This window comes from Cibotium barometz, chromosome 26 (genome assembly GCF_041138505.1).
Source record: "Cibotium barometz isolate CiBa-2024 chromosome 26, ASM4113850v1, whole genome shotgun sequence".
NCBI classification, from domain to species: domain Eukaryota; kingdom Viridiplantae; phylum Streptophyta; class Polypodiopsida; order Cyatheales; family Cibotiaceae; genus Cibotium; species Cibotium barometz.
The window spans coordinates 15,893,911-15,965,999 of NC_141071.1; the positions used below are offsets into that span (position 1 = coordinate 15,893,911).

General features: G+C 42.9%; 1 protein-coding gene and 1 pseudogene across 3 annotated transcripts; both read right to left on the minus strand.

The window, feature by feature from the left end:
* Positions 1-18,792: 18,792 nt before the first annotated feature.
* LOC147623720 (pyruvate kinase family protein) lies at positions 18,793-46,446 on the minus strand. Of its 3 annotated transcripts, none has more exons than XM_086820333.1 (5): positions 46,310-46,446; positions 45,752-46,221; positions 43,593-45,308; positions 23,241-23,402; positions 22,480-23,131 (listed from the first exon to the last, which is right to left on the minus strand). In XM_086820333.1, exons 1-4 carry the CDS (start codon positions 46,358-46,360, stop codon positions 23,327-23,329), a joined length of 2,313 nt encoding a protein of 770 aa, XP_086676459.1. In that variant the 5' UTR covers positions 46,361-46,446; the 3' UTR covers positions 22,480-23,131; positions 23,241-23,326. The 3 variants fall into 3 exon arrangements, with proteins under 3 accessions (XP_086676458.1, XP_086676459.1, XP_086676460.1); XM_086820334.1 differs by lacking the exon at positions 22,480-23,131 and adding an exon at positions 23,493-23,835 and having other exon boundaries at positions 23,245-23,402; XM_086820332.1 differs by lacking the exons at positions 22,480-23,131; positions 23,241-23,402 and adding an exon at positions 18,793-19,430 and having other exon boundaries at positions 46,310-46,445.
* Positions 46,447-48,469: 2,023 nt separating this feature from the next.
* Positions 48,470-50,013, minus strand: LOC147623721 (uncharacterized; annotated as a pseudogene).
* Between the last annotated feature and the right edge of the window lie 22,076 nt (positions 50,014-72,089).

Below are 72,089 nucleotides of genomic sequence, written 5' to 3' on the forward strand. Positions count from 1 at the left end.
CGTGTTGATCACTCAAAATCCTTGTTTTGTAACACACTTTTAACAAGCTTAGCTGGTCTTTGGATAGTAATGGTACTCCAGCTTTGGATGCCAACATTGCTAGATCCTTGCTTATGGATTCTACTTCTCTTTTTTCCCCTCTTGATTGGACATACTTTAGCTTATCACCATACAATGGTAAGTGTGAAGATGCACAAGATGAGTTTTCCATGTCATCTGAATATTCATTGAGCTCTTCTCGCAAAAATTGGGAGGTGAATTGGAGCCATTCTTCCAGTACATCTTGAAAATCGATAAATAAATTATGACCATGTGTGATAGGAGATTGACCTAGCTGATTAAGCAAAATAATAAACCTAATGTCATTTGTATTATTTAGATTTAAAAGGTAGGGTAGAAGGTCATTGCACGGTACATAGTCGTGCCCTCCTTGAAAACTTTCAGGGAAGAGACAGTTGTCTTTTGGATTAACACATCCCTTGAAAGGGTTATCATCAACAATAAGCAATGTATTCTTCTTATTGCAAATATCTTGGCACTGATTCCAAACCTTGAGTAAAGGTTTAAACATAGCCTCACAACAGTAGACTTATTTGGCCTATACACTTTTTGAAGATTATGGATATAACATTCTTCTTGTCCCCACACCATAAAGAAATGATATTTCTTATGTGCATACTGTTCAAGAGTGTTTACATAGGCACAAACATTCTTGTGTAGCATGGTGGACCAAATACCAACATGAAAGTATTGGCAAATCCAAAAATTCAAAACACTCGGGGAAAATAACAACTGTGGTTCGACCAATATCAATTTGAATACAATTTGTTTGTGGATGCCTCTTCTCTTCCTTGTTGAGTAAAGTCCATTAACATCAAGTATAAGTGCATGTTTCTTTATGGTGATTGCACGAGGAATATTTTCTGCATACGATATAGAAGAATGATCACTTTAATGTGTTTACATACTTAACAATGTTAAAACAAGTGATCCTATATTATCAATGAGAGCTAATTACAACAAAACATCCACAAATTTACTTTCGTTTCCTGCTCCCATACTCATCTATGAGACGATGGCTTCTAGACTTGATTGCATTTCCCTATTGATTGGTGAAGATTGAAATACTAATCTATCTCCATCTCTCTCAAAAGAATATAAACTTCCTAGAGGCCTACTCTTTTGTGTATCCAAATGTAGCTCCTCAACACGTTGCTCTATTTCTTGCGCACTTAACTTGTGATTTAACTTGTGATTGTTAGAAGCTGTTGTACCTGCAAAAACAACTCTCGCTGCTGAGAAACATACTTTTTAGCACATAAAATTGCTAAATAAATCATCTTAAATAACATCCTATTGAAAAAGATCTACCTTTAGTTTTCTTGGCACCCTCTGCCCGCAGAGTCCTTGATTTCAACTATTCTCTCTTTATTCGTAGCATATGTAGCCTCATCAATTTCTTCAACACCCTCTGCCCCACAGAGTCCTTTATTTCAACTATTTTTGTTTTATTCGTAGCATATGTAGCCTCATCAATTTGTTCGACAATCTCTACTTGTCTCTCCTTGGTTGCAAAAGTCTCTTGAAGCTCTTCATTAAATTTATCTTTATTCTCACTAACCTCAACATTAACTTGCAAATCAGGAATGTCCTTAGTCTCTTTAGTCCTATCACTTGAAGGCCTTGAAGATGTTTGCAAAGCTGAATCATCGATGTGATCTACCTCCACCATGTTGTCTTCATTATATCTAGCATTTGAATCATGAGAGTTGATCTCTCTAGTAGGGCTTTACTGATGATGTTCTAGTTGAACAATGTTATCTTCGTCTTTCCCTTCTTTGTATATATCTGTAAGATTAAAATAAAATGCTATTACTTTTAGGATTTAAATAATACACCAATGCTAATACAATACTAGTCATTTTTATATCTACACATATACTTTGTATCCAAACTTAGATTACTCAACATTGAGTGATGTACCATAATGAATTAGGAACCATACTACCTGCCAAGACTTTCACATAAGGGTCAAACTTGAGTTTGAGCCTCACTTACAAGGGCAAAGTAAAGATCGCTCAACTTGAGATTGTGCCTTGTATTGGAAGACATCCCCAAGGTTGGACATAAGTGGAGGTATAGCTCAAACTTAAGTTTGAGCCTCACCGCTACACTAGGATATGGAGTAAGTGTAATTTCTGAATAGTAAGTGTGCATCATCATTTGTATTAGGCTCAAACTTAATTTTGAGCCTCACTGCTACTACACTAGGATATGGAGTAATTTCTTTCAATAGTAAGTGTACATCATCATTTGTACTAGACGTTGGCATGAAATCAAGGATAATTAGAATAGAAATATTCACTTTAATAGAAAAATGTTAAAAGTGAATCCAAAAAAGTCAATGTAGTAATCAAAAGACTAATAATTATTTCAACAAATCCACACTTTGAACAAGACCTATGTTAATATTAGTTGTTGATAAGCTCCTTTCAATGATCACCATTCGTTGTACATTCATAAGCACTATCAGTGCACTTTTCTACCTTTCTTTTTGGTTGAGAGCTTGATGGGCTATGAGCATGGAAAGCCTTGTTGACATCTGTATCCCCAATCTTCTCAACAGCCATAGTAACCCCAACATTTGAAGCTTCCATGGCTTTTGCAGTATCCAATATATCATCACCATTCCCACCTTCATCATCATTTTCATGCCTTCCAATATCTTCAAAATTGTCTTCGGCATGCTCATTGAATAGAGCATCATTCCCTTGGTCCTCTTCGTTCCTTTGCCCTGCATCTTCAAAGTCTATAGCATCTCCAACTTCTTTATCATCATCTGTGTCATTTTTATTGTCAATATCATCACCTTCGTCTTCCTCCTTTGTACTTGGCGGGTCGTCAATGTGAAGATTTTGAAGGTTCTCTTTTTCTACATCATCTAGTGTTTGCTTTTTTGTGCCGCCACTTGCACCACACCACTCTTGCAACAAGGACGATTGACCGTCTAAAAGAGCAGAGCACTTTGATTCTAATGCCATCGCTTCCAAATCATCTTTGCATAAAGCAATACATCGTCTCTTCTTTAGCAAGCTCTCCTCTAGCACAACTCCACCATAATATATCTCTACAACATAGCTGTGTTCAGGACAAAACCCTGTGATGAGACCGTCAATAAAGCCTTTGTCGCGATGAATTCTCTATTTTGGCCACTAGAGCTTGAGATGAATAAATTTTTTGTGAGAACCTTATCAATGGCCTCAAACTTGTCAACCTTGCTGATGAAAAGAATAACAGTTGCAATCTCAACTGTTCCAGATGTCCAGGCATCATCTTTTTATGTGTGGAGCCTTTTGCATATAACCTCATGATCTTAACCCAATTCTGCCATACATCATCATCACATAAAAGCAAGTGTAAATCGGCGGGTAATTTACAATTATCTTTGATCTCCTGAACCTAAATTGCTGATGCAGTTGAGGGGTCACTTTAGCCATATTTAGAGCCTGCAAGCTTTTTGCAGCACTAATCCAATATTCAACTTTATGAATATCTTCTTTTGCGAGTTTATCAAGGGGTTGGTTCGTAGCACGATTACAGGGCATCAAAATTGCAAGTATCTCCTCTTGCTTTGGGTCTTCAATAAAGTCTTGGGTCAAAATACGAACCCAATCCTTATTTAACCTTCTATACACATAGTTTGAAGAAGCAAGATAACATTTTATCACATCATGAAGACCTCATTTAGACCAAAGGGATAATATCCCTTCTTTATTTCTAATGAGATCATTGCTTTGCTACCCTTGTTTGGAGTCTCAACCTCCATTAGCTCGTCATCAGACGGATCTATCTCCTTTGAACCACTTGTTGGTTTTGTCCTTTGCCTCTTTGAAGAGATTTCTTGAACCTTTGTAGAGTGCTTTGCCTTTCTCTTCTTTGCAAGTGCTTGCTCCTCTTCTTGCACCTGAGAGCCTGCCATGTCTTCAACTGCTATTGTGCTTACATCAAGGACTTGTTTTGTCACCCTCCTTTTTATGTTTTGAAGAAGTTGCACCAGCATTTCTAGATGCTTCAAGTGCACTCTTCACTATGGCCCTGCCTTTTTTCTCCACAATTTTCCTAACTTGAGTGGTTGTTGTCTCCTTTTCAGGTATGGACTTTTTTCGTGAATCCAAAGCCTTCTTTTTTTGCATGCCTCACCGCTTTCACCAGGTCCTCCACATTATCCACCCCTGAGTCTTCTTGATTGGAAAGTCAATGATCTTCAATCCTAGCTTTACAATAGAATTGTCCTTTCCTAATTTACTGCCAATGTCTACTGGGTGAAAAGTGTCCAATGATAAGCAAAACTTATTTGCTTTTGTAGTTTCTCCTTCTGGCAATACATTGCATGTGAAGCATGGGTTTGCTCTTGCATCCACATCATCCTTAGTGCCTACCACAATCCCCATATCTCCATATGATGTATCACCTTGAGACAGAAACAAATGGAGGACTCCTTTGAAGTTTGCACGAGCATCGTTAGCTATCCACAAACCATTTTACTCCTTCTTTGTTACTCAATTCAAAGGTTTTATCCACCTTAAGTCTAGGAGTGACATTTTACTCCTTCTTTGTTACTCAATTCAAAGGTTTTATCCACCTTAATTCTAGGAGTGACACTTTTAGCTTGAGTTGTTGTTTCAAGAGCATCCAGAGTAAAGATTGGTGCACCATGTGGTTGTTGTTGCGAGGTAGCGGGCGCTCTGCTAGCTTCCATTCCTGTGAAGCACAAAAAAAGTTTCAAAACCTTAGAAAAAAATGGATTTAAATGCTACATATCAAATCAAAACCTATCAAACTTAAGAAACTTAATGCATGCTACAATTATTGATGCTTCACTTAGTTTTCTTGAATAGCGGGGACCTCACTTGTATTTACTTAATCCATACAGAAGCTTAAGCTGGAGCCTAGATCCAAGTTGTGCACTCATATGCTAGGGGTACGCTAGCATAGAGGCAAGGCTCAAACTCAAGTTTGAGCCAAAGTTCCATGTATGGGAGGCTTGAACTTAAGCTGGAGTCTAGATCCAAGTTGTGCATTCATATGCTAGGGGTACACTAGTATATTGGAGCCTTAAGGCCAAGTTCCATATAGGGGAAACCCGAACTTAAGCTAGAGCCTAGATCCAAGTTGTGCACTCATATGACTAGGGTGCGCTAGCATGGAGAGCAAACGCTCAAACTCAAGTTCGAGCCTTGAGGCCAGAGTACACTAGCATGGAGAACAAAGGCTCAATTTGAAGTTCGAGCCTTAAGGCCGGTGTACACTAGCATCGACGAGAGCAAAGGCTCCAACTCAAGTTCGAGCCTTAAGGCCAGTGTACACTAGCATGGAGAACAAAGGCTCAATCTGAAGGTCGAGCCTTAACACCGAGGTGTACTAGCATGGAGAGCAAAGGCTCAAACTCAAGTTCGAGCCTTAAGGCCGGGGTACACTAGCATGGAGAACGAGAGCAAAGGCTCAAACTCAAGTTCGAGCCTTAAGGCTAGGATACAATAGCATGGAGAACGAAGGCTCGAGATCTAAAGTTTGAGCCTTAAGGCCGGGGTGCACTAGCATGGAGAGCAAAGGCTCAAACTCAAGTTCGAGCCTTAAGGCCGGGGTGCACTAGCATGGAGAACGAAGGCTCAATCTGAAGTTCGAGCCTTAAGGCGGCCGGGGTGCACTAGCATGGAGAGCAAAGGCTCAAACTTAAGTTCGAGCCTTAAGACTGAGGTGCACCAGCATGGAGAGCAAAGGCTCAAACTCAAGTTTGAGCCTTAAGTCCGGGGTGGTACACTAGCATGGAGAACGAAGGCTCAAGAGCTGAAGTTTGAGCCTTAAGGCCGAGGTGCACTAGCATGGAGAGCAAAGGCTCAAACTTAAGTTTGAGCCCCGGGGTACACTAGCATGGAGAGCAAAGGCTCAATCTGAAGTTCGAGCCTTAAGGCCGGGGTGCACTAGCATGAAGAGCAAAGGCTTAAACTCAAGTTCGAGCCTTAAGACACCGGGGTGCGCTAGCATGGAGAACGAAGGCTCAATCTGAAGTTCGAGCGTTAAGGCCGGGGTGCACTAGCATGGAGAGCAAAGGCTCAAACTCAAGTTCGAGCCTTAAGGCCGGGGTGCACTAGCATCGAGAGAGCAAGGAGAAAAGGCTCAAACTCAAGTTCGAGCCTTAAGGCCAGGGTGCACTAGCATGGAGAGCAAAGGCTCAAACTCAAGTTCGAGCCTTAAGGCCCCGAGGTACAGTAACATGGAGAACAAAGACTCAATCTAGGTCAAGCGTTAACACATAAGTTCTATGTAGGGGAGGCTCGAACTTAAGGTGGAGTCCATATCCAAGTTGTGCACTCAGATATGTGACACATATACCATGTTTATATAGGGAACCCTTTTCATTTAGATTATATAATGTGCACAAAGATCAGTTTTACAGGTTCTCGACATATGTGAAGATACAAAAGAGACCAGCAAGAAGTGCAAACAATCTACGACGAGCAACGATTGACAAATGGCACACTTAGCGTGCAATCAAGTAAGCGTTTATATTGATTACTGTAATCAATTAAAGAAGGACTGCATAAAGTATTCAATTAGATGAGGGAACACACAAAACGCAAATAGACGCACGAAAGTCTCCAATGTCGCACACAGACGTGACGAAAGCTTGAAGTCTCCGCGATGGCATGTGGGCATGATGGTTTTGCAAGAAACAGAGGTCGGAACCAACGCAGATGTGTCGATTTGCGGGAGGAAAACAAACCGTTTGAAATGTAGGAGGACGCAAGGCTGAGCGAGTACTTCAGAGACAAGAAACAGAGATGATTATTGCATACGATGGCGTGCGCGATGTTTGACGATTATTTACGAGCACTGTACGCTCACCACACAGAATCGCTTTGGGTGCAGAATCGCGTTTAGGATTCGCAGGTCCTTTTGTTTGGTTCAAACGCGCGAGGTCGGTTGGACACTTTGTTTTCTAATTAAGGCGAGACATTCTTTTTTTACATGGATGGGACGTGTCTTCACACGGTGTGGGAACACGGCTAGTGCGGTTGGGGGACGGTGTGGGAACACGGCTAATTTGAATTTCAAATGAGAGGGGCAGGAAATTTGAATTTCAAAAAACGAGAGGGGCGGGAAATTTGAATTTCAAACGAGAGGGACGGGGCAGTTCAACAAGCGGCACGCGAGCACGCTTGGGCGGGAAATTTGAATTTCAAAAACGAGAGAGGGGGCGGGACGCGGGCACGCTTGGCCAAGCGCGAGCAGAAACGAGTGTGGGGGCACGCTTGGCCGAGCGCGAGTGAAAACGAGGCGGAGGACGAGTGTGGGCAGGAAATTTGAATTTGAAACATTTCAAACGAGAGGGGCAGGGCGGAAGCGGAAAGAAGGTTTCGGTTTCGGTTTCTTCCCCAAGCCCAAGCCCAAGGCCCAGGCCCAGGCCCAGGCCCAGGTCCTAGGTCTTTTGATTATAGTTAGTTTCACTTTTGTTTATATACCCTTCGTCACCCACACCCCACTTGTTCTCTGGGATTATCCTAGCTTCCCTCTCTATTCCTACTTGCTTGTGTAATAGACAAGGCTCAAACTCAAGTTTGAGCCTTGAGCTTGAGCTTGAGCTTGAGATTTCTTCTTTTCTTCCCTCTTTTCCCATACACCCAAATATACTTATAAACTATGCGATTAAAAATTCAACTAAAATCTATATAATGCACAATGGCTCAAACTTGAGTTTGAGCCTCACAAAGGAGAAGAGTCTCAAATCCAATGTCCATTTGCTCATTTCCATGTCACATTCTCTTCACTAGCATATTGTTTCTCTCTATTGCTTTCTCTTTGCCTTTGCTGCTGTTGTAACCACTCACCTTTGCCTTTTGTAGCTATGAAGCATTGATGGGTGATTGACACCATACCTTGACTCAATATCCCAATGAAACGGTGTAGCCAGATGCAGAGGGTGATGAAGCCTACCTCTTGGGAAACTAGCATATTCATGAGGTGAGGATTATCACTTCAATTGGGACCTCTTAATAGCAAACTAGCATATGAAGGTGAGGCTCAAACTTTGGTTGGAGCCTCCAAGCAAACTAGCATCTGTGGGTGAGGTTCAAACTTTACTTTCAGCTTCCTAGAAGCGAACTAGCTTCCGCGGGTGAGGCTCAAACTTTTGTTGGAGGAGCCTACCCTTCTAGCTACTAACATATGCAAACTAATATATTATGCAAGTGAGGATGATAGCTTTAACTAGAGCCTCCTAGCAAACTAACATATGATGGTGAGGCTCATGGAGCCTCCTACTAACAAGCTAGCATATGCAGGCAAGGCTCAAGCTTTAGATGGAGCCTAGCCTCCTAGCAAACTAGCATTGATAGGTGAGATTCAAACTTTGGTTGGAGCCTAAACTCATGTTGAGATTGAATTACATTTATAGTTTTGTGTACTACCGTAAAAACATCGCTTCAATCTTTCTTATTGAGATCTTGATTTTCTCAGGGATTGCAGGGTCTAAAACAAGGTGCTTCAGTGTTTCTCATTGATGGTTCTGCAAGGAAGGCACGCGGGGTTATTCATTCCACATTGATGCATCTCAAACATGTGGTTTTCAATTCATTGGTGAGACGTGCAGCAATACATGTTCAACAAAGCTTTGATGACACATTTCTCATTCCATTTGGCACAATGGATGCAAGAATAATGTCTCAAGCAGTGGAAGCATCATCAAATGGCCATTGGTCAACCTTGTTATGGACAAAGACATTACTAATACCAAAGAGGATAATTTTGCGAAACTTCTTGTTGATCAAGAAGATCACTTTATAGATAGGGAGAGCTGGAAAGAGAAAAGTGTCATCCTCTGGTGGGGGGATGACAACAGATCTACAAAACTTGGCAATGGAGTAGTATTGCTGGTCCACCCATACAAGGCTATAAATTGTAGAGAACTAGGGGAGAGTAGCTTGGGTGTCATTATAGAAAGATCTTTGCATCCAAGTTCAACTTGTGTTTCAGGTCTGAATTTGGTTAGCTGGTCGATCAGGCAACTCACATTTGAGAATGGTGAACCATTAGTAGTGGACACAGAATCTTCTTCTATTGATGAGGGTATTCAAGATCACTTCATGCAAAAAAATATTGACAGCCTAAACAATTCAAGTGTGATGAAAAAGAGGATGATGATGTAGAGGACAATGATGGCGATAGTTCTGATGAGACAGACACCATGATGCCATGATCACTCACTATGATATCATTTAAGGGACAAATAAGAAAAGGAGCTATGTCCATAGGGTAAGGGTAATGAAAAATTACGATAAAACCCATGGAGCTAGCAAAAAACGTGATGTTGCAAACATTCACAACATCGCAACCATTGATTGTTGCGAGAAGCGATGTTGTCAATTTGGAGATAGATCCAAAATCATACAAGCTAGGGTACACTTTTGGGGACAAAGCTATAGTACACGATACACATTTGTACTGGATTGCATGGGCATGGCCTATAGACAAAAGGTCAAGATGACGAGTGCTTTGAGTTCACATTTGATGGGAAGAAGGTTTGTAGTAAAGCATGGTATGTAATGCATGGCATTGGTAAGTCAACGTTCTATAGGCTCAGAAAGAAGTTCTTGAATGGTGCATGTAATGTCAGTCATGGCAACAGTGGGATAATACGGAAGGGCATGACACATGTTGAGATGGCAAAATCAATCATACAGGGCTTCATAGATAATAATGCCGATCAAATGCCACATAGGTCAAGGACAACTATGCATGGAGCCCGCGAGACCCAACATGTTCTACCAGCAATGTACAAACAGGTGGACATATTACGTGAAGTGAATGACACACTTATCTCATTCGAATACTGGCCACTGTCACAACCATTATTCTCAAGATTGTGGAACACAGAGTTCAAGACAATTAGTTTATCAAAAACCAGCACCTTCTCAAAATGCGACATTTGTACGGTAATCAAGGTCAAGTTGGAATCAACAAAAAATCAAGAGGACCCTACCAGATACATGGCACAAAGAAGGGCACACATGTTGCAGCAAATGAGTTGTAGAAATCTATACTATGCTTGGAGGAGCTCTTCCGAAATGAACGCAAACAGGTATTTGTGTATTATACATGATAAGATGGACCAGAGCAAGACTGCCATACCACAAATTAAACCAGTTCCTAAATCTCTCAATGGGGTTGAGAGACTTCCAGTATCCTTAAGAGGAATGCTCACTCATGGACATGGACAAATAGCTCATGTCACTTTGCCTTGGGGTTATGGCCAAGTGATCCCAACTTCACAATTTCATCTCTCTCAAAATGTTTAAGAAACTTAGAAAGAGGAGAGCAACACATGTATGGTGACTTGAGCTCACAAAACTCACATGCAGAACCACGAACAGATCTTTTTGATTATGTTTTGTCTACTATGGCCCTGTATCAATATATGGAAGTGCTGAAGGAGAGAAATGCATATTGCAAAAGCAAAGCATTGAGGATGCAGATGCAGAGACACATGTACAAACAAATGTGGATACAAAGGGAAATTGTTCTTCACATATGCAGTCAGTCTTTCATACTAACACACATGTGCAGTGATAGGGGCAATGGCAATGCCTCAAGTTTAATGCCATCAAATTCAAGGACATTTTTCAAGAGATTGCCAAGGACGTTGTTGTTGCAACTTGACAATTGTGGTTCTGAAAATAAGAATCGTTATGTATTTGCCTATCTATCCCTATTGGTTGCACGAGGAGTGTTTGATGTGGTGCAGCTTGGTTTTCTTATGGTTGGTCATACTCAAGAAGATATTGATACATTGTTTAGTCGCTTCTCTGAGAAGTTGAGGAAACAAACCATTTTCACATTTCCACATTTGATGAAGATCTTTAATGAGTGTGTTAGCATGTATCCAGCACCCTTTCTCCTACAAAAGGTGGCAGACTTCAAAGACTTTGTCCAGGGATGCTTACATGATGGAGCCGATAGCTTGATTGGGCATACAAAGCCATTGCAATTCAGGTTTTATATGAGTGATGGAATACCTTTGATGCAATACAAAGTACACCCCAAAAATATTGATTGGTTACCAGAAAGCGGTACAGAGTTATGGAAGAGAAATGACCAGGGAGGACCCAAGCTTCCTGAAGGTTTTCCAAAAGTATTGCCACCCTTTGAGTATGTTAAGGAAAATGAGAAGTTTGTGGAGGGCTTAAAAAAACATGTCAATTGGTGGAAAGAGCACTTGCAAGAGAAAGGAGACCAAAGTGATTATGCTAAGTGGATCAATCCGGTCCTTGCCTATTGGGAGAATCTTATGCTAAACAAGTGCAAGGGAAGACATTGGATTTCATGACTTTTGGCCAAGGAGTGTATGCGAAAAAGCTGAACCTCTTAACCTTCAAGTGGAGGATGATGTAGATGAAAGGTTTGATGTAAATGAGGACCATAATTGTGGTCCAATGCGCAACAGACCTGCTGAAGAGTTCAACCTGACTCTTGATGTGTCTAAAGGAGATTTTGTGCTTGTACAACCTTGTGATGCAAATTACCCAATATGGTTGGGAGTGACAACAAGTGATGTTGATCAAAACAACAACTCGATAAACTACCTACAAGTTCAGATACAATATTGGGCACCAATTTCAAAGAAGAAGAATGCAAGTGATGTGGAGGTTTATAAGGATTGTTGGAACAAGTATTGGCGAGAGAACAAAAATGATTCTCAGCGGCGCTGAGGGGGGAAGACACTAGCTGCATCATTTGGGCATGGAAGCCCAAGGGTGGACGACTTCCAGAGAAAATCAAGATTCCAAAGGCTATAATACTCAAGGCCAAACAGAATCAATTGAATCAACATGAAAGTGAGGCACCATCACACGTCAGTGCAGTTGAGCAAGAATGATTCGTTAGCACATGAGCAATTAGCTTCGTAATCTTTTAGCAATGTTGTATGAAGCTACCAAACTCATAGTTCAATCATTATTCAGATTGTAAGGCTTTCTTAAGCTTTTAGATTTATGGTTCACCCATTGTTCAAGAATTTTAATTCAATACAGATGGTGATCTTTTTAATTCTATCACCTAGTCTTTCTTACAACTTAAAGTTACATTGAATATCCTTTCTTTGTTAAAGTTTCTGTGTTTGATGGTCAACTGGAGGCTATGTGATATAAACAAACTTAATTCTTGGTGTGCATGTGTGTGTGTGTGTGTGTGTGCAGGCAAATTTACATCCCACCAACATCAAATTTACATCCCACCAACATCATATATACTTGTTACAAATGTACAATAGTACATAAATCATATCGCATTATTCAAATGCTTGTTGAGAACATCCAATAATAAATCTTGCATATCGCGCACAGTAAACATTGTATTGGATCTAACAAAGAATTGTCCCAAAATTGTGCATATTTCCCAAAATTCCTAAATTTGAGTTTTATAGTATGTTCTCTTGTCTCTTTATGTTATGGTTGTAACAAAGAGAAGAGAATAGAAGAAAATTCAGGCATCCATCTCTCTTGTGTGCTTGTTTACTCTTTTGTCTGTGTGTTTGTTTGCAAGGAGCTCAAGCTCATCCTCTTCCCAAAATTTTTCTCAACCTAGGTGGAAGAGGTGGTTAACCATCACCAGATGGTGCTTACCTAGGTGGAGAAGTGGTTAGTCATCACATGGTGCTTACCTAGGTGGAGAAGTGGTTACTCATCACACGGTGCTTACCTAGGTGGAGAAGGATGATTTGGATCTTGAAGTCAAACTCCTAGGAGGAGTAAGAGCCACCGCCATATCCAACCGACCACTTGGAGTTTCTTCCAAAGCATGGTGATCATTGATGAAGTGGGTGACCAAAAGATAGAATATATAGACAATTGAAAGGCCTTCCCACTCTGTGTGGTGTTGCTCCTCTCCACCCACTACTATAGTGAGAAGTCAATTGGCACATAGTAGATTGTTAGATCCATGTGGTATTCCTAGCTAGGTTGGGTGCACACAGCCAACAATTTTGAGACTAGCATCTATGTGGGCATGGAACAGATAATTGACCAATCTAGGGTATGAAATACAATCTAGGAGGGTGATGAGGATGGGGGATTTAGTGAGATGTTTCTTAAGTTAGGAGAAGGTAGCTTGGGTATATGCAGCATGAGATAGAGTTTGTGGAGAACCAGGGTACTCTCTCTCTCTCAGGACTCCACGCGCATGTGGTGTCAACATTCCATGGTCTTTTGGGAGGTACTCAATCCATGTGTTTGACTAGCTCTCTCTTTTCCATCTATCTTGGCAAATCTTGTATCGCTGAGAGTGTGTCAATCAGGGCTCCTTGAAGAGAGATTTTACTAATGTCTACTACTAAAGACACAATGGGTCTGTGTGAGACAAAGTGTTACATGATAAATATAAAAACATAGAAAAACCAAAGAAAATAAGCTAGCATTCTACACGGGTCCTACGGAATGCTAGGCCCAATGAAAACAATAGGGCTCATCATGTGTCATCTTCTTCTTTAAGAGGATACAAGGAGGCAATGGCCACTGCTTGGGCCGGAGTGGCTCTAATGGCACCAAAGTTAGCCCTTGATTTGGATCTAATCGAGTGTATGGCTTGGATCATAAGGAGTAGAAATAAAGTCTCTTCCCATATCTCACAATACACTATCGGTATGTGAATAGTGTTGGGATTTGGAGTCTCATTTATGGGAGCCCCTAGACATTTGAAATCCCTCCCCATATCTCACAATACACTCTTGGCATATGAATAGTGTTGGATTTGGAGTCTCATGTGTGTGTGACCCTTGTTTGTGTGTTCCGTGCGTGTGAATGAACAGCCTATAAAAGGGTGATTATTCTATAGTATGTGAACACACTCTTATAAGTGGATAAGATCAGTGTGCCATGTTGCATACACTTAATAGTGTGTGATATTTGTATGGGTCCAAAGATAAGGTTCCAAGCCTACATAAGCATTATACATATTAGTGAGTGAACATCACTTCTATCACATAATAATAGAACCTATCATCAAGTTATGTGATCATCTCTCTCTCTCTCTGCTTCTACTTCTACTTGTGTTGAGAATGATGGACCAACGTTCATCCATGTGTTGCCATAGCTAATGGCTATACACTGTAAGGTATTATTTCTTTCTCTAAAAACCATGCTAATATGAACAATGTGTGCATCAGAAGCTTTCCAAGAGGGAAGTCCCTTGGTCATCAAAAGCTTGCCAAGAGAGGGACTCGATGCTTCCAACAATGTCTCTATGGTGGCGGCCTTCACTGCACCTTCTTCTTAAGCTATCTTCAGTAAATTGTTCACTTGTCTTCTGCATGTTGTCTTCTGCCGCACGATGATGCTCTGCAGAGCAAGAGCTCAAAGCTCTATGATGCCAAACCTTCTTTGCTAATCTAGAGCTCCAAGAGTTCTCTACCCTAGACGCAAAAGCTTCATTAGTATCAAATCCTTGATCTAAGACCTCAAAAAGGAAGCTATAAAATCATCACAACACTGCTACTTATGTATCTTTTCTAGCAATTCAATGTTGCATAGAGAACCTGTTGGCTGATAATATGTCATTGCTTGTCAAGGTAATGTTGATCATCTTCTAGATTAATGCACTAATATGCCAATTATTCTTTGATCAAAATGTTGTTCCAACTGATCTTAATTCACCAATAGTTGCGAAATTGCCACTTAACTACCTTGATTGAGTCAATAATTCCACTCAAATTTCTTTAATCAAGTGGTTGTTATAAATCACTTCTTGATCATAAACTCTCCAAATTGCTTCTGATTTGTCAAGTTCCACCAACATTAATCACTAATGATTAAATTAGTACTAATCCTAACTATGAGTCATTTTCTTGATCAAGAAACTATCTTAACAGCACTTAATCAACAAATTGTTGGCATAATCTTGCACTATTATCTCCAAGATTCAATAATCTTGCTTTCTTGAATAAATTTTTAGCATTATCCACTGTTTTCTTGAAGTTTGTAACAATTTCTCTTAAAGGAACTAGATTCTTACAAGACATAACAAGATTAATGAAACACTGGATCAAGAATCACTGATTTGATTTTGCACAATAATCTTTGCAAGCTTTGAAAATTCTGCACCAATCAATCTATAACAAATTTGAACTCTAAAGAGCAATACTACACAGCAATCTTTTATCAATTTCTACAAACAGATCCGAAATTTACACCACTTTCTTGATAAAATTTTACCAAAACTTACATAAAACCTCAAATCTCTCCCTAAAAATGCACAAAATTCCAAGGATCTAAGCAAAGGAAAGATTTCAATCGTGAAAGAATCTCCAATATTTAAAGATTTCACGAAAATCAAGAAATGCAAAAATTCAAGAAATTATGTAGATTAGGGTTTTTAAAAATGGTGATTAGTAAGCATTAATCTCACTACTAATCTCTCAAAATGAAGAAAATTAAAATCTAAAAACTATATAAGACCTAATCTAAAAATAATTAAGTCTTAATCACTCTCTAAAATCAAAACCAAGATCAAAGCCAAGAGCTCTGATACCAATGTGATGAAGAGATCATGGCTTTGATACTAATTCCATGAAGGGAATCTAGAGTACACACATGTGCTACTCATCATAGAGAGTAGCCACCTAAACATTAGAAGACTACCATGAATCATTAGCCATAGAAGCATAAGCTCCAAGAAATGACATAATAGTCATAAGGTGATAAAAGGTAATCAAAAAGTACAATAATCCTAGGGCTAGTGCCTTTTATAGTCCCAAGGCCCACATACCCTAACACCACGTGTAAATGCCCCTAAGCCCCATGTGCCTAGGTCCATCCCCCATGTGCATGTGCATCCTAAAATCCCCTTGTAACACACCCCTTTCTTTGTCGCCTCACACCACTCACCTAAACATGAATACAATTAGAACCACAAACATGTACATGATGGAATATAGGGTAGCGAGAGAGAGAGAGAGAGAGCAGGGAACATAGGTTGTTAGCTAAGTTCCGATTGAGCCAATTCTACATGGAAACTCTGGTCTCTATGGGCTTCAAGTAATGGTGAATGATCCCCTTTCACATTGAAATACTAGTTATCAACCCACACGCTATCGCCACATTATTGTTTGCAACTTCTAAAGAGACTTCTTGTGTGAACAATGCCATCATTATCAAAAGAAATCATAACACAACAAAAAAAAAACAAAATCCAAATATATAAACCACAATGTCATAGCATTGATATCCAAAAAGCTAAATAACTATGTACCCAATATTCAAAGAACATACACAACGAAAATCAAATCCAAACAACCATGCATGTAATCTCCTCACACTTGGTCAATTTGAAAAAAATATCCAAAAAAGGTAAGCCACATCAAATGTCAAGATTCCAAAGGCTATCACTAAAAGTTTGTTTCCGAGGAGAGAGGATCATTTTCGAAATGTCACATCTAGCATAATAAGGAGGTGACCCAACAACACATTCAACATGTAAAGTGGAGGCCTTTTTCTCTTACATGTGGCAAAGACAGAATGGCTTGCAATGGAAGACACCACTAAAGGTGCGATGGGTGCTACAAAGAACTCATAAGATAAATAAAATCTTGGATTTATTAAGAAAAAACCAATCTTTTGGTATAGAACATCCCTCAAATGTAGCAACACATCTGTAAGTCATCCCTGCAACAATCATCCACCAATGGAGCAAGCAAGCACTCGTGTCATTTCAAACTTGCAAATAATAGGCATAATACAACATCGTATAATACTGTAATTGAGTGATACAAAGGCATGAACAGGTAATGCATGAACAAGTATATCCAAGACACACATGCACAAGGAACCTTCAAATTCCATCAATCCTTCCCTCGTGGAAATGAAAACACATACAAAAGTGGCATATAAGACCTATACAAAGTTGAGTTCTTGAAAGTCCCATCTCGACTATGCAACAAAATATCATGACGATGATCAAAAGTGGTGTCGTCACCTTGTCCATGCATGATAGTCTAGGTTCAGAAATAAAAATGACAATATGTGAGGGTATGAGTACATCAAAGCAATACTTGATTCCAACTGGTAGCAAGGTTGTGAGTATTTTTCCCACATTATAAAATGCTCCAACACATGGATTATACTCATGCATCATCGACATAAATAAGTATAATCAAGTTTCATGGACAACCAAGGCAGAGAACCCTTACTATCTCACACATAAATCCAAAAAGCCCAATCTACAACTACCTGAGAGAGAGAGAGAGAGAGAGAGAGAGAGAGAGAGATTAGCCATTGTAGTGTAGGCTTTCTCAAGTGCACTTGAGGATTCTGGCTTGTCCGAAATATCTTCCAAATCTTCTTTAGGAGCAATAGAATTGGCATGATTCTTCTCCTATTCTTTTGCCAGCCTTTTGAAGCATTGGTCTCCGTGTGTCCTAGCTTTCTGCAAAATCTGCATTTGACATCTTTTCCTTTGCCAACCTTGTGAAGCAAAGGTTGGCATAATTCTGAAGCATTGGTCCTTTGTGTGTCCTAGTTTTCTACAAAATTTGCATTTGACAATATATGAAGATAATATGCTTTTCCTTTGCCAATAGATGAAGATGATAAGCAAGCAGACTTGTTTTCAAGTATTGTAGAAATTACCAAGTATAAAGAGGTCTTGTCTACACTCAGAGTATCGCGTACAATGCGAAATGAGGATATGGTAGCAATACTTCTCGATAAAGACCACAGACTCAAGAGCAAGCTGACTCTACTTTTGATCTGGATAAGAGTTTCTTCACCAAGGATAAAAATCCACTAGGTGTGCCGATAATGCAATCAATTGTTGCAACAATGGTCTTGAAGTGTATGAGATTCCTTCATGTGCAAATTGAGAAACATGATTGCATACACCATCAAGCACCATGGATCCTATATGATGATTATCACTACCACGTATCCTAAAATCCATATACCACTATCGACATGAGAGACGATCTCATCAACATTTGCACCCAATGAGACAAAAGCCAACACGTAATTATAGGCTCGAATCTTCTTTTCGAAAGTTTCTCTGAACATTATCAACACACATTAACAATTATAACAATTAAGGTGATTATGCAAGTGGACGTAGAGACACCTTACAACATTTTTCCAACATGTCTGCAAGTAATTATTATTTTCACACTCCCACAAGTACGCTTCACAAAAACTACATCTAGCAATGTAAGTCTCAATTAAGAGGTACAGGCTCCAAAACTGGTTTTGTTTTACAATCTCTTAAGGATGGATGCAGATTAGTTTCAGGTCTAGGGCAAACTTTGAGGTTCCTCGTTAGTTTTATGATTGGATTTGGGAAGATAGTTCTAGTTCAAGCTATACCTTCTTCCCAACCACATTATTCATTGCACCTTCCAAACCTTTAAGAAGACAGCTATCCTTCACATTTCCTCTATTATGCTAAATTGGCAAAGACCATAACATCATGAAGCTAGACATAAAAATAGCACAACTTGCATTGTTAAAATAATCATCATAGTAAAAACACGTCATGGGTACATTTATAAATGAAGCTACCCATAGCATGCTCATTTGATCATATATTCTACTTGAGTTTTTAAAAAAAACATGATTCATGATGAGTTTTAATGGTTGCATATGGATTTTTCGACACATAATGAGAAATGAAATAGCATGTGTAAATGTAACCAATATTTGTGGTTACGTTTGATATATATAAAGGTGACACAGATCAATGACATATTGACACACTAAACACATTCAATGCATGACATATAAAGCATTATGCAACAATGCTGCAAGACAAGTAAGAGAAGGCTCCATCCCCACATGTTATGATACTTTGAGAGAATTGAAAACCCTCACCGCACTCCATCCTAATGTTTGGTGCTCTACTCATCTATATTACATGACCTCATGATACACGGCGCACACAAAATATATGATACATAACATCTACATATGACGTAGGATATATTTACATAATGGACATTCATGGAAGCCCGCATTCCACCGCTTTCTGCAAGGTCAGGTGCTATGAGCTCTTGATGAAATTTTGAACTCATAATGGACAGCCAAGGCTTATTGGCCTAATATTAGCCCTGAAAAACTTGCAAGATGTAGAAATGCTAGTGATAAGAAAATAAGTGTAAGCACTGTACTTGGGTTTGGGGATATTCTACCATCCCACACCATAAATTACCTCTTCCATGGCGATACAAATCTAGAATTTAAATCAGGATATCACATAGCTATTCAGTAAAAGTAGATATCCCAAAAGGTTGATCGATAGCATGCACCTCCCTTTGTGGAAGAGAAGAATGATTCAATATACTGTCTAGGACTGAAACAGCCTTCAGAATATGCAAACCTTTATTGAGCATCACACAAGCAGCCCTGGCCATGAACAAAACTTAACACTCTCTCTCTCTCTCTCTCTCTCTCTCTCTCTCTCTCTCCACAAGGCCGAGGTCCCATCGGACCCCCACAACTACCAAAATATCATGACTGGTCACATATTAGCCGAGCTTTACAAATCTGTGCTGGAGTCAGAGATAAGCTACCTGGCCAAAAACACAGGGCTAGAGGGTAGGCAGGCTTCCGTAGGAGAAACGTCACACTGGATCATATCTTCACACTAAGGGCTAGTACTGAGAAGGCCAGATCACAGAAGTGACGCGTCTACTGCTGCTTTGTGGATTTCCACAATAGCCTCTGATAATGTTCCTCGGACTTGCCTATTCAGGCGCCTTTCAGAGATGGATCTTCCATCAGAGATGATATGGGGTGTAATGGCATTGTATGTCTGTTACAGGGCGGGTCATGAGCACCAAGAAGTCTCACGAAGGAGATCACCAGCATGATTAGGGTAAAACAAGGATGTCTCTCTCCAACATTGTTTGGCCTCTACATATATCTGATTTCATTGACAGATTGGACAGCACAAACTCTCCACTGGCAGACTTAGTAATCCCCATCTTGCTCTCTGCAGATATGATGCTTCGAATTCAGCAGTGGGTTTGCAGACACTCGGATGCCTTGCAGGCTTTTTGTGAGCAGCATGACCATACAGTGAACCTTGGCAACACCACTGGTCTCCAAGCATCGCTTCACATATGCACGGGAGTCGTGGATATTGCCAAATCCTGTGCATACCTGGGGTAAATAAAGCATTCGCTCGGTTATAAGAACACTACGACTAGGGCTGGTTTTCAGCTTGTATTCAAATAGGCTTTTGTTTCTATAAGCAAAAGTGATGACTTTTGCAAGTTACTCAAGCTTAAGAGGAACTTGACACCTACTCTCAGGAATGAGTTTGTGAACCAATGCAAGGCTATAGAGGAACCACAAATTTTCGTACATATGTTGTATCTTTTTTATCTTTCTCCCAAAACCAAAATGAGGTTCTTAGGAACCGGAAACTTGACGTGATGATATCCACATTATGCCAAGAAATTTGATGAACGCTTGGTGTCAAAAGGGGTAGTGGTGAACCTGCAGGTACTAATTGGTAGAACCAAAACCATTGAAACATCACAACTGACACAAACCAATCCCAATAAGCACGCTGTAGAATACTTGTGCCTATGTGCTAGGGTTTTCAAATATAGAAACAAGAGAGCGGCAGAGTCACACATACAGCACACACGAGTCCTGAACTATTGCTTTGTATTATGTACAAGAAAGAAGTAATACAACTGAAATTCAAGTACAAGATGTGGCTGAGAATGAAGAGAAGACGTCAATTCACAACCCTGTGACCTACTGTACACTCCTAGCTAGCACTTTGCCTATGGCGAAATGCTCTGTGAAGTCCAACACTGAGGAATGCAGATGAATATGGCCATCTGGCCATCCATGTATATAATGCACCAATACTCTCCTAGTTGGCCAGTACTATTGTTGACGGCTAGTTGTACCCGACTGCTACATGTCACCAACACTAACTGCATGTCACCTGCTACCCAATGTCTGGCTGTGTCTTGCATACTTGTAGGTGTGTCACATTCTCCCCTACTTGCATTGCAACTGTCCTCAGCTGCAATGTGTCCATATAAAGTGCCCTTCAATAAAAGGAAAAGACCCAAGCAAACCTCATCCAAGATACCCAAGATCCTGAACACTACGAAACCACTTTGCATCCACTGCGAAGGCTCATATTCCTCCCTCACTACTTCAGCACAAAGACCTACAACGAAACCTACAGATGACCAACTTTCAGCAGATCGAGCACTTTCCGTTTGTCCAGCCATCCATGAGAAAACACTGCAAACCATTGAGTATCCTCTGGTAGCCCACGAGAAGAACACTCCGGAGAACGACCGAGCAAAACTCCGCTATCCAAACTCCAACCACTAATGCATCAACTCAGATGAAGCACAAGAATTGCTTGCACTGACTCCAATGCACTCTAAAGAAAGAAAGCATAACCAAGAATGATACTCCTTAGAAATGCTGCACCAAACCCATATCCATCAGCTTTGCTCGGTACCTATATGTCTAAACCACCCATGTCCGGTGGAACATACTCCAAGTAATACATCCGCTAATACACTGAAGTCAAAACCCCAATTGTTGTCGGTACAGTCTCCAAGAAATCAGTGTACTGTGAAGATACACCAGGGCTATCCTCCCAAGATAGACAAATCTGATGACATGTCCTCTTGTGGTGCCTCTAACGACATCAGACCCTGAAGATACTCCAACCAATGCAAATGGTAGGTGAGAAGAGTCCTCCTCAACGACCCCAAACACTGAAGCGACCACCACTAAAGCCAAAGATTCTCCACTAAGTGCAAACAACAACTGTGAAGACTCCTTAGAAACGCTGCACCAAACCCATATCCATCAGCTTTGCTCGGTACCTATATGTCTAAACCACCCATGTCCGGTGGAACATACTCCAAGTAATACATCCGCTAATACACTAAAGTCAAAACCCCAATTGTTGTCGGTACAGTCTCCAAGAAATCAGTGTACTGTGAAGATACACCAACCGCGCTATCCTCCCAAGATAGACAAATCTGATGACATGTCCTCTTGTGGTGCCTCTATGACATCAGACCCTGAAGATACTCCAACCAATGCAAATGGTAGGTGAGAAGAGTCCTCAACGACCCCAAAAACTGAAGCGACCGCCACTAAAGCCAAAGATTCTCCACTAAGTGCAAACAACAACTGTGAAGACTCCCTCATAGACCTGGCTGAAAACTTCCTCTGTTCATACCTGTGGCCTAATGCACCTTGTTGGTGATATGTGGACGAACGTTTGCATGCAAAGATGGTTTCAAACCATCCCAAGGTGGTTCCAAACGTAGTGAACGATACGTACCATACGTTTGAAAAACGTGCTGAAAAGATTCCAAACGTAGTGAACATTGCCCCCCAATATATATACTTAATACTTATGAACTTTTGAAATACGAAGTTTGAAGATTCATCAATGAACATTAAAGCACTTACTAATCAAATTAAATAATTAAACAATGAACATAAATGAAAGTGAGATGGATCATGAATAAATGATAAATCTGAAATCATAAGATTGTAGACATATGTCATACAATGATACATGAATGATGATTCCTAGAGGCTAGTCACCAAAAAAAAAACTAGTAACTATAAACTAAAGTAGCATCTAGCTACTCATCTAAACCAGATAAGGACTCTAAAGAAACATCTCCATCCATCAACATGTTGCCATCCGAGTCATAGTCAAGCTCTCTAACCACCGGCACTACAGGAATGGTGTCACTCGTATCTATGCACCCCTCATCTAAGGGATCATCATCATCATCATCATCATCATGTGCAAGAGACTCGTGCTGCTAAGCTATCTGAGCACGGCCTCGTCCTCGACCTCGCCCACCACGACGACACCAACCACCTGGACTGCTAGTAGAAGCTCCATGAGCATCAGCATCTAGAATACTCATAGCTCATGATCGAGCACGTGTAACCCTCCGATCTATGCTCTCAAGCTCTCTGTGGAGCTCTCGGTATATCTCCTCCTACTCGTCTCGCAACTGGTCCTCCCGAAGCTGAGCCTCCGTATCAGTAGTATGAGCGAGGAGCCTATCGAAGATAAAGGGATCCACCTGCCACATGTGACATGGCAAATAACACGTTTCAAGAGTCAATACTCATGAGGTTACACATGAAGTTTATTATTTAATAGTAAACATTTCGAGTTGGCAAGTAATTTACCTCCTACACACCAGTGGCTGTCTTGAGTGTGTGCAAAAGACGGAGATTGGATCGACAAAACACCAACCTCTCTAACTGCTGAGTACTCAAGCGATTACGGATCTTGGTGTGCACAAGAGAGTATGCACTCCAATTCCGTTCGCATGCACCAGCAGAGCAACTCTGCACATGCCACATAGCACTGGCAAATGTCAAAAGACAAGATTACACATTGGCTGCATTATACAAACTAAGAACTTTAAAGTTACAAACCTGAGATAGCAGTCTAAAGGCCACTTTCTGGAGAGTTTTGGCCTAGTATCCATGGATGTCCCACCACGTAAGTGGTTTCCCCTGCCCTTGAACTGCTGAGGCACTCAACTTACCAAAGGCAACTCCCACCCGATTGCGGTAGGCGACCAACTCCTCATCGAAGGTCACCATGTCATCGTAGCTAAGCACTTGAGACACATAAGCATCCTTGAGCAAATTGAGTTGCGTGTCTATTTGGAGCTCGACCTTGTTGAACACCGGATGGAGTAATGCTGCAATCCCATGAATGGGACGACGCATGAATGTCTATCGCGAGTCAACAATGGCCATCACTTCGCCACGCCTGACATTCCAAATTTCAAATTAGATATCCAATAGTAAGTACATCATATAATCAAAATTATAGCACGTATCATAAATCATATTACATGATAGATATTAGATATACCTGGTAGGAGTGATAGTCGGCGAGGTGACTAATGACACCATCTCTCTCATCCGATGAAAATGATGAGAGGAGCCCCAATGTAGAGCCCTCCATGTCACTGAATCGGATAACGATATACATGGGTTTGAGGAGCTTTGCTAAGCCCTCAATATCAAACCAAAAGGACTCATCCAACACTTTGCGTTGGATGTATCGAGTGGGCTCGCTGGTCAAATCACGCATCTCCCTCCATGCTGGTGATACCACCGAGGATCGAAGTGCATCCTGTACCTCATGTAGCCTGCTAAGCACAAGATACATATAGGCAAATCGGGTCTTGGATGGCCACACCATGTCCAAGTGTGAGTGGGATCGGAAGATAGATAATGCCTGGTGTTTCTTCCTGAAGAAGGTAGTGATGCGTACGGCCTCATCCACAACCGGCTTCACCCATCGAAGCTTCCCTATGTCCTCCATCATGAGGTCCAAGCAGTGTGCAGCATATGGAGTCCACACAATGGATGGGAACTGATAGAATGTGTAGCAGAAGAAGGGAAAGTGGAGAGAGAGAGAGAGAGAGAGAGAGAGAGAGAGAGAGAGAGAGAGAGAGAGGAAACACAAGTGAGAACCTGCTCTCAATATCATCACCAAAAGAAATACATGTCCCGAGCAAGAGGAGAGAACCTCGTAAGTAAGGGACTGCAGCTAGACAAGCTAGGCAAGCAATGAAATATGGGGGAGGCATGCTGGCTATATATACCTCTACATGAAGGCAGCGGACTGGTGATAAATATCTCCACGACTGGGAAAAATACCCAGGACCATAAATGGGAAATAAATATCGGTAAAATACATATGAGGGGTGACTAGTCCCTCAAACTAACATGGTCAGCCCTAGAGGCTAAAATAGGACACCAAATAGGAAGCCAGTAAGTAGGGGATGATATCTAACACCCCCTCTCAACACCAGATGCTGAGCAAACTCCAAGAAGCCAGAGACGCCGTCCTCGATCAAAGATGAAAGACTACAGAAACAAGTACCAAGAAAGCTCCACAAGCAATCTCCTCAACAGCTGAAAGACTCTGTAGAAAAGATGGGGTCCATCTGCTCAAACTCCATAACATGAGTTGCCCAATGCTGTACATAAGTACACGCCACTCAGGTGGGCATCGCAAGATGCAAGGACTCCACATTCTCCTCTGAAAAAAGATATCATCGGACTGATGTAAGTCTAACCTGATTCTGATCCAAATCCAAAAAACTCTGGAAGCACCACATTGCCCGGGACACAGTCAGCAACCACAGATCCAAAGCATCCCACCAGGTCCAAAAAAAATCCTCCAAAACAACAAGCCAGCAGAACTCAACAAGGGGAGGGGCATCCTCAAAAGCATCACAGAGAGATGAAGAGATAGACTCCTCACAATGAGGAAGGGAAGCAAGAATAAAAACTGCAATGGTAACAAAGTCCTCAAAAGCATCACAGATAGCAGAAGACTATTCCAGAAGTAGAACCAAATCCCAAGAATCAGCAACAGATAAAAGATCCATGTGAAAGGATCACACCGCAAAAGGACAAAACACCCTCCTTGTTCTACAAATAGTGCAAAGAACACAAGCTCGGACAAATAAAACTTTGCTCAGGATCTTTGAAAAGATCACTGTTCTCCTCCAAATAACTGTAAACTCTTGTCAAAGAAGAAAGTCTCCATAGATACAACACAGCTCCCGAAACTGATCCTCAAGTGAAGTAGCCGGAGAAAGGCCCCCTCTGAGTGTAGAAAACTCTTGTGGGAAGCAAAACGCAGCCAAAACACTGCTATCCAGCAAAAATAGCACTCCACCGCCAACAGAAGGCAAGGAACATGTAGAAACCGGAAACCGTGTAGGCCAGGAACAAAACACAGGTATAGATGCTCCAAAATCAGCAAAATGCTGACTGAAATCTGAAATTCAGAATCCTCCTCAAGTACCAAACTGCCTCCAAAGCCACAATCCAATCAAGAAACCCCCTCTCCAAGTGATCTGTGTCCACGACAGAAGAGATAGTAAGTATCTCATTGAGTCAAAATTCGCTCGCTGAAGCTCCCGCCTCCCCTCTTCCTGCTCGTGGTTCTGCATAGCGCCCGTCGCCCCCCCCCCCTTCCTGCTCGCCCCCCCGCTTGCCCATCGCTCTTTCCCCCCCTCCGCCTGCATTGCCCGCCGCCTGGTTTTTTTAGCGCCCCCCCCCCCCCCCCCCCCCCCCCCGGCCTGCTTCCGCTGTTGCGCCCCCCCCCCCTTTTTTTCTGTTCCGCCTCGCTTCCTTTCCTCGCGCCTCCCCCTTGTCTTCGCGCCCCCCCTCCACTCTGCTGCGCCTCATCCCCCCTGCCGCCTGCTCGCTTCCTCCCCTTCCCTCTTGCGCGCAGCCCCCGCCTTCCCCCTTTTTTGGGGTTTTTTTTCTTTTTTCTCCTTTGCCTTCTCCCACCCCCCCCCCCTCCTTCTTGCTTTCGCCCCCCCTTGGGGTTTTGTTTTTCTTTTTCGCTCCGTATCCCGCCTCTCTGTGTGCAGTTCGGTTCCAGCAGGTTCCCGCCTTCGCCTCGCTTTCGCCGCAGCTTCAGACTCTGATGGAGGCTCCTCCCGCCCCGCCTCACAGGGACTCATCCGCAGCCCCCTCGCCCGCCCCCGAGGTCACCCCCATCAGGCTTTCTCTTTCGCCGGAAGAGGAAGCGAGCCTCACCGCAGAGGTGGAACGCCTCCAGGCTCACTCCACCATCTGCCGTATAGTCAGCACTCGCCCCAGCAGAGGGGAGATCAGGGATCTTCTTCAGGCCCGCCTTCTTGCAGATGTGGGCAAGATCCTGGATGTACAGCTTCTGGGCCGGGGACATTATCAGATCGAGTTCGAGGCCGCCCAGAGCGTTGCCAAGGTCCTTGCCATGAGTCCCCTTGACATCAGGGGTGCTCGGGCTTTCTTCAGACCTTGGCAGCATGGATTTGACCCAGCAGCGACGGAGCAGGGAGAGCGCCTCTTCCATGTTACAGTTTGTTTCCCCGGTCTCCGCCGGGAGTATCTTCCGCTCCTCTCCAGGCTCGGAGCATTGGTGGGCTCGGTACTAGAGACGGGCCCCTCAGCAGCTTTAGTGGTGGCCAGAGCAGCTGGGCTACCTTCGGTCAGAGTGTTGGTGTCTGACATCTCCTCCCTTCCTAAGGTCATTCAGCTACCTAGGATAGGGGGGGGGGGGGGGGGGGGGGGTGGATAGATCAGAGAGTGGAGTTCTCGGGGCTCCCGAACCAGTGCTTCATTTGCAGGCAGGTCGGTCATCTGGCCAAGGCCTGCCCTCGCAGGAGACCTCGACCCTCACCACAGCAGCAGGCTACTGATGGCCCGCCCACAGATTCGGCTCGCGGCAGGCTGCCTCCGGGACACCTGCTCAGGCCACAGAGACCTCGGAGTGGCAGCCTGGACAGGGGCGCCGCCGAGGGAGACAGCCACAGCAGCACGCCCAGAGACCGCTGCAGCAGCAGCCACAGTCTCAGCCTCACTGGGTTCCCGTGAGGAACAGCTTTGCTCCCCTTCAGGAGGAGACCCCTGCAGCGACTGAGGACCAGGAGATGTCAGCTCCCCCTCCTTCACCCCCCCCACCCCCGTCCCCTCCCACCGCCTCGCTTCCACCATCGCCTCCTCCCGCCCCCGCTCCGGTTTCGACAGCGGCTCCCTCTCCACCTCCCTCGCCTCCCCCTCCGCCCGCCTCACCTTCCCGGGAGGCCCTGGCAGTTCCCTGGCGCTCATCTGCAGTCCGGAGAGCGCTGAGCACTGACCTCACTCGAGCATCACAGAGGAGACCTATGCCGATTAGGGCCTCACGGATTTCATCTATCCGCAGTCGGCTGAGTCGCCTTGGCATTAGACAGCGCTCGGAGGCCTTTGATTATACCTTCACACGGCTTTTTGGAGCAGAGGGCCCCCATGAGCCAGCACCCATTCGAGTTCATGTAGTGATACCTCCGGCCCGCGGGGAGGAGGCACTAGACTCAGCGGTGGCCTTCTCGTTCCCTCTATGTGGACCTTGTGACCGGGAGTGGACTCTAGAGCTCGCTCTCAGCACTTTGAAGACTCAGGCAGTTGAGTTTTCTCACCACATGAGCGATCTGGAGGTGACAGATGTGATAGGCCGACTTTGGGAGTTGGCTCATTTTTTCTTGGATCCCGGGAGTGTGGATACCTCAGGGATTCGGCATTTGGTCGTGCGCATAGTGGCAGACTTGGCACGCGACCCTGGATATGTGAGTATACACGAGGTTACTCTGTCAGAGCAGGAGGCAGTCGCCATGGGCCACAGCCACTGGCGCCTGATCCAGGATTCTTGCAGTACACCGGGTGGGCAGATTCGCAGCCGTTCGGATGGGGACTACTCTCCATCCAAGCCGCTTGCGAAGGCCCGCCGTACGGCTGAGACAGCATCCACCTCAGCACGGCATCCATGAGGATCATCTCATGGAATGTACAGGGCCTTGGCGGAGCACACTTTATACGCTATCGAGGTTGCTTGAGGCAGGAGCTTCAGAGATGCCTGGTTGGTGGCAGCATTGACATTTTGATGATGCAGGAGCACCACTTGGGTGAGAGCAGGATCCGGAGATATGGTTCGGTGATGCCTGGTAGATGGGACACTTTTTGGTCTGCAGGGTTTGGTCCTTTGGGTGGACAGGGAGGAGTATGCATGGTTATTGCAGATGTATGGCGGCAGGCCATTGTGGATCGAGGGATCATTGTGCCTGGTAGAGCACAGTATGTCATTCTGAGGATGCATGATGAGCTATTGGGTGTGCTCAACATCTATGCGCCCAATCATGCTAGTGCCAGAGCAGAGTTCTGGACTCAGGTTACAGATGCATTGCCAGAGGCCGCACATTGGTGTGTTGGGGGAGACTTCAACATGCTTGAGGACCCGGCAGATAGAGTGGGAGGTAGTCATGTTACAGTGCACGGTACGGAGCTTGCAACTTGGGACCAGTTTTGCATGTCACTGAGGATCACTGATGCATGGCAGCATGGGGCTTTCTCCCGGTCTCAGGACAGTCTTAGTTTCTCTCGGTCGGATCGCCGGCAGGGAGGGACTAATCTATCACGGATTGATCGCTTTTATGTGGGCGACTGGTTAGGGGAGCGAGGGGGCTCCGTCGGCATTCTCGCTGGTACCTCATTTTCAGATCATGCGCCAGTTATATTGACATTGGAGGAGGGGACCCGGGAGCCCAGCTTGCAGTTGAGGATCCCAGAGAGGGTACTTACAGATCCCAGTCTCGCTGAGGACATTGAGAGGATCTGGCATGATAGTCAGTGCTCTGACCAGGATGCAGCGGGCCAGTGTGCCCAGGGACTCATTGATCTTAGCTCTTTTCTACACGCTGCAGCTTTGACACGACTGGGAGAGATTCGCGAGCAGGAGCAACGGCTGAGACACAGCCTTGCTTCGCTACAGCGCCTTCAGGAGCAGCAGCCTGCATGTGAGTGGGTGGCGTCCCAACTGAGCCAGGCACGCCAGGAGGTTAGAGAGGTAGAGGAGCAGAGACATGAGTTTTACTATCGTCATCAGGCCTCTCAGTGGACGCAGCTTGGTGATAGAGTGACTGGAGAGTTTTTTGAGATCACTGGACCCCGTCATGCGCGAGCAGGAGTCCGCCAGCTTGGTAGACCGGATGGATCGGTAGCTACTGAGCTCGGGGAGATCAGAGCCATTGCTACTGCATTTTATAGTGACCTGCTTTCAGCGGAGCCAGCCACTGAGGATCGAGATGTTTGCAGACAGACTGTGTGGGCCCATGTGCAGAGGAGGGTCACAGACCATATGCGTACAGTTCTAGGTGCGCCTCTGTCAGAGATTGAGCTTGCCGAGGCCTTGAGGGTCCTGCCGCGACATAGTTGCCCAGGGGAGGACGGACTGACGCCGGCCTTTTTTATGCGCTATTGGGACCTTTTGGGGCCAGGCCTCCGCAGGGGCTTTCAGCATGTTTTGGACACTGGGGAGATGCCGCAGAGCTTTTCAGAGGGCTTGATCTATCTTATCCCCAAGGGGGAGGGAGTATCAGATGACATTCGGCATCGGAGGCCTATTACGATCCTCAATACTGTCTACAAGGTCTTGGCAAAGGCCTTGAGTTTGAGGATCCAGCCCTTCCTGGGGGAGTTGATTCATGCTACTCAGACAGGATTTGTCAAGGAGCGCAGTATCCTTGACAACATCTTTACTTTCTGGGAGGCGACGGCCCGAGCTAGATTTCTTGGCGAGGACTTGGTCGTGATGCTTCTCGATTTTGAGAAGGCATACGATAGAGTTGATTGGGGTTTCTTAGAGGGCACTATGCTTCACCTGGGCTTTGAGCCAGGATGGATCAGAGGGGTGGCAACTCTGTATTCCACAGCTCGCAGCCAGGTGCTGATTGCAGGAGGACGGGGGCCGAGTTTTGAGCTGACCAGATCAGTCCGTCAGGGGTGTCCTCTCGCCCCTTTCCTTTTTCTCTTCTTTGCGGAGGCTATGAGTATGTATTTGACGACAGAAGAGGTTGGTTTGAGAGGACTGCAGCTCCCAGTCCGGGGGGAGGACCTGCTTGATGCTGAGTTTGCAGACGACACGGGATTATTCTTGCATGGCCATGAGGCCAATCTTATTCGGGCTGAGCAATCGCTCCAGGTTTTTAGTGCAGCTTCGGGAGCATTGATCAATTGGCGCAAGACAGTGGCCTTTTGGATCAGTAGTGCTCCCACTCCGGCATGGAGCCCGGACCCCGGTTTTAGATGGATTCCTCCAGGCACAGCAGTGCGGTATTTGGGATGCCAGATTGGCCTAGATTTGTCACCTGAGCAGCAGATTGCCCCGCTTCTTCTGAGCATTCGGAAGAAGCTATTGTATTGGAGTACAGCTCGACTATCCTTGGCTCGGAGGGTGGTGGTGGCAAATCAGGTGCTATTAGCGACCATGTGGTACATTACGTCTTGCTGGATTTTCTCGAGCTCTTGCATCAGCCAGGTACAGAGGCTGATCAGGAACTTTCTGTGGTCTGGGAGGGACGGACAGCCAGCTCGGGCAAAGGTTGCATGGGCACTTATTACACTTCCGCTGGCTCAGGGCGGTTTGGGCATTATAGATCCAGTCGATCAGAGTAGAGCCTTATTGGGGAAGCTTATTGTTCGGGGGTTGCTGCCAGGCGCTGAGCCTTGGAAAGAGCTCCTCTTGCAGCGATTACAGGCTCGGGCGCCCCCAGCAGGGGGTACTTGGGCACCAGAGATTCGCTGGATCTTCATAGAGATGAGGAGGACAGGCCTCAGTAGAGGATGGGAGGACAGATTTGCTTTGAGTATCCTGAGAGCTTGGGAGCTGCTGAGACCGGGGCTCTCTCAGCGGCCTCCTTCCTGTGTTGAGGAGCGGGCCAGGCAGCCGCTCATCTGGAGCCCAGCGGTTCGCACGGAGCAGGGTCATATGCTGGGTTCTCGGCCTCGTCTAGCCTGGGGACCTTTAGCGGCAGGCCCAGCTCGTAGTTTTGGAGACTGGCAGGCTTTCTGCAATCTACCAGAGGAGATCCAGGTGGAGAGGCTGAGTCACTTCAGAGGGGGGTTGATTATGAGGGATGATATACAGGAGGCACTCACAGAGGAGTGGTTCACGCCTCTCGAGCCAGTGGCCCTACGGTGGATGGGAGCCTTTACACAGTTGGAGATCCTGATTGCTGTCAGAGCTAGCACTGAGGATGGCAGATGCCTCTACTATGAGATTCAGGATGAGGGTAGACTCCAGAGAGTGGAGGTGGAGTCGCCTTTGGTTGCAGAGTGCACCTTTCAGAGGATTCGGGTAGTGGCCGCCGCTTCCCGGAAGTGGCATATTGACCCCGACCCTGCTGATGTGCTCCCGGATTGGCGCATATGGGCATATGCAGCGCGCCCCTTGGCCCGGCTACAGTGGGACCCCGGGGAGTACGAGTGGCATGATCCTTATGCATCCCTTGAGGCCACAGAGATCACCTTTTTCCAGTATACTGTTCGGCTGGGACGGCATATTTTGACGGCAAGGAGGACGGTCTCTCCAGCGACAGCGGGGCATTGGCGACTACAGGGACTCTCACAGGAGTTCCTGGAGGATCGGGCTCGGCTCTGGGCTAGTCGGCAGGCCCGCAGGATCTCGGCTTTTCAGTGGCTGGTCGCCCACAGGGGCTCAGCAGTTGGCACTTGGCTTGTTTACAGCGGTCTTCCGGCGGCCTGCGTCCGATGCGGCCACCCTATGGAGACACAGAGACACTGCCTTTGGGACTGCCCTCAGGCACAGCAGACTTGGCTGCGGATGCTGCGTATTCTGGCCCCCCTCTCTCCAGAGGGTGTGTTTACGTGGGGTGCCGCTGCTTGGTCGACTTCATCAGGGCCTGCTATGGGCTATGAGATGGAGCAGGGCAGTCAGGCCATCAGATTTATTAGGGGCCAGCCTCGCCTGGTTCCGGCACCGGATTTCTCGTCCGCCAGCTGGACACAGGAGAGGGATTTACGATGGGAGCTCCTCAGCAGCCTCACCATCTGGTTCACCTGGAGGGCCCGGTGCTTTACGGCCTTTGAGGGGAGATTGGAGCCACCAGCAGAGACTGTACGGGGGATTTGGCAGGAGTTGATCCACACCCTGCGAGGACAGTACGACCGCATCCGGGGAGACTCGGATGAGGCGATCTTACGGCGCCAGGCCTTTCACACCACTTGGCGCTGTGGCCCTTTCTACACCTTACACACGGGATCCCCCCGTTGGCACTACAGGCCACCTGTTTGGCTCTTCCCCCACCCTATTGTATGATTTAGCCGCTCAGTTCTTTGTACTGATGCTTGTATTTTGCAGCACCTAGGGAGAGTCTCCCGGGCTGCCATGGTGTATTCGCTGCTCTATCTCTCTTAGGAGCAGGAGAGATCTTTTGTAGCCCTACGGGCGTTTTTATATAACTAATGAAAGGATCTTTTCTCGGAAAAAAAAAAAAGTGATCTGTGTCCACAGAGAGAGAGAGAGAGAGAGAGAGAGAGAGAGAGAGAGAGTACACACAGGTGAGAACCTGCTCTCAATATCATCACCAAAAGGAATACATGTCCCGAGCAAGAGAGAACCTCGTAAGTGAGGGACTAAAACTAGACAAGCTAGGCAAGTAATGAAATATGAGGGAGGCATGCCGGCTATATATACCTCTACATGAAGGCAGCCGACTGGTGATAAATATCTCCACGACTGGGAAAAATACCCAAGACCATAAATGGGGAATGAACATGGGTAAAATACAGCCCCTCAAACTAACATGGTCAACCCTAGAGGCTAAAATAGGACACCAAATGGGAAGCCAGCAAGTAGGGGATGATATCTAACAAGAACTTTTCCTCAATCATCTCTCCCGTGCTCTTGCAATTGGACGCATTGTCCGTAATGACCTGCACCACATTCTCTAGGCCAATATCAATAATAGCCTGCCTGATGTGCTGGAAGATGAATGCTGCAGTGATCCTCTCCCCTGCCTTGCCTGCATCCACAGCACGTAAGAAATATGTGCCCATGCAACTAGAAACAAGGATGTTGATGATATGTCTTCTCCGCACATCACTCCATCCATCTGAAATGATACTACAACCATGCTTCTTCCAAGATGATCTTATTGGCTCTAGTGCATTCTCTATGCGCTGTTTCTCATCCTCTGGCATGGTTGTCCACATCTTCTGGTAGTCTAATCCAGTCCAGTTCTCACATGGACCTACATCAGAGACGGCTTTAATCATTCTCTTCCACTGATATGTGCGAAGGACATTGAAAGAGATATTGCACTCAATGAGAGTGCGCTCTATCTCTATCTCTACCTTCCGTTGTCTCTCCTTCACCCATGAGGATTGGTTCAATGTACCACGTAGAGTGGTCTGATGGTGTCGTCCTACACTACCACCTGCTGCAATATTCTCCACATGAGACTGTCCATCATCTACTCTAGTCCTCTTTCGGCTAGGACCTACACCTGAACCTGTGGATGGCCCTTCCACTAAGCCTGACTGTGACATCTGTCCACCCACATATGAACATGCTGGCCCCCCAACAGCTAATGGGCCCATATGCGCAGGTGTATCTAGCTGCTCATCCTCAATGATGACTCTACTATCCCTACCAAGCTATGATCCGATGAAGATCCGTGGGTTCTCCCGTCGAATCTCATCAACCGCCTCCTGTGGTGCATTCGCACATGGTCCAATGCCGCCTCCCGTACCTTGGCCAACATGATAAATAACACGAGTGGATGTGCTAGTAAATATTCCTCCACAATATTTGCACTTCCACACGCGCGTGTTGGAGCGACCGACACCTGGGGTGTTGGGTGTGCCTTGAATGATGGTATGCCTTGCCCATACGGAACTCGGTGCACGAGGCATCTATGGCATATGTACAAAAAGCAACCAAGAAAATGGAGAAATGTCAAGACGAGTCACAACTCGAGAGTTTAAAAATATATTTCAAAATTCGAGCACAATACGAATAAAATTTCAACCTATGTGTAAGGGTCTGGGGAGGTGCAGCAGAGAGAATTAGAGCCTTGTGGGGGGGAGAGAGAGAGAAATGAAATGAAATGAAATGAAATGTTATATTAACGTCTTCAAAAGGCCATAATGACCTATGAGACCAAAAGTTACATCATGGTGGATCTGATACAATGTCTGGATAAAAAACCAGAAAATGAAAAATAAAGATGATACTACTGGCACCTAGAAAATGAAATTGGAACTGGAAGGGTGTGAATATAGTAAGGGGGAGGGGGGAGGGGTACGCTATGGAGGTGAGTAAAGTACAGTGAGGGGATACAATATCATGTGGGACGGGGGGTACACTATGGAGGTGCCTCCATCTCATAATATGTGCCGCATCGGACGCTAGCGGGTCTCCTCAATATCCTCTGTGAGAGAGAGTCTAGAGAGAGAGAGAGAGTGAGAGAGAGAAATGAAATGAAATGTTATATTAACATCTTCAAAAGGCCATAATGACCTATGAGACCAAAAAGTTACATCATGGTGGATCTGATACAATGTCTGGATAAAAAACCAGAAAATGAAAAATAAAGATGATACTACTGGCACCTAGAAAATGAAATTGGAACTGGAAGGGTGTGAATATAGTAAGGGGGAGGGGGGAGGGGTACGCTATGGAGGTGAGTAAAGTACAGTGAGGGGATACAATATCATGTGGGACGGGGGGTACACTATGGAGGTGCCTCCATCTCATAATATGTGCCGCATCGGACGCTAGCGGGTCTCCTCAATATCCTCTGTGGTCAGCACCCTGACTGGGTGTCCCGCATGTCTCGCAAGAATAATCCGAATCCGCCGCTGCAACCTCCGTCTATGCTGGGATGCCCTCCTCCGTAGTCGTGGGCGTCTGGACCACCCAAGCTCAATCGCACGATCAATCAGTGTACCACTGGTGTGGGTGGTAACCATGTCCTGCTGCTGTTGTGGTCCATCTGGCGCAGTCATGGCTGGACTAAAGAAGTCTGTAATGTGCCTCTGAGTCTGGCTCTCTGTGCGCCTAAGCAGGCTATCTCTATATCTCCGCAGCTCAAGCAAGAACAATCCCAAACACCTCTGGTCCTGGTACCCCATGACTCTGGAAAGTGGTCCAAAACCCTCTCTGAATAAACAGTGGAAACGACCACGTATCTCATAGTATGCAGTACAATGGCATATATAATGCAGCTTTGTCTCTGGCTCCCCATGGCATACTCGACATATCTTGGCCTCAGCTGGTATACCTCTATATCGGCCAATCTCAATCTCAAGTTGGAGTGAGGATGTGCGAATCTGACCAATAGCACATCGTACTACACGAGACAAGTGTACATCCATGTACCTGGGTCTGATCACAAAACCATCTGCTGTGAGCTGAAGAAAATGCTCTCTGTAGAAAGCCATCTTCGTGCCCAGCTCCTCAGTCGGCTGTATCCATGTCCTCCTAATGTCCAGCTGAACTAAATCCTGACGGATGAGTCTGGTAATCTCTGTCCGTGTGAGAGTGAGAGAGGGTGCCTCCAGAGAATACTGGAAGGGAGGCAATCTGTCCATGCTAAAACCATGTGCCTGGAACCAAGATGTCATCTGTCCATACCAACAAGCCGTGTCTCCCTGTAAAGCTAACTGTCGGGAGGAGTCAAAGGCGAGGCGTGCATATCTGTCTCGGGGGAGATCCCACAAGCCATGTATGTAGGAGACTGATCTCGTAAGAGCCTCAATCACCAAAGGGGCAGCCGCCAGCTCTGCTCAAATAATCTCATGAGGTACCGAGGCCTTGGCTCTAATAATCCTAGCAATCATAGATACCAAAGGCCTCTCCATACCTCTCCACCTGCCTGCGCTGTGATGGCCCACTGAAGGTCCCCATATCTGCACTCCATAAAGCATAGCTGATGTCACTAGAGTGTCAAAAAGCCAAAGTTTCGTTCGAGGTTCCTGAAACTGAACCTGCGAACACATCCTCTCCAAACCACCCAGGGCTGCATGTGCTCTAGTCAATCTAGTCTCTGCTGCTCTCCTCATCGAAAACACTGGCCCACTGAATACATATCTTGGGGTAGTATTCAGTGGGCCAGTGTTTTCGATGAGGAGAGCAGCAGAGACTAGATTGACTAGAGCACATGCAGCCCTGGGTGGTTTGGAGAGGATGTGTTCGCAGGTTCAGTTTCAGGAACCTCGAACGAAACTTTGGCTTTTTGACACTCTAGTGACATCAGCTATGCTTTATGGAGTGCAGATATGGGGACCTTCAGTGGGCCATCACAGCGCAGGCAGGTGGAGAGGTATGGAGAGGCCTTTGGTATCTATGATTGCTAGGATTATTAGAGCCAAGGCCTCGGTACCTCATGAGATTATTTGAGCAGAGCTGGCGGCCTTGGCAAAATACATATCTATACTCCCCAATCTCCTGCCCATATGTAAATGTGGGAGCTGATCACCTAACCCACTGTGGCGTGGTGTTAAACACCATAACCTTGGTTTTGCCAAGGTTGACAGACAATCCACTATCATGTGCAAACTCATGTAAAGCATCCAGATGACGTTGCATGACGATGCGGGAGCACATCAACAAGCTGCACGCTCTTCAGCAGGAAGTTCTCCAGGCTGGGAAAGAGATATCATCGGAGGATATGGCCATCATGTTGCTGTCGCATTTGCCCTCTCAGTACTCAGCATTTTACTCTTCTTTGATTACCAGTGGCAAGCTCAGCACCATCACATGGGAGGAGCTTGTGCCCATGGTCTTGGACCAGGAGGAAAGATTCACGAACCCTCCACAGGGCGGAGGTTTGGAGGCCTTAACTGGCCAAAGGTCGAAAGGCCGGAATAATAACAACAAGGGCAAAGGGAAGGCTTCATCGGAGAAGTCTTCTGAGAAGAAGCCTGACGCAGACCAAGATAATCTGAAGGCCGAGAGGACCTGCAATAATTGTGGCGAGAAAGGCCACTATTGGAGGAAGTGTCCTAAGCAGACTGGGAAGAGTGCTGATTCTTCAGCTTCAGCTGCAAAGACTCCAGCCTTTGTGCACTTAGAGATGATGGACTCAGATTGCTTCATCTTCTTCGACCGTTGGCTTCACCGCAAAGGATACTCAGGAGTGGATTCTCGACAGTGGTGCTTCCAGGCACATGACTCCTTCCCGTGACTTCTTTTTAGATCTGAAACGGCAATCAGGTCACATTTTCATTGGCGGCAATTCCACAATTCCGATACACAATGAGGGCCGGATGGAGATCATTAGCAACGGCAAGGGGGATAAGCATTCCTCTCGTGTTCTTTACGTCCCAGCACTTGGTTTTCATCTATTGTCAGTGCATAAAGTATGCAAGACTGGCTTCCGGGTGGAGTTTGAGGAGCATTCAGTTGCTCTGCAGGACCGCAAGACTGGCTAGGTTGTTTGGGACGGCGGCGTGGAGAATGGTATCTACAAACTCTCTGCACTCTCCTCATTGACAAGTTCTCACGTTGGTGACTTGTGGCACTTTCGGTTTGGCCACTTAAATGTGGATGCGCTGCGGCGGCGAGCTTTCCGGGACCAGATGGTGATTGGCTTGCCAGATGTTGGCAGCAAGCAAGGACGTTGCAGTTCTTGCATACGTGGTAAGCAGCACAGGGAATCCTTTCCAAAGCAGGCTTCCACGCGGGCTTCGAAACCATTGGAGTTGGTTCACACTGACTTGTGTGGACCTATGCAGACACCATCCTTGGGAGGATCTCTATACTTCATGCTGCTTGTTGATGATTGTTCCAGATTCACATGGATCTATTTCCTTTCTCAGAAGGACCAAGCCTTTGCTCGGTTCAAGGAGTGGCATGTGATGGCAAAGAAAGAGTCTCGATTGCAAGTAAAGACTCTCCGGGCTGACAAAGGAGGTGAATTCTCTTCAAATGCTGTCGTGAGATTTTGTGCAGATCCGCCATCAAAGAATGGAGTAGTAGACCGCAAGAACAAGACTGTGGTGAAGATGGCGAGGATGATGCTGGAGCATCATGATCTTCCTCGTCCACTTTGGGGAGAGGCTGTGGCTACGACTATCCATATCCTCAACCGATCTCCGACGACTTCAATACCTAACATGACTCCCTTTCGAGGCATACTTTGGCAAGAAACCTGATGTCTCCCACTTCCGTGTGTTTGGGAACGATGCATATGTACACATTCCAAAGAAGCAACGGGGGAAGCTCGACTGCAAGTCCCAAAAGCTTATATTTGTGGGATATAACTCTCTTTCCAAGGGATACACGTTGTTTGATCCAGAGAGGAATGAGATTGTTGTCAGCAGGGATGTGGTCTTTGATGAGCATGTTGGATTTCCACTGTTGATGAGCCGCCACTTCTTGGAGACCCAAAGGATTCTGATGATGATTCCCAGTCTATTATTCCAGTTGGACAACCACAATCAGTTCAGGAGGTTGAGCCCGCAGCTGGAGTTGAGCCCCCGCAATAGCAGGGGCTCCGTGTTTTATTCGAGTACCTATGTGGTTAGTGGATACCCTTCGGGAGTCAGGTGTCACGGGGCTTCCCTCCGAATGGACCACAGAGGACGGACCTCGAAGATCGCACAGAGTCCATGACAAAAGTCATTCAACGGAGCTTTTACAGGTAAACTATGCTTTGATGTCTCGTATCATGCAGGACAAAGAGCCCACTTCCGTCAAGGAAGCCCTTGTACAGGATACTTGGAGGAAAGCCATGCAGGTGGAACTGAATGCCATCGAGAAGAACAACACTTGGGTGTTGGTACCGAGGCCATCAAAACGGTTAGTCATTGGTGTCACATGGGTCTTTAAGACCAAATATGCGTCAGATGGGTCAGTGGACAAACACAAAGCCAGACTCATAGCTAAGGGTTATGCTCAGCGGCCAGGCATCGACTATGAGGATACCTTTGCACTGATGGCGAGGATGACCACGATTCGGACCATTCTTGCTCTTGCTTCTTCTCAGAGGTGGCCTGTGTATCAAATGGATGTCAAATCTGTGTTCCTTAATGGTGACCTACAGGAGGAGGTGTATGTTGAGCAGCCTCAAGGCTTTGTGCTTCCAAGATCAAAAGGAATGGTTTACAAGCTAAGGAAGGCCTTGTATGGTCTTAAACAAGCTCCCAGGGCTTGGAATCAAAAGATTGATTCCTTCTTTCTCCGGACTGGATTTCAGAGATCAGTTGCAGATCCCAACCTATATCTCTTTCGGTAACGCCGCATGGTTACGTTAATCATCCTTTATGTGGATGGTCTCATTCTCACCGGCGGTCATGTGGAGCACATTGGAGTGACGAAGGCTGCAGCTCTGGTTATCGCACTGGATGACTGTGGACTCCTTTTGTGGAAACTCAATCTCGCCAAGCAACCTCCGCAGCCACACAACCTCGCAAGCAGCACCACAAGCAGCCCGGTACTCTGCCTCTGTCGATGATAAGGCAATAGTTGGCTGTCTCTTACTGCTCCATGAAACCACTCTTGAGCCAAGGGTAAAACTGTAGCCTGATGTGGATCTCCTCGTGTCTAGATCTCCTCCCCAATCTGAGTCACTCCATCCTTGGAGTCTGACTCCATCCATCAATCCCCCTCCTGTGTAGAAGAGTCCAAGATCCTTCGTACCCTGCAGATACCGCAAGATCCGCAATCCTGCGTCCCAATGAGACCTCAACGACGTCTGCATGAATGAGTTCGACAGTCCCACAGAAAAGCTCAAGTCCAATCTGGTGTTCAGCAACCAGATCAATGCCTTATCTATCATTTCTATCTCTTCTACCCTATCCTCCTCAAGCTTTAGCAAGGTTCTGTATGCTGGTCAACTGCCCCTGTTGCTCCACGTCTCCATCTATGTGCTGGCCGACTAGAGATATGAGCAGGTCATGAGCTATTTACTGCTATCGGTTGCTTTTTGGGCTAGCCGACGGGCTCATAGGGGCCATATAAAATGACCCCTTGCCCCCACACATGTGGTATTCAGTTACCGGGATTTTCTTGTGTATATATAGCAGAGTTACACGCCTGTCTCTCTCCTTCTGTATTGCTGTGTTTTTCTGCAGTGCACTTACTCGAGTTTTCAGATTTTGTCTTCATGTCCGTTGCATATTCTGACAGATACTTGCTGCTGTTGAAGAACCACTTGGTTGCGTTTTCCAGTCTGGACCAAAAACAACCACCTTTATCTTGTGCATTTTCCAAATCTGCACTAATTCATCACCTCTAAGACTTCCATTAGGCTCTGATACCAATGCAACATGGGTGCTTACGAAGGTGAGTTTATGAATTGATTGATTGCAATTAGCGCCTAATCAGAGACCTAAACCCATGCACAAATTGCTTCTTCTTCATGCTCAATACAAAGTAGAGAGAGACGACCTAATCTACCATGTATTACTAACATGAAATATGTACAATGCTAAATAGAGAGACTCACTGGTAGCACTACTCCTGAGCTCTCAATGACTCAATGATGATCAATCAATGAATATGGCTAAGCCTAGACTCCTATTTATAGCGTCTAATGTTGGTGAGTTGGCTACCAACCCTAATAATAATGTCCACTAAGTGTGTTCACACAATAACCCAATAACTCTGTCCATACTAGGCTCCTAATTGAGCACCTAGACGATTTGACATAATAGCCCTTACAAACACATGAATCCCACCACATACTCAACCTCTAAGATGGCCAATGGATAGAAGCATGTCCAAGTCAAACTCGAGAGAGTGTGCACGTGACATGCTATATAGGAGCACTAGCAAGAGCAAAGTATCAAAAAGATACTTCTTAAGAGCCCAGTTTTTAATTCTTGCTCCATTACATACATTCTCAATGCTCTTGTACGTGCCTCAATTCGAGGGAGTGCACATTGCTTCCATCTATGGTTTGACGGTATCTTGACACCAAGGTATTTGTCATGTGCACACACATGGACATGCAGATCCCAGTGCTATTTTTTGATGTCCAACAGATAAAGACTTATTTTTGGAGCTTCAACAGCTAGCCAAGGCATGGAAGGAACTTTGGGGACCAAGATCTCTGTAATCAAGTGCATGAGAATATCACAGATGATGTCGGCACCATGTGGGATTTTCTGGTCCAAGGAAGAACTGGCCAACAGCAAGTCGGGCAATTCACCTATGCTTCAAAGGCCTATAAATAGCAAAGGTTGGCTCATAGTTAGACATTCAATCCTTTATAAGCTGGGTCATAGAGTAGGGCTTTTTAGAATCTAGATGACCTTTTGATGGGGAGCCTAGGGCTTGCCAAGAACTTGTACCCTTTTTGTACATTATGAAAACTCAGCTATCTCTCTCTCTTCTATCCATCTTGTGTATGCATTTTGCATCTACATGTTCCTGCAAGGTGTTTAGGGTTGAAAGAAGACTCCCAGAGCTTCCGCATGTGACGTATCAGAGCATCAGGCTCAACAAGGCTAAACACTCATGGTGTCCCACATGACGGTGCGCAGTTCAAGGACAGTAACACGAGACATGGAAGAAGTTCCCAAGAGGTTGGTCGGTGGGGTTCCACAAGACCCAAGCGAAATGGCAACCCTGTGAGTCATATGCCACTTGGGGCATACTAGGAAAGCAAGGACAGTAACACAAGACATGGAAGAAGTTCCCAAGAGGTTGGTCGGTGGCGGTTCCACAAGACCCAAGCGAAATGGCAACCCTGTGAGTCATATGCCACTTGGGGCATACTAGGAAAGGCTTTCAGGACAAGGGATGATGATCGAGTGAGAGTCCCAAACTCAATACTCATGAAAAGAAGACCAAAGAAAGTGTTCAAGAGTAAGGCAAGAAGGCAAGGGGACAAAGTGGAACGGATGCATAGATCTTCATCAGATTTGGATTCGAGTCAAAGACAAGGCAAGGTTTTCAATGAAAAGGTTGCCAAGAAGGAAAGAATGACAGGTTTGGGAGTCCATGTGGAGACAAAGGGATGATGACAGTCATCCAGGGTCAAAAGTTGGAATCCCGCCATCAAATTTAGCAGAAGGGGATGTCATGTACATACACATGGACATGCAGATCCCAGTGCTATTCCCTGATGTGCAGCAAATAAAGACATATTTCTAGAGCTTCAGCAGGTAGCTAATGCATGGAAGGGACTTTGGGGACCAAGATCTCTATCGGCCAACGCATGAGAACATGGCAGATGACATCGGCAATATGTGGGATTTTTTGGTCCAAGGTACTGGCCGATAGCAGGTTGGCTAGTTCACCTATGCTTAAAAGGCCTATAAATAGCAAAGGCTAGCTCATAGTTAGACATTCAATCCTTTATGTGATGGGTCATAGAGTAGGACTTCTGGAGTCAAGATAACCTTTTGATGGGGCAGCTTAGGGCTTGCCAAGAACTTGTACCCTTTTTGTACATTATGAATACACAAAAACTCAGCTATCTCTCTCTCTCTTCTCTCTATCTTCTATGTGTTTTGCATCTACATGTTCCTGCAAGGTGTTTAGGGTTGAAAGAAGACTCCCGACTCCCAAAGCTTCCGCATGTGACAGTATTTAACGGTATACACTACTTGCATGGCTGATTTTTGTAAAGTACTAAGGGAGGAAATCCTTTAGTGGTTTTGGACAAGCATGATTTTAGGGGGACGGGGAGGAGAGAGAGAGAGAGAGAGAGAGGGAGAGAGAGGAGCACTACCTATTCAGATAACCTATCTATTATGAGATACAAGGGACCCAAGCTTAGCAAGAGAGAATGTCATGTCCTTCCGTTAATCCCGATGCTCATAGACATGTATATTCTCATTAACAAATATATGGGTAGATTTAGGGGCAGATTTAGAGCGCATTTTGTAGCCCTACAGGCTCTCGAAAGTGCCCAAGACATAGCCCAATGGTTGGGACACCTTTTGGGCATAGTTTACACACAAAATATGACTTTTTGGACAATGTTTTGTATGGACAAATTATTTTTTTCTTTCCATGTTCTACGATTCCGGTTTATACATGGATCATATGTAAACCTTTGAGTCTTCAATAGACGTTAATACAATCTTTCTTTCTAGATTCTCATACACACACACACATAGAGCAAGCAAAGGGCAGGTCTTCAGTAGACGTTAATAAAATCTTTCATTCTCTCTCACACGTATACACGGAGCAAGCAAAGGACACAAAATTCTGAAATTAATTACCTTCCACCAACAGCAGCATCTGTTATTTCTGGTCGAGTAGGTAACCCCTCCTTGGCAAGCCCTTCCAAAACCTGTGTGGCCCAAATGGTGGGTATGTGAGCAGCCTTACAGATGCGTAGCAGCTCTTCCTGCAACCCAGCTAGGTTTTCCCAGCCACATTCAACTGCAAGATCACCCCTTGCGATCATTACACCCAACGGATTTTCATTCCTCATTCCTTGAAGAAGAATTTCTGGAAGTTTCTTTATGCCACTTCGAGTCTCAATTTTTAACACTACTCCGATGCTCATGGCTCCTCGTTTCTCTAAGGCTTGCTGGAGAATTCGCACATCCTCTGAACTGTTAACAAAGGATAAGCCTACCATATCTGCATGCCCTACTACAAAATCCAGATCAACCAGATCCTTAACAGTGAGTCCCTTCGGGGACAAATTACTCTCAGGCAAATTTATTGATTTTTCACCACCTAGTTTTGTCCCCTTCTCATTCGCAAATGTCACCTCTACGCAGATCTCTGAAGGTGCCACACCACGAATGACACCCTCAATCCTACCGTCATCAAATCTAATTAGCTCCCCTGGCCTGACAGAGTCAAAAAGTTGACCAAATGTGTGTGATACTTGTACTCGATGGATCCTATTCTGAGGTAACTCATCTGAGTCTTTGAGAGAAGTTTCTTTAGTTAAAACAAGAAGATCCCCTTTCTTGACTTTGATAAAGTACTCTAGACAGGGTAAAGCAGATACATGTCCTTTATCATGCCTTCCCTTCTTCTTTGAAAGCTCCAACTCTGTCCCTGATTCCAAATAGGTAGTGTTATAGCACTCTGCCCAGCAACCCACACCAGCAGATCCCATAATCTTATCAATAATGGTGAACTGCCTTGGTTTTCCTCGTGCATCTTTGAGCTTCAATTTGTTTCCAATCTGAAGGGTACTAAGCCAACTGTCTCCTACAACTGGGACTACTGCATCTGCTAAAATTCCATTTGGGGCAGGAGTACCCGGTAAAGCTATCCAAACACGAGCTGGCACTCTGACCTTACCACACCCATCTCGGTGTGGCTTGATCTTCTGTACACAAGGACCTGGTGGGAAAGGACTTGTGCGAAGCTTCGGTCCAGCAAGATCCATAAGCACACGGCAAGGTTGTTCTAGCATTTGTGAGCAGCTTCTAACAGTCCTAATTATGTTCCCCCATACTTCAGTGTCACCATGTGCACAATTGATTCTTACAAGATTCATTCCCACTTTCATAAGGTCTAAAACAGCAGCTTCATTTTCTGCCGTCTCTTTAGAGAGTGTGACCATAATGTAAGTCTTCCTTTGAGAGGAGCTAGGACCAAATAAAGCCATTGTATTATGACTCAATTCAAGCTTGCTTCTCCCAACAGTCATATTTGGCAGTGTATCAATGTTTGAATTTCTGTTGTGAGTGACTTGTTCAAACATTGAATTGTTGTCAAACAACCTTGTAGACTTCACTGCCGCTTCTCTTTCAAATTGGTCACCAGTAATCACTCGAGTATGGCTGCGATGAACCATTGATAAAGTATGAGCAGCATCAATGACTCGAGTTAAGCTGGCCAAAACGTGAGCTTCAACTCCTTCAGTACTTGCAAGACCAAGACTTGACAGAAATGCCTGCACCTCCTGAAGATCCACAGATTCAAGGGCCACATAATGTAGCAAATTCTGTGCACTTCTTTGATACTTTCTGCAAAACAATTAATCTTATTTAGACAGTCCAGATAAGGTCACACAAAGTTTAAGATCTACCAGATCTCAATACTGTAATTTTCATCTTCGTTGTTGCCAAGAAACCATGTACATGCCAGTTATGTGTAAACAAACAACTCTCAGGGAAACATTTTAGCATCTACTTTAAGCTATAAACAAAGCACAATTTGATAGAAATCAGTAGTGACCCTAGAGAAACCAGTAGGGGGCAAAAGGCTACCTCTTAATGTGACTTGAAGGGGTGCATGTATGAGTGCACAAGCTGGTGTGAATTAAAAACTGAGATAAAAAATTTGGTGTCTGTGCACGCGCAGGAGTGTGCATGGGCAGGGGATGGAGGGGTTGTATATGGGCGACCATTTCTTAGGTCAGACTGAATAGAACATGAACCATGATTCCACTCCAAGGTTTTCAAGTTACCTATGGACGTTGATCAGCCGAGAAGCGTTCCACTGCTCTAAAGCTAAGGCATGCAAGCGGAGAGCTTCCAATTTGTCAAGGGCATGAGCAAGTAGGCGCCTGTCTTCATCTGTCCAGCTGCTGCCACCTGCATCCGGATCCTGCTGTTTCTGTTCCAATCCATTTGCTTTTTCTATGCTCTTTTCTGCCCCAACAAGAGGACCTCCTTCCTTGCGAATCTCCGAAAACGGCTCCTCGTCTCTGCTATCTTGGCGCTGCTCTCGCCGGCTGATTGGTCCAGAAGACCTCTCTCCAGATGATGCAGCCTTAATGGACAAGCCTTCACCTCTCCCCCCCTTTCCAAGCGCGCCCTTCCAGCTGACCCCGGATTTGTGTGCGTTGGACGTCCGGACTTCCGCGCTGCTGTGCCACAACTCCCCCCTTTCTGCTGTTACCGAGCACAGCCAGTACCTCGACTGCTGCTGCTGCGCCTGTGCAAGGAAAAAACTCTCTCTTTTAAAATCCGTGTATGTGTGTGTGCATCTACATCATTCGCGTAATATTAAACATAGAACTTACGTGCAAAGGTACATGAACGCCTCCAATAAACGAAGACACTGGTGACAGCATTTGTCTTTGCGAGGTTGCAGAGGACAGCGGAATCAAAAATTGGGCGAGAGGAGAACTGTTGTTCTGAATATATGATATATTTATATATATGGCACGGTGTCGCCTGTTTCACACTCGTAGAGATAGCAATCTGTGATTCGTAAATTCCCGTTTCACATGAATTTGGGCCGAAACATCCTCGACGCTACAAGGCCACGTGGCCAACACCCTAAAAATTGCACACCCCTCTCCGGGGTCCTGCACACTTGACACGTACGTGTGCTATCGCAGGCTTGTAAAGGACAGGAGAGTGAACCGCAGCTTCTTTTCTCTGTGCCAACATATTGTTGGATGGCCTTCTAATTTTACAGGGGAACACCATGTTCGCGCCTACGTTGCGGTTGGTCATACGAGGTCGCCTTCGCTACTAGTAATATGCCTTTCAATGCTGATTTTGCTAGGCATGTTTGTGCCTATGGGCGAGCTTCAAACGGTGACGAGTGCAGCCGTCCTACATGAAACTTCTTTTATGGTTGGTTCTCTTGTGGTGGATACCTTCAAATGGCATGCATATGTGGGCTCGACAGGCAATCGGCAACTTTTGCCAAGCGAAACGCCAAAGTAAGCCCGTGGACTCTCTCTTCTCTGCCATCACCACCCGCAATGCCTAAGACAAAGAGAGAGAAAGAGAGAGAATGCTTGGGTACCCTTATCCTCTTAATTGCTTTTAAGTGTGCGTTGTCAACGTACTTTATAAGAATGTGTATCCTTCTGTTCACGTATAAACATCTTGAAGCACTTGAATGAAGATGGACACTGCAACCCATACCATTTCTGCAACATGTTTTCTTCGTATGCGTGTCTTTCTCAAGTTTATATGAACAGCTTATAAAGCTCAAACGAGCATGAACATCAAGCCTATGATTATATTCAATGTGAGAAATCAATGGACATCGACAAAGATCTCAAAGTACATCGCAAGGTAGATAATTCCAAATTCATTTATCACATTTGAATCTGAGTTACACATCATTCATAAAGTCATAGGATTTTCGTGCTCATTTGTGTGAGTGAAGTTTTTATTAAAAAAAACATACATAAAGTATGGCGAGGAGTTCACACAATCCTCCCCGAAATTCAATAAACATAAGAGAACGTGCCCTTCTCCCGTTTCCCAAATAACACTTTCGATATCGAAAGTGGACAAAAACACCTTCAATGTTGAAGGCGGCCATTAGTCCTGCGTATTGATTCATGATACAAAACTCATTTTCACATGTGGTAATGAATTTGTAATTTTCTAATTTGCGATGTACTTTTGAATCCCCATCGAACATAAGAACAGACTTCAAGCTCATCAATTTGCAGATGTTAGTCTAGTATTGCTTCCAAGTATGCTTTCAAATTCATCTTCATTCCAAGTATGCTACCCAAGCACTCACACAAAACACGATAAATTAATTTTTTTACAAAATAATCTTGTTTTGATGATGATGATGTGTGTGTATGTGTGTGATGTTCTTAAGTCTCTTCTTTAGTCCATGGATTAGACTAACTAGGTGTGTTACATAAGATTCTCATTTAAGCCCACTACCCTCTATGCTATTGTCACTAGCATAAAAGGGCCTAGAATGAGGGATGCAATTTGGCAAACTTTATTTTTTTTAATGAAAAAAACCACACTAACCAGTATTTGCAGTGTGATGGAAGAGGTTGTAGCTTGCTGGACTCGAAGCAACCATGGACATAGGGTGGGGCCTCATCTAGGAGACCCTCTTCATAACAACACCATAAGCTGGGCAGTACTCCTATGTGAGCTGGGCAATCACAAGATAAACTAAAAAAGAGAGAACATGAACACACACACACACACACACACACACACAGAGTTATAAATTAGTCATATAAGCTGGGCAGTACTCCTATGTGAGCTGGGCAATCACAAGATAAACTAAAAAATAGAGAACACACACACACACACACACAGAGCTGGGCAATCACAAGATAAACTAAAAGAGAGAGAACATGAACACACACACACACACACACACAAGATAAACTAAAAAAGAGAGAACATGAACACACACACACACACACACACACACACACACACACAGAGTTATAAATTAGTCATAATTGTTTCCAAACTGTATCAGTTTCTCCCATATGTTTTACCAATGTAATGGCTAGGCGATACGACGATGATTCTCCCCTCCTCTCATCTGTCATGTAATGGCCTTCACTAATTTGAGCAGTGTCCGACTGCTTTTTCCAACAACTTGCATCAATTCACTAAACTCCAGTTGTTTTTAAGGTGCTACTTGGGTCAATTCAGTTGTTTTTAGCATGCTTGGGTAGCCACATGGGCTGCTCTGGATGCTTAGGCAACCCAAGGTTAAAAAATGTCTTGGAAAGCTTGCTCTCTCTGGGGAGCTTCACAAACATCGACTAGTAGAAAAACAGGCCAAGTGATTGTGCGAGTTCCCTCACCCCATTTAGCTCCGAAGGTATCCTTCCGGCTCTCATTAAGAAGCTCCATGCCTCGACTCCTCGCGCATTGCAGCACCGATCAGGATCCCAAGTAAGCATCCACCTAGCTGCTCACAGAGGCCCCAGTGTAACCCCAGGCCGCCAGGATTTCCCTGCGCTTTCTAAGCACATGCTTGGCCAAGGCATATAACGAGTCAAGGTCAAACCAGTGCAAAGCCTGCGCCACTGTCACAATCCACCGAACCCCCCCACAACCACAAGACGCTACCAACTTCATTTATGCCAAACTATGTCTGTAGAATTGATAAAATAACAAAGGAATTCAAACACAAGCTGCTACTTAAACATAGAAACGATAAATTTAACAAGGAATCCTTAAAAACCTTTGGGTGTGAACTCACATCATTCTAGCATGAAAGAATCCTCCAAGTCAAAGCTCTCAGAATCATTTCTGGTAGAGGAACAGCTCTACGAGCCGATAGAGAAAATGAAACCTTCTGACAGATTGGAAGCGGACGAAAGATTAGATCCGGCACTCACCATGTTGACAAAGGCTTGGATGTACTTTCTCGGCTCTCCACTACGATGTCCCTAGCAGTAGCACCACTAGCAGCAGGGCCAGATCTCTTCTGCCAATGGCCAAGATTGTGCCACTCATTCCTCCGACATCTGAGCAGGCATGCAAATGTAGGTCAAGTTCTCCCTACTCTGTGCATATGTGGTCTGTGCCTCGGTCAAAAGATTGTGCCGCTCATTCCTCTGACATCTGAGTAGGCGTGCAAACGTATGTCAGGTTCTCCCTACTCTATGCATGTTTGGTATGTGCCTTTCTCAAACCGGTTGCGATCACCGTCTTGTGCTGCTTTGCAACTTGTCAAAAAAGATGAATAGGATCTAAGCCAACCAAAGGGAGAGAGAGAGGCATGGCATATTAGAGACTCACTGCTACTGGTGCCTGGCCGCTGCTGCTACCAACATCCCAACCTCGCTCATGGTGAGGGGTAAGGGAGGTAAGGAAGGGGAAGAGGGAGAAGGAGAGAGGGTAATCAGGCCTTCCTACCTGCTTGTTATTTATAGAATAAATTTGAGTTGTTTTTAGCATGCTACTTGCGTCAATTTAGTTGTTTTTAACATGCTTAGGTATTCACGTGGGCTGCTCTGGATGCTTGCTTTCCTGCAAGCATCTTAGTCTACCCAAGGTAAAAAGAGAATGAGAGAGAGACAGAGATAGAGACAGAAACACAGAGTTATAGAGAGAGGGAGAGGGAGAGGGGGGGAAGAGGGAGAGTGTAGCCATTTATATGGTAGGTGTATGTGGACGTAGGCTAATAATGGGTCAGGAAACTTTTTCTCTCTTTAGGATTTTTTTTTCGTCAAGCGTATGTATGCACTCTTATTTAGGTGTTAACAAGTTTTTTGCATATTTTGGAGTGTCATTAAGATTTTCACAAGTTTTTTTCGTCAAGCGTATGTATGCACTCTTATTTAGGTATTAACAAGTTTTTTGCATATTTTGGAGTGTCATTAAGATTTTCACAAGCATCTTGGGGGAGTGTCAGTTCAAACTGTTTTTATTCGATTTTGGGTTTTCTACACAACAAACATGTCACGAGACCTCATATGAAATAATAATAAACCGAGATGAGATAGACAAGATCCTCCATGTGCAACACACGTACTACTCATCACCTATCTCACAAATGTAAACACATTAATTTGTTCCACAATTAATCCCAATATGAAATGTTGATAGACACAAACACAACACAATCATCACTTATTACACTTCGATGAGAGTATCATTATACACATCATCTAGCATAGCGTGTCTCACCACTTTTTACACTTTGATGAGCATATCACTATACATATCATCTAGCATGACGCGTCATTTACATAAACCACTTATTACACTTCGAGCGTGTGCACTTGTCTAGCATAGTCCACTTGTTTCACTTTGAAAACACACAGTCGTCAAGCATGGCACTACTTGTTACACTTCGATAATATTCACCCATCAAGCATGGTCTCAAGCCATAACAATAAACTAAGTAACTAGTATTTAATACAGGGTTACCTATGATACTAATTCACTAGGATGGCCTCAGTATGGCACACTAGTATCACGGGTGTCCCTATTTAATTAAAGGGTGGATATTATGTAACATCCCTCCTACTTAGATAAGCAATTGACCTCAATTGTGTGTTTGCTTATTTCGAGCAAAGGAGATCAAGGTTTTACAAAATACAAATTCTAGTATCTTCTCTAATTATGACAAATATATATTCTATCAAGGAATTCTACGTGTAATAAATTCTAGTGTCTTATACCACCAAAAAATATCCCACATAAATCTAAAGATAAGTATACATCAAGATCCTTCTCACAAGATTAATCTTTGTGTTCCATACCACAAGACTAATACATAGTGAAAATTCATAAAGCAGAGTTCAAGATAGAAGGGCCAGTTCCTCCAAGAAGTTTTACTTTGATGTATAAAAACTATTGTAGAAATTGTTAAAAGAAATGGGTATGTTACCTTAGGAGTAGGAATATTCGACGTACTTGGAGTAATGTTCTTTGTCATCATCGATTATATTTATCCCAAATGAAATATTATTTGAATTCCATGGACAATTCAATGCGATGTGTCCAATCTCGTTGCACCTAAAACACTTCTTTGAATCATCTTTATTAGCTTGTTGAGAATCATCAACCTTGGTATCAATACCTGCGTTATTGCCATTGAGGGATTTATCAAATCATTTTTTAAAGGTTTTATACTTCAAGAACTTTGACGTCAAGGTTTGAGGTGTCATTGCTTTCTTTGGAATGCCATTTTTCTTTTCACAATTTAAGGCTAAGTAAATAGTCGAGTTAATCTAATTGTAGGTTTCAAGCATGCTATAATGTTCCCCTTCTCAAGATGTCTGAAGATGGACCATTGTTGTCTAGCTTTAGCTTTGTACTAGGAGGGTAAGAAATCCTTCTTGATGAGCTTCTGAAATTTCTTCCAGGATTTAGGTTTGTGCTTGCTACTTCTAGTCATGTTCCACCATAAAGCTGCACTATCCACCAAATGATTGGTAGCATACTTGATTTTATCATTTTTAAAGAATTTCTCCTCCAAAAGTAATCATCAAGTTGACTAAGCCATGCAAGTACTCGTGCAAGCATCTTTCTTGCCATCAAAATTTTGAAAGGTAAAATCTTTGCAGCTAATTTTCTTTTTCTTCCTAGACTTCTTAGCTCTAAGAGTAGCTTGCACAGTTCTCTGAATTTGGTCACCCTTGGATTTACCATTACTAGTATCTCTGTGCCTCTTCTTGCAGGATAACCTATCCTCTTAGATCCATTCTCAACTCCTTTTCAACTAGAATCTGATTTTGGAGTGCTTGAATTTTCTCTTGAATGGTTGGGGGTAGAGGATTCATGATGAAAAGAGAGATGTAGATAGATAAAAGTTACAAATTTTAAATGTAGAAATGAAAATTGCTGAAATAATGATAATACTTAGCTTTCATCCACAATTTGTCAAAAGCCAAAAGCTCATTTAACTCGTGTTGTGAGAAGAAAATCCACAATTTCAAAGAGACCATCGACGAGTAGTATCAAAGCATGCATGTACTCGCCATAGAAAACTCAAGATACCTTGCCTTTGAACTCTTTGAATAGTTGTAATGCTTGTTCTTTGCCATTGGGAGTTCTCTCCACATGTGATTCCCTTTGGTAATGCCCGAAAATTGCTTGCAAGGGGCTTTTCAATTTTTCAAAAGATGAACATATGCTTTTCTTTTTTTTGCATATGATAAGGGATGGAATTTTTGTAGAACTCTCTCTCTCTCTCTCTCTCTCTGTCTCTCTCTCTCTCTTTGTAATTTTGTGAGAGACTTGAAACTTAAAGAAATATAAGATTTTTAGCTTAGGGAAAACATGAGTGAATTGAGGTTATAAGCTTGTAAAGCTTATTGTAGTAAAAATCTTTATGGCTTATAAAGTCTTAATCGCTTGAGCTTTTAAAAGCTTCTTCACGGCTATACAAACTCACAACTATGTGACTAAGAGAATAAAAATTCCCTGCGCTAAATTCACTAAATTGTCGCTTATAGCTATATAATCTCCACTGCCCCTTGCCTCTAGCAGTTAATTAGAATCCATTGATGATTGTAATTAAGCACACCTTGATCAAATCAATTTCCCAATTAATTGAATGAAAATTTGCCACCTTGTTTATTGAGAAAAAGAGAAGAGAAAATTCCCAAGCCTTCCATTATATAAATCTTGCCCTGGCCATTATCCTGAAATCTAAGAGTGGCAAAGCAATTCTTAAGCCTTGCCCTTCACATCAGCAAAGATGGATCTTCAAACCTTGTAGAATTTCTTAAAACCACTTTTACTTAGAGAAGTGTGGATTTTGCTTCCACAAATGGGGAAAGGTGACATGAATTGCAAGCCTTTGATCTTTTTCTCCATCCAATGGTCCACAAAGTTCCCATAAACTATTCAACCTTTGTCTAATAGGCTTTATGCTTTTTTATTCTTTATCCTCTCGATTTTTGTGAGCTCCCTTTTCTTCAAGTGCAAGTACCCATAGCTCTAATACCATTGTCACGAGACCTCATGTACTTCTTGAAAAATTAATCAAACTCACATACACATCAAGTAACAAAGCATAGACTCAAATCAAATTGAGAAGATTAAAGCATAACATAAAAACATGAGATAGAGTAAACATCACCATCAACACATTATTGGGTGCAATTTCCCCCCTCATGTGTGCAACTCCACTTTCACGACATGAGTGTTTTGAGAATTGTATTTAAAGTATAATCCAAGGAGCTAATAATAGTTGTGCATACAAAATAGGGCTTTGCTTTTCCACTTTTACAAAAATAACTCGCACTAAAGCTTGTTCAGACACTAAGTGTAAAATAACTAAAATTCCTTTAACACACGTGTTAGTAAAATAGCAATGCCACGCACAAGCACGCATAAATAATATGTACAATCCGAGAAAATATAGATAAGATCCTCCATGTGCAACACACACTGCTCATCACCTATCTCACAAATGTAAACACTTTAGTTGTTCCAATTAATGGTTATCATAATAATTAATCCCAATACAAAACGTTGATAGGCACAAACATAACACAATCACAACTTGTTACACTTCGATGAGATTATCAGTATACACATCATCTAGCATGGTGTGTCTCACCCCACTTATTACATTTCAATGTGCGTATCACTATACATATCATCTAGCATGGCGTGTCATTTGCATATACCACTTGTTACACTTCGACTATGTGTAGTTGTCTAGCGTAATCCACTTGTTTCACTTTGATAACATACAGTTGTCAATCATGGCACTACTTGTTACACTTTGATAACATACACCTATCAAGCATGGTCTCAAGCTTTACCAATAACACTAGGTAACTAGTATTTAATGCGGGTTCACTCATGATACCAATTCGCGTCCCCATTTAGCCAAAGGGTGGACATTATGTAATAAAGCATCATCATTTGGTGTGTAGCTATATAGGGCCATCATCATCTTCGACACCTCATCTTAACAACTTCAACAACATTGTCAACATTATCATCGATTTCTACATTCTTACTAAGTATCATTTCCACACTCTACACTCTATAACTTTTCATACATTTTGTAGGTTTCCATCATCATAAGTGATCTACTGGGGCAAAGCCATTTCGGTTGCATTCAGTGATAGTACTTGCTACTCTGCAAGTAGTTGGGATGTTTGAATTTTGTGTCAAAGAATAGTTATTTTGTTTGGCTAAACGCCACGTAGTGATGTCTTTGGTATCCTTTTTGCTGGGAATAAGCTTGACAAGACCAACTAGCCATTGTGATCCTATATGATGCACCATGTATTGGTTACCAAAGGACTTTGGAATGTGGTTATTGGTTAACATCATAGTACATGTACTTTGGATGGTGATACGAGTTCTGTGGCATCTGCTTCTGCACCTCTTTTAGCAAAACAAGCCACATGTGGGATGGCTAGCATGCACATGCACTAGTAGCACTTTTAGTGAAAAGGAGCATTATTCCTCACATTCGCTCATGTAAAATTATGAAGTATACTTGGGATGCACTTGTTACCCCTTTACCAAGTATGTGGCAAGGCACAAGTGGCCTACTTACGCAAGCAGTTAGAGTTTGAGTATATGAATGAGGGAGATTTAATATGAGTTCCTCGCCAGGATTAAAGATCTCAAGGAGTAGCTGGCATGTATTGATGAGGCCTATCCAAACAATTCTTTTGGTGTCTACTACTATTCTCATCACAGCTCTACAATATTCATACTAGGGTTTTGCATCTATACTTCAGCTCATGAACAAAAATGAACATGTATTCGAACTAAATTAATTTGTAAGTGTTAGTAATATTTTTCCTTATGTAAAGATGATGTTTTTATTTTTTAATATAGTGCCCATGTAGAGCAAGGTCACCTATAATATAGATAATGTAATTCCATGTTAAATATTTATGTCTTTTCATTTTTGGGTAATAGTAATACTTTTTGTTGTATGAAATTTGATATGTGTCTTTTATGTTAAGATCTATTCATTTATGGCTTTTAATATGAAAGATATCAAAACTTCTCGTTCACACACACTTATAAATGAATACATTGATGTTGTTAGGATTAATAGTCTAGATATGTTATTTATGACATGTTAATAACGTATAACATATCTTAGTACATGCTATTAGACTTAATATATGTTACTAGGACATCTTAATATATGTTACCAGGACATCTTAATATATGTTACTAGGATAACTTTATAGAACTAAACTACAACATTAAAGTTACAAATGAAACTTAATGCAATCTAAGCTAAACTGCATGTTGTTAGACTTAATATATGTTATTCACTAGGACGTCTTTATAAAATTAAACTATAGCATTAAAGTTACAAATGAAACTTAATGCAATCTTTTGAGAAATTTTCGTCAAAATGCTATAATCTAATATCTAAAATTTCAAGTGTTTAGTATGTTTTCCTCATATAAAAATGAAAAGTCAAAGTAACCATACTCTCTCCACAAAGTAACCACAAGGCAAAAGTCAAAGGGGCATCTACCTCTACTAGAATCAAGGAGTTGATTTAGGGAAAAAGGTGGAGAGAGTTGTGAAGCCACCCGCTCACACCTAATCACAAATCTTAAGTTGTATTAGCAGCATATATGGAAGGCACTCTTCTCAATGATAATTAGCATTGGAATAATTTGATATGTGTCTTTTATGTTAAGATCTATTCATTTATGGCTTTTAATATGAAAGATATGAAAACTTCTCGTTCACACACACTTATAAATGAATACATTGATGTTGTTAGGATTAATAGTCTAGATATGTTATTTAAATAACATATAACATATCTTAGTACATGTTATTAGACTTAATATATGTTACTAGGACATCTTAATATATGTTACTAGGATAACTTTATAGAACTAAACTACAACATTAAAGTTACAAATGAAACTTAATGTAATCTAAGCTAAACTGCATGTTGTTAGACTTAATATATGTTATTCACTAGGACGTCTTTATAAAATTAAACTATAACATTGAAGTTACAAATGAAACTTAATGCAATCTTTTGAGAAATTTTCGTCAAAATGCTATAATCTAATATCTAAAATTTCAAGTGTTTAGTATGTTTTCCTCATATAAAAATGATAATGTGTTCCATAAGCTATATCCACTCAAACAAAGTTTGTATAACTTAGATTTGCGTTAAGTGTTGGAGAGGTATCCAAGTACAAAAGCATAAAGTTATGTACACACACTCTTGTAAAAGAGAGTGAAAAAACTCCAAAAAGTAACCATAAGTTAAAAGTCAAAGTAACCATACTCTCTCCACAAAGTAACCACAAGGCAAAAGTCAAAGGGGCATCTACCTCTACTAGAATCAAGGAGTTGATTTAGGGAAAAAGGTGGAGAGAGTTGTGGAGCCACCCGCTCACACCTAATCACAAATCTTAAGTTGTATTAGCAGCATATATGGAAGGCACTCTTCTCAATGATAATTAGCATTAGAATAATTTTACCACTCTTATATTTAGTCGTGTTCTCTCTCTCTCTCTCTCTCTCTCTCTCTCTCTCTCTCTCTCTCTCTCTCTCTCTCTCTCTCTCTCTCTCTCTCTCTCTCTCTCTCTCTCTCTCTCTCTCTATATATATATATATATATATATATATATATTCCATAGCCATGGCCATGTTTCTCTATGATCCATCATAGCCTCCAATTCATTATTTTCTACATTTGGTATTAAAGCTATAAGTTGATTCTGCCTTGAGCGTTAGCACCCTATTCAACAGCCCAAATTTTTTGTATTTAACTGTTGATTCTTTTCCATAGAACAAGGACTATCCGAGATTTACTTCACCTATCGTACCATAACAGAATTGAGTCTCATTTTAGGGATCCATCAGTCCAGCCCATCCAGTCCCATGGGTTAGCCAACTGCCCAACCACTGTAGTGATAGAATCTGTTTAGGAATTTGGTTATGTTTTGTCTCAGGTACCAGGGAAAAGAGTTCCCAGGCCCCCTAGCCAACTTTTCATGCAAACTTCAAGATAGTCACACCACTTACACACCCAATATGAAATTGCTTGTTTCAATCCTTACACCTATGTCACCATCTGTACACTTGTGCACCATAATATGTACAGTAGTTCATATAGGTGCAAACAGTCTGTACAACCTCCGTACTCTATCAATGGCAGTAAGGCAACCTAGTGTTGTCCATGTATCCCTGAGCAGCAAAACCAACAACGTGCACAAATTAGCACACACATATCAGTCCATGAAAAAATTGAGCAAGCAATTGACTCATTTTTTTGCTCTCATATTGAGTCGTGTTTTATCTCTCTCTCTCTCTCATATTGAGTCGTGTTTTATCTCTCTCTCTCTCTCTCTCTCTCTCTCTCTCTCTCTCTCTTTATACCATAGCCACATTTCTCTATGATCCACATAGCCTCATCATAGTCTCCACTTCATTGTTTTTTACAATAACCTAGGAATGCTCACTTTTTTGAATATAGTGAATGGAAAAAGGAGACATGTGGCATTGCATTCATCATCATACCATCCACTTTGAGGTAATGAACTTGTAGGATGTTTTCCAATAGAGGAGGTGGTATGAGAGAAGTTGGTATGGGCAAACTCATGAATAATAGAAGTGAATTGTGAGGCAAGAATTGGTAGGGAGATAAGAGATCACGATTGGCTATCTGAGGATACAAATGATCATCATATATTAAGTCAAGGTCATGATGAAAGTGAATGCAAGTAAGATGGGAGGATCTCAGTGGGGTGGTGGAGGAGAACATATGATACAGTGAAAGCTAAGTATGTGTGATCAACCCCAATAGTAGGTGATGGTGGGATCATGAAGGATGTGTCAGAGGTAAAGACAAGATACCTCATCAAATAGTTGACATTGATATTCAAGATCCTAGAGGTGGGACAATGGGACGTCTTGTTATATATGATAGTAGCTCTTGTAAGGCCCTTGTCTCCATGAGGTATTTTTCATAATCGGTGATGTGTCCAATGTACTTTGAGTTCCATTGCATCTTTAGCTATATATGCATATCTGGTGTGTGTGTGTGTGTGTGTGTGTGTGTGTGTGTGTGTGTGTTTAAAAAATAAATAAAATCTAAATTTATAACATATCCACAGTCAAACAATAAATTCAAGAACCCAGACAGTCTTGATAAATGAAGTGTTAAACATGATTACATAACAATAGCATTGTCTACAATAATCATGTCATAAGTTACGGGACACTCTATCTCAAATAGTGAAACAAATAGTGAAACATGTGTCGATTGAAAAGCTTAAATTGTGAGACATTTGAGAGGGTAGATCCTGTTACCTACATCCATCCAACACAGACAAATAAATTGTTAACATGTATGTGTATTACAGGTGTCCTAAAACCTACTAGATGTTATAGATGTCACTCAAAGACCCCAATGTTTAAGCTATGGTTGGGTCAATTAGTCCCTTTTTTAATAGGATAGACTTCATGAGTTAATTCCCAATTTTCAAATAGATAACCAGTAAATATAACACATCTTGTAATTATCCTCAAGAAATGTAAAACAAATAAATGGCATAATAGTTCTCATAGAGGGTAAACTAATGGGCCTTGTATGTCCATGCCCAAGCTACACCCCGCTAAAACTAGTCATTTGTTCTATTGCTAGTTATCCAAGGTTCAACACATTAGTTTCTAGCTAGCTACCAACATCATTAGAAGTAAGAGATAAGTGGAATGAGTTACTATATTTGTCCATAGAATCAAGGCCCGAATTATCGGTAGGAAAATTAAAAAAGGGAAGAAGATCCTTTTGGTAGATGTAACCACAAGCTACTAAATGCATATCATGCATCCAATAAATTAGAGGGTGAGATTACTTGTAGTCAACACCATAGGTATAAACCTACCCGAGCGATAGATGCTAATAGACAACAAAGTGGACCTTAGCAATAGTCTCAACCAATTGTTTATCCATAGAGTCATCAAATTATTGAAAGCAAGTATGTGTATCCACAACCAATAATGAATGTATTCCATAAATAGAAAAACAATTTAGAATGCCTGGTCTGAAATCAACCGCATTACTGCCATAGACAGTATCACCCTGTTAATCCCATCTTGGATTAACAAAGATGCTTCTCCATTCGAGGACATTAATAAGTGTTATGTAAAGGCACTGTAAAGGTTGTACATTATGAGATATTGGTCAGCCAAGGCTTTAGTTAGTAAGCTTTGGGCGCCCAAGTATGAATAAGGGCCAGTTTTATAAAAAGCATTTTCTCATAAAATGAAACACACAATTCCCCTTTGTGCTATGAGAGATCTTGCTTTGTCTTGTGTGTGTCCTCATCAAATATTTGACATTCATATTCAAGATCCTAGAGGTGGGATCATGGAACATCTTGTTATATATGATTGTAGCTCTTATAAGGCCCTTATCTCCATGAGGTATTTTCCATAATCGGTGATGTGTCTAATGTACTTTGAGTTCCATTGCATCTTTAGCTATATATGCATATCTATAGCTCTCTTTGTGTGTGTGTGTGTGTGTGTTTTAAAAATCTAAATTTATAACATATCCACAGTCAAACAATAAATTCAAGAACCCAGACAGCCTTGATAAATAAAGTGTTAAACGTGATTATATAACAATAGTATTGTCTACAATAATCATGTCATAAGTTACGGGACACTCTATCTCAAATAGTGAAACATGTGTCGAAAAGCTTAAATTGTGAGACATTTGAGAGGGTAGATCCTGTTACCTACATCCATCCAACACAGACAAACAAATTGTTAGCCTTCTTGTATGTGTATTACAGGTGTCCTAAGACCTACCACATGTTATAGATGTCACTCAAAGACCCCAATGTTTAAGCTATGGTTGGGTCAATTAGTCCCTTTTTTAATAGGATAGACTTCATGAGTCAATTCCCAATTTTCAAATAGATAACCAGTAAAGATAACACATCTTGTAATCATCCTCAAGAAATGTAAGACAAATAAATGGCATAATAGTCCTCATAGAGGGTAAACTAATGGGCCTTGTATGTCCATGCCTAAGCTACACCTCGTTGAAACTAGTCATTTGTTCTATTGCTAGTTATCCAAGGTTCAACACATTAGTTTCTAGCTGGCTACCAACATCATCATAAGTAAGAGATAAGTGGAATGCCTTGTGTGTCCTCATCAAATAGTTGACATTGATATTCAAGATCCTAGAGGTGGGACCATGGGACATCTTGTTATATATGATAGCAGCTCTTGTAAGGCCCTTATCTCCATGAGGTATTTTCCATAATCGATGATGTGTCCAATGTACTTTAAGTTCCATTGCATCTTTAGCTATATATGCATATCTATAGCTCTCTTTGTGTGTGTGTATATGCATATCTATAGCTCTCTTTGTGTGTGTGTGTGTGTGTGTGTGTTTTAAATCTAAATTTATAACATATCCACACTTGAACAATAAATTTGAGAACCCAAATGAAGTGTTAAACATGATTACATAGCAATAGTATTGTCTATAATAATCATGTCATAAGTTACGGGACACTGTGTCTCAAATAGTGAAACATGTGTCGAAAAGCCTAAACTGTGAGACATTTGAGAGGGTAGATCTACCTACATCCATCCAACACACACAAACAAATTGTTAGCCTGTATGTGTATTACAGGCGTTATAAGACCTACCACATGTTATAGATGTCACTCAAAGACCCCAATGTTTAAGCTATGGCTGGGTCAATTAGTACCTTTTTTAATAGGATAGACTTCATGAGTCAATTCCCAATTTTCAAATAGATAACCAGTAAAGATAACACATCTTGAAATCATTCTCAAGAAAGGTAAGATAAATAAATGGCATAATAGTTCTCATAGAGGGTAAACTAATGGGCCTTGTATGTCCATGCCCAAGCTACACCCCGCTGAAACTAGTGATCTGTTTTATTGCTAGTTATCCAAGGTTCAACACATTAGTTTCTAGCTAGCTACCAACATCGTCAGAAGTAAGAGATAAGTGGAATGAGTTACTATATTTGTCCGTAGAATCAAGGCCCAAATTAACAGGAGAAAAATAAAAAAAGGGGAGAAGATCCTCTTGGTAGATGTAACCATAAGCTACTAAATGCATATCATTCATCCAAGCAATTAGAGGGTCATATTACTTGTAGTCAACACCATAGGTATAAACCTACCCGAGCGATAGATGCTAATAGACAACAAAGTGGACCTTAGCAATAGTCCCAACCAATTGTTTATCCATAGAGTCATCAAATTATTAAAATCAAGTATGTGTATCCACATCCAATAATGAATGTATTCCATAAATAGAAAAACAATTTAGAATGCCTGGTCTGAAATCAATCGCGTTATTGCCATAGATAGCATCACCTTGTTAATCCCATCTTGGATTAATAAAAATGCTCCTCCATTTGAGGACATTAATAAGTGTTATGTAAAGGCACTATAAAGGTTGTAAATTATGAGATATGGGTCAGCCAAGGCTTTAGCTAGTAAGCTTTGGGTGCCCAAGTATGAATACGGGCCAGTTGTATAAAAGGCATTTTCTCATAATGGAAACATACAATCCCCCTTTGTGCTATGAGAGCTCTTGCTTTGTCTTGTGTATGTGTGTGAAAGAGAGTGTACTCTAGTGCATGCTCCTCTTCTATGCATGTGTGTGGGAGAGAGTGAGAGGAAGATTGCCTTGCATTATCGTGTGAGCAACTCCATGGTGACAATGTGGAGGTGGAGACTGGAGGAGTGGAGCTTCCCAAAGCTTGGAGAGCCTCAAGGGACGTGAGCTCAAAGCATTGGTAAATACCCAATGATAGTTGTTGTCTATTTCTTCTTCCTATTGTGAATGTGTGGAGTTCCCTCTTGGGAGATGCGGTAGCCCATAACATTTTTTGGCGCCGCTTTCTAGGGAAACAATCATTGTTTCTTCCATCCTCCTTAGAGCTCCATCTCCCATTATGCAAGATTCACTATTACATTTGCATTGTGAAAAACTGTGTAGATAAGGTTTGTGTGGAAGAGAAGAAGAAATTAGAGTAGTTGAGGAAAATCATGTGTTTGGAAGTGTGTGTGTGAGTACTCGGTAGTGCCTAGAGGAAAGATACACTAGGATTTACTTTCAATTTTGTTGTTTTTTTCACCAATTTCGCTACCATGAGCTAGCAGTGGTGACACACTTTGTTCTGTTTTTTCCAAAAAAAATCACAAAAATTATAAAAACAAGGAGCCATTGGTTGTGTTGGTGACTTGCATTGCATAGGCACAACCTTTTTGGATCTTTTGGGTAGGGAAATCACACTCTAATTAAATCAAAATGTCATTTTGTTGATTTGACGGTTAAACACGTGAAAGTTTAGGAATGCGGTTCACGGCGTGAAACATAGCTCACGACATGAAACACTATTTTTCATCAGCGCTAAAAATTTTGGGATTACCTTACTAACGTTAGGGTGCCTTATCCTGACACATTTGACACAAAGAAACAAAAAATCTTATCTCGTGAAAGAGTAGGAAAATAGTTCATGGCATGAACCATATTCTAGTTCATGACATGAACTGTAATCTGCTAGTTCACAGAGACCTGCTAGTTTACGGATTAAGGATTGTCAGACCAGAGTTAAGAGAGGACAATAATTTCACTTTGGGAATCTCCACGACTCAGATTAATGCAATTCTAAATTGAAATTTGAAGCATGAAACAAACATAGTTCCCGATGTGAAACATAGACTATACTAGTCACAACGTGAACTGTAGTCTGCTATTTAATGAAAATCTGCGACGACAAGAAGAGTCAGTTCTACAGAAAACCAAGCGTAGCGGTTGAGTAGTGATTTAGTTTGTTGAAACACATTCTCATGCACTTGAGGTAAGGGAAACTCATTGGGGATGACCTTGCCCTCGACGACAGTGCATCAAATCACCCAAGTTCTTCCTACCAAAGAAGTGTTGGTTCAGGCCACTCGTCGATGAGCACTCAATTGAGTGTTGCAGCTTGGAAAAATATAACAACCATAGAAACCAGTAGTGAGGAATCCATGGAAGAAGGGACGAGATTCTCTGGCTTTGGAGAAGAAAAACCAGCGTCTCTTGCGAAGTCCAACGGAATCTTTGATATGGCTAGGGGATTTTTTGGTCTCCAACATAGCACATAAGATGAAGCGCAATCTGTGGGTACGGGCCCATCAACAAGTGTAGGACACGATCTAAGGCCAGATTTACCAACCCAAACTTTTAGCCCTAGGAATGCTAGCACAATAAGGATTAGTGGAATGACTCCTAGGGTTAGGAGGGACAAGGAAAATGTTGCCTAGATGGGCCAAATCTTATTTCCCACATCGGAGGAAGTGGACATTGACATGAAACTAGCTGAAGCTGAGTGCCAATTGCGACTACTACTGGGCTTAAAAAGGCAAGAGCTTGATACACAAAGGATGGTAACGGAACATAGGGAAATTAATAATTTGAATATGTTTTGACCCCGTGGTGGTAAGGAACCAGTAACATCTAGAAATGCCATTGATAACATGTGGATGGGAATGTCAGAAGGAGGAATACCAGCCTTAGAACCCATAAACAAGGAACCCAAGGTTGAGGAAGTCCTCAAAACAAGAGGAGAGGATCGACTCTATATGAGGGAGGATATATATGAAATGATCAATGATCCCACATTCTTGTAGAGTGTGAAACTTCTAATTCAACAAAGGCGGGCTGAGGCCGCTAATGATGAGCCAGGTGATGAGGATGTGCTCGGACCCAATCATAGACTCGAATTGAATAGAAGAACCTATGTAGGAAGAGGACGAGGTCTAGGTAGGGGGTAGCTCCTCGAAGGCCAATGGTGGATCCCAACGCAGATCTAAATGCAGTCACAAGGGTGGATTTGTTGAATATGGTTACAGAAATGGACAAAGGCATGGTTAGGGAACTAGGCATTGCCCTTGAATCCATACCATATTAGACGAAGCCACACATTATTTCGAAGCTTGTGCAAAAGTTCTTAGGAGATGGGGACCCAATCCAGCACATAGAGATTTTTGAGTTAATGTGCGAAACATGTGGGCCGGTAAGCGATGTAACCATGATACATGCTTTTTCTCTTACCTTAGAAGGGAAGGCTCACCAATGGTATCAAACCCTAAAGCCTCAGGATAAAGTCAATTTCACTCGGCTTAAGAATGCTTTCATACCGAGATTTTCTTGAAGTGGTGATAGATGGAGTCCTCTGGCATAGCTCCACAACATCAAGCAAAAAGAAAATGAGTCCAAGTGGGATTATGTTTCTTGGCTCAAACACTTGAACTCAAGATGCAAATTGAGAGAAAGGCTAACTTGCCCTGCTTCCGGAGAGGAGTTCAAGATCATAAGATGCATGATTATCTAGTGTTAGCCCGACCAACTACTCTAGATACATGTTGTGAGTTGGTGATTGAATATGAGGATAACATGCTTAAGTTGTCGCAACCGGAAGATGCCAAGGCAGCTTTGGTGGTAGCAGCATCATGAATCTCTAGTCACCCAGGATGTGGGTTCCAAGAACAAGTAAGTTGGTAAGATGATAGTTGAGGAACTCAGTACTACCATTTCGGAAAAGTTAAAAGTCAAGGATGGAAGGGAAGAATCAGGAAATGCCCATATTTACCCCCGGGGAGAATTGATTTGGTGCTCAATCTATAGACAAAATCATATGAGCATCGAATGCCCTCATCTAAGGCCAAGGCAGTTACTTTATTGTGCTCAGAGACGAGGGAACCATGACACGACCATGTGCTGATATCCGAGGATCCAGCCTTAGCAGAGTGCCTCTAGCCTTACCATCACCATCGATGCAAACTAATGTGGCTGTAGGGTAGCCAAATACATCCTTCTTACCAAGAGGAATGTTTAGAATGCAGGACATGTTACCATTATTGTCGCATGTTTTGCCACCACAACCACCACAAGCTAAGGTTAACTAGGTGTTGATTGAGGAACCCTTGGAAGAGGGAGAAGTCACGCATGCAGTAGAAGTTAATAATGACTACTATGAGGAACTAATGGAGATTGCACCAGAGTATTATGTCTTACAAAACAATATGCCAGTACTAGTGTTTCAAACCATGGTACAATGGAAGGGAAAAGACATAAACTCGACTATGAGAAGGGGACCCGTACAATGTTTTCATTGTAATGGACCTCATTGAGTAGCGGAGTGTCCTCTAAAAAATGTGACTAATGCTGGCCAAATCAGTCGATAGCAGTGTAGACCAATGCCATGCCAACTCTTTCATGTGTTAAGTGTGGTGTTGATCATATGATCAAGGATTGCCTATATCGTGCTAATGGCTCTACTTCTACTTCTAACCATGCCACCATCATAATCATAAGTGTGCAGCCTGGAAATACCGTGCCACTGAATGTCCTGACACACGCACAAGTGAAACAAGTGGACAAAGGGAAGAACCTTGGAGGTATTACAACCTCTAAGACTGGTAGAAGGAGAACAGTGAAAAAGGTGGGCCAGGGCAATACCATGGTCATAATTCAGGATGGTTTTGAAGAAGATACCATTGACATTGAATCCACCCAATCAAAGAAAGGAGACGACCAAGTGCCAAAACTAAATGAGGGGGCAAAAGAGAGACCATCAACCCCCAAGGGTGTTGGAGAATGTCCAAATGCTAAAGAGGAAATAAGGAAGCTTGAGGAAGCTAAGGCCCTTGTTGAGGAGTGTCAACGCAACTATGAAGCCAAATTGAGGGCTAACAAGGCCATGGATACATGTACCCATGAAATGAGTCGTTAAAATAAAGGAAGTTGGATGTGCCTACTCCAATTCCAGAGGGGTCCAAAGAAGGAACTCATAGTGACCTGATGGCAAGAATGTTTGAGGAAGCAGATCAAGGATTGTCAATCCATTCATTCCCTAGGATTGAATATGAGACAAACACGTGGAAGGAGCCCTCACTTGCCAGAGAACCTAGAGACATACGTAGTCTCTCAACAATACTATCTACAACCGTCTCAAAATGCCGCTAGAACTGTTGCTACATAACACGCCGATATTGTGGGCAGATGTCAAGGACTGGGTAGAAGGAAGAATGAACCCAATGACCGCTATAGAGGAGAACCAGTCACCTTTGGCAGAGAGAAACCTAGTGCTTGAGGAAGGGGGAACACCCAGATTCATCAAAATACATGTCAACCAATTGGGGAGGTCTTATGAGAGTGATGATACAAATGCTACAATTCCAATCCACCACAATGGGTACCAAGCACTTTCTATCTTGGATGGAGGTGCGGGTGTGAGCATTATCACCAAACGATGCTGGGAGTATTGGGGAAAGCTAGAGTTAGAAAGAGCGGGCCTAATCATCAAGATGATAGATGGGACATCCTCGAGACCAATAGGGCTATTGAAAAACGTTAGGATTAAGGTCTTTTCATTCCGTTACCATCATACATTTGTTGTAATGGACTTTTTGCACTAATCAGATTCATATGACAGATTCTTAGGCAGACCCTTCATGAGGGAAGCCAAGGTGGTGCATGATTGGGCGTTAGACCAAAGGATTCATAAATTCTGAAAAATCAATCTCCATACATGGAAGGCATATCCCATGGAAGGGAAGTTGTTTGGGAATGATTCAGTCGCCACTAATGAATGAACCACATCCTTACAAGTCTGCCAACTAGTTAACGAACACTCATGGGAAGAGGAAGAGGAAGAGAACGAGATGTACGTATCACTTCCACCTTTGGACTTTAGTGAAAACTGGCTGTACGTACTTGTCACCATAGATGTGTTGCCGCAGAGGAACAAAGTATGTTGAATCGGGAATGATTCTCACAACCTCAAAGTGCATGATAGATGTGCTACCTAGAGAAAGGGAAACAAAGGATGAAGCCTTAAGCACAAAAGTGCCCGGACCACATGATTGCAATAGCACTCAACGCCTCAGGAAATGGCGGAAACAAAAGAGGTATATCGCACAACGCCCTGTTGTTGAGAAGTAAACCCACGGATGTCTAGTGGCTAAGATATCTTGAGGTCACTAAGGTGCATGATGAGTTTTCTAAGAACTGGGGTGAGGAGTTGAGTAAGATAACCTTGGAAGGAAAACAGGAGGATAAAACTACAATTCAAGAGTCTGATATGCCTAAACTCACGAAGGCAGAACAAAGGAAATGAAACAAGGCTCTAGCTGAATTCAAAGGAGAGGCAAGAAAGGTGATGGCTTGGATAGAGGATGATGAGAATGACAAACCAAAGTTGCTTTTAGTGTCGGACCATTTCAAAACCTACACCATTCATGATGAACGAAAGGTAGTCTAATTGATGGCCAAAAGAGTAAAGGAAAATGGCCAATCCACATCTTATGATGGGCCAACAAAAGTTAAGGAGGTAGACATTGTAGAGCCATGGGAGGATTCCAAACCTATCTACATTGCTAAATGACTTAATAGTGACTGAAGAACTCATTGCTCTTCGAAAAGAGAGGATTTTTTTCTTTTAGAAATATATGGAAATGAATGGGTGTACCACCTGAGGTGGTTTAACACACTATCCTGATCATGTAGGCAAAAACCTACCAGATGAATCCTAAATATGTAGCTATAGTAAAGGAGGAAATTGATAAGCTCATTGCTGTGGATTTCATCTATGAGATTGAGCACAGAGATTGGCTTTCGCCAATCATAATCATACTAAAGAAGAATGGAAAGCTAAGAGTATGTGTTGATCTCAAAAAAGTCAATGTAGCTACAAGGAAGGACCACTACCCTTTACCATATACGGAGCATGATTAGAATGGGTAGTAGGCGAGGAAGCCTATAGCTTCTTAGATGGGTTTTTCAGGCTACAATCAGGTGTCCATTGCACTATAATACCAATATAAGACAGCCTTCAACACAATGTGGGGGAGCTATGCTTATAAGTTTATGCCTTTTGGCCTCACTAATGCCCTAGCAACTCTCCAACGATTGATGTGCATGGCCTTCAAGGACTACTTGCAAAAGTCGCTTGAGGTATTCATTGACAATTTGTGTGCACACTCATGATAGTCACACACTTGACTTGCTTAAGGAAGGTGTTTGAGAGATGTCGATTATATTGCATATCCTTAAACCCTTTAAAGTGCCAATTTTGGGTCAAACAACACGATGTAATCTTAGGTCACATTGTGTCTAAGAATGGTATTTCCACTTATGAGAGCAAAGTGAAGTTGATCTTGGAATTACCCCCACCAACAAACTACAAGGGTGTGTAACGGTTTATGGGACACGTTGGGTATTATCGACATGATAAGTTGAAGAAAGCACTGGCTACCACCTAATTGAGACCTCATATTCCATGTACACATTGATGCATCAAATTTTGCTATAGGATGTGTATTGGCACAACCTGGGGAATTCAAGCTGGATTACCCAGTTTGCTTTGCTAGTCGACAACTTAATAATGTAGAAATAAACTACACCAGAGCTGAGCATGAAGGGTTGGCCATGGTTTATGCTGTTAAGAAATATAGACATTACTTGTTGGCCAACAAGTTTGTATTCTTTGTTGATCACTAGGCCTTATTATATCTAGTGAATAAGCCATGCACCATGAGGAGAATTACACGGTGGTTGCTTCTACTCTTGGAATTTGACTTTACTGCCACAGTGAAAAAAGAAACACAACATGTTTTTGGTAGACCATACATCTAGAATCCCAAATAGAGAGCTTGCAAACAACTAGAATGCATGTCTGTTCAAAATTGATATGGTGCCTGAGTGAGCGAGGAAATATTAGAGTACCTAGCTCATGGTTTTCCACAAGATTGGCCCTTGAACAAAGATAAGATGTGTCGACTTATTAAGGTGGCCACACCATATCAATTGATTATGGGAGAACTATATAAGCTAGGCAAAGATGATATCCTCAGGAGATGTGTGCGAGAAGATGAATTCGTCTCACGATATTAGAAGAAGCACACTCAGGAATAGTTGGAGGACATTTTGTTGAAGAAGTTTCCGCTTGTTGCAAAGTACTCCAAGTAGGGCTATGGTGGCCTACATTATTCGGGGATGCCATAGAATTTGCGAAAAGGTGCGAGGAATGTCAACAATTTTCTATTCTGCACAATAGAAGAATAGAATGCCACCTACCCCTGTAATTGTGAGACAATCCTTTGAGAAGTGTGATATTGATTTTGTTGGACCCATTAGTCCAAAAGTGCATCCGTCCCAAGCTGGTTATGTGATTGTGGCCACGGATTATTTCACCAAGTGGGCAAAGGCGAAGAGCCTCTAAAAAAGTTGATGCTCAAACTATAGCCAAGTTTTTGTATGAACAGATCATTTCTAGATTTGGCTACCCACTAGAATTAGTTAGTGATCGGGGATCACATTTCATTAATGAGGTGATTGAATATTTAAACACGGGATTCCTCGTAATCCATCAAAAATCATCACCTTATTATCCACAAGCAAATGGCCAAGCTAAGAGCACTAACAAGATTTTATGTGCTATCTTGACCAAGACCTTAGAAGCTAGTTGCATGGATTGGGAACATAAGCTCACTGCAGCACTATGGGCCTACCGTACATCGTATAAGGTGGCGACATGATACACTCCCTTTTGTCTAGCTTATGGCATTAATGTAGTAATGCCTATGGAATTCTTAGTTTCGAGCCTGCATATTGTGGTACAAGAAAGGTTTACGAAAAATGCCATAACAGAGAGACTGATTGACTTAGAAAAACTCTAATTGCATCACGTGGGCTTATGGTTGAGAAACTGTAGAGAAAACATTGGTTTGGCCATAACCTAAAACATAAATAATTGGAGATGGGGGACCTTGTCCTCATGTATGGTGTTGGAAGCACCAAGAAAAATAAATTGAAATACAAAGGGTTCGAACCTTTTAGAGTGTCCGAAATCACCCCTCAAGGTTCAGTCCGAATTGAGACCATCGATGGGGTAGAAATGGAGGGTTACATCAACGAAAGTAAACTAAAAAAATATTATGGACCCCTAATCCAGGAAATGCTTAAACAAGAGCATATTCTAAAACACAAGAAAGAGCTAGTCAAGGAAAAAATCAGACAAGTGCAAGAGGAAGCCAAGGCAAGGGAAGCCAAAACAAAACAGAGACTCCAAGGGAGAACGTTACATATGTAAGCATGGCTTCGCTCACCTTGCTTGAAGAGGATGACCTGGATATTGAGCCAGCATGCCTTAGTGTAAATGTTACTAAAAAGGGTAGTCACACAAAGAGCATTGCGTTGATTGATTTAACTTGATTTCCTATGAAACATGGGTAGCTCTAAACAAATACCACCTACGAGCAAACTGGTGCACAAGTTTGCAGTGTGCATTTATTAGTTACACAAATAATGGGATTTTTGAATGTTAACATCTCCATTAGAGATAATCCCTTGGTTGGAAAGGCATTTGTTATGCCTGTAGTAGGAACCATGGAAGAGGAGATGATTCTTGGACAATCTTGGATTTGCGTGCGTAGTAATTATCACATCTAATGGGAAGAATAGGTAGTACAACTCAACGATGGCAATGACACCATCACCATCCCATTATGGAGTCCTTTGAATAAGGGAAAGCAGGTAATTACAGGCGACATGGAGCTGCCAATGCCAAGCAAAATAGAAGAATCAATAGATAAAGCCTCCACCTCAACCCAGCATGGCCATTCAAGAGGACCACCGAAAAGGCAGCGAATGTATCCAGTCAGATAACAGTGGGTTCCCAAATCCCAGTTTCAAGCCTAAGGATACTTTGATAGTGACAAAACCTCGTGAGTATCACAGTAATGACACAAAGCCAAATGCAAGAACCAAAGGAATTAAACCAAGGAGAGGAAGCCGCAACCCAAGCATGCTCGAACACCAACTAGCATTTAAAAGAGGTGGGTAAGAAAAGACTTACTAAAAGAGGTGGGTAAGAAAAGACTTACTAACAACACAGGGCTACTATCAAGGAAATGCAACAGTATGGGTACCAAAAACAAGCACAAGATCCAATGCGGCATTTACCTCCAAAGTTATAGAGGAGAGCCATTAGCAAAGGCAGAATCAAGGCCCAGATAACAGCACCAAAATGGGTCTGGAAGAAGAAAACCAATCAACCAAGTAAACAAAGGAGTATGACACCTCCAATGTCACCCACCAAAGATATCAAACTGAGCCAAGTTGTGGACTAGGGTAATGCAGATGTGCACCCACATGTACATGAAACAAAATAGGTTCACTAGGATTTGGTAAATGTACTCCTCCCCTTGGATAGAAGGAAAAATCAAAAGTTCTCACTCAAAACTATAGCGGCTATAGCAACACATAACCACCAACTCCCAAGTACAAACTTGGTTCCTGTGGCAATAAAAGGAAGGAGGGAGACAAAGATTACCTAGCTCTAAACAAAAAATCCAAATGGGTATAAGGTAAAGGGGTATGTAGTTCGTGCCGTGAAACATGTTCATACGTTTCATGTGTACAATTCTACTCTTCTTAATGCATATCGTGTGGCCTTGGAATGTTTGAGCATGTAGGAATCCATAAGGTATCAACATTTGCACGCATCAGGGAACGCAGTTGTTTCACACCGTGAACCACTACGAGCTATTTCACGTCATGAACCGCTTAGAGCCGTGTCACGCCAT

What these genes read in the sequence shown, in the direction of transcription:
- LOC147623720 (XM_086820332.1), bottom strand. Translation starts at nt 46,360, where the DNA reads ATGCTGTCACCAGTGTCTTCGTTTATTGGAGGCGTTCATGTACCTTTG. An exon ending in CGGCTGATCAACGTCCATAG is followed by an intron (nt 45,309 to 45,751) that starts GTAACTTGAAAA and finishes ATTGTTTTGCAG; the next exon opens with AAAGTATCAAAGAAGTGCAC. An exon ending in GATGCTGCTGTTGGTGGAAG is followed by an intron (nt 19,431 to 43,592) that starts GTAATTAATTTC and finishes GTTCATGGCCAG; the next exon opens with GGCTGCTTGTGTGATGCTCA.